Here is a 69,292-nt window from a genome sequence, read left to right as displayed (position 1 = left end):
TTACAAGCCCGCGGGAACCGTTGCATATGGCCGCATAACGATGTCAACACTGCGTCACGGCTCTGGGTCTTAGAATAGAATTATCTTTTTTTTTCAAAAAGTGGGCTGCTCACAACCCTTGACGGGTTCAAATGATGCACTGTGCGCTAGGGCAGTATGAGAGAGCCAAAAAAGCATGAGGTGCACGTAAACCAACTATAATTAACTGGTTTCAGGCAGGGTCCAAGCCGACAAGTACGTCAGTGTCGTTTCTCACCATGATTGAGTCAAAATATTTTGTAGGCCAGCGCATACAGCAAACGATGCCTTCTTGAGCTGTGGGCTACGCTTGTCGGTGTCAACGACGTTAATGATGTATCTCGCGTTTGAGACGCAAACGGAATGGCGCATCACGCAAGAAACTAAAAGTACCTAGTCGTGAAAAAGATCTCTAACGAAAGTAACTTCTTTAACAGCTGACGGAATTGTTTATGATAGCTCAAGAATGATCCTGAAGGGCAGGAAGAAGAAGTGAGTTCACATGTTTTGCAGTGTTTTGCATGCGATGCTCTAAGCTACACCAATGGACCTGAGTGATTAATTAGTATTCAAAATCCATGAAATGCATATGCGCCTCGGTTTTTTTGTCTTTTTCGGTGCAGATTTGGGGAGCGAGCTGCGTTGTATTAGCAATCATTGAGGATTGCTGCCAGGCAGTGACAGTCTACCTCTGCCTCCCCGTTTTCAATTCAGTTTCGGTTTTAATTCAGCTCAGCAGCCTTCTCTGTCACTGGCAAGTCCTCGATTAGTGATGCGTTAAGTACGTGCGATGTCTACATGTGTTCAGAGGCGGATGTTCTGACTTGTCATGGAGGGAGTACATTTTCTCCACACGAATGTTGCGCTTTTCATCGGCCCTAGCGACGGCTCGAAATTAACTGAAGCTTGCGCGCTAAAACATGCCGGCCGCCTGCCATACCCAAAAAGCAAATAATCATGCCCGGAGGGCATTACGTGCCGGACACGCGCTCAAAAAAGCTGTATCACATGTGAGTGCACACAGATGTGAAATGTTGCAAAAAATCGACTTGTCTCATGCAGCTTCATGAAGAGTTAATTTTAAAACACTGACGGGTAATACAATACAAATGCCGTTTTAAGTTTAAGAAAGGGGAATGTGATAACGTTTTTCTTCAAGAAATATGACGAACCTCGCGCCGTATGTACGGACAATGGGTGGGACAATGGGGCAAATTCTTTGCTACGAACACAGTTTTTGCACTGTGCCATGGGAAGATGTTCGTGGAACAATGTCGCATGGAAATGCTGAGCGTTTACCTACGTTTATGTTGAATATGGGTGACCAGCAAGGCGCTTCGTGCGACGTGGGGAGAGCGGGGAGGCAGCAGACATGGGAGTCTTGGAGTGTCATCACGTAGCTGCTATCGAAAACTAAGTTATTTGATTCTGATATCGTTGGCAGTATATACCAACGCATTCGATCAGTGCCACCGGACTCCGTGAAATGAACGGTGGACGGGAGTCATTTGGTGATGGATCAGGCGGAGGTCCGCTGATGCAACGGTCAGGCGTCTCACGGACAAAGCTGCTGAAGGTTGTCTAGACATGGGTCTGCCAGGTTCGACGGATTCAGGCAGCGAAGTCGATGAATTTATGGTGATTGAAAGGTAGTGTTCCACATTGGTATGTGATTTTGAACTAAAAGTCATGTTGAAGATAATTCGGTGCAGTTCACATCCCAGCCCTTCTTAAGGCCTAAATCCCGTTAGTTTCTGAGCTGCACGCCTGTGAAGATGTGCAGCTTTTTTCGGGGAGACTATTTCAAGGTCATCCAAGCATTCAGGGCGCCGTAATAGCGTTATTCAAATCTTGTCATTCCATTAGCTATGCGGCGATCAAGGGTAAGAAATGTCGAGTTGTTCATAGTTGTCGTTGAGTTGTCGAGTTGTTGCTGTCGAGTCGTTCATACCTGGTGTTCGTGAGCAGCACAATCTTGAGATATATCGGCTGTCAATTTGCTCCTAATCAATGTTGTGCAGGGTACGATGACGTATTCCAACGATGACATATGGAGGAGCATATTTAGTGAACAGAAAAATTATGGTACCTAGAGCAGTGTTTTCCACTTAAAAGTATATTAATAGTTGATGAGATTATTTCATCATATCTGACCTTGTTTGCTCCAACATTTTTAAATATGGAGCGTTTCCTGTAAGTTTGTTGTCAGTTGTTTGCAAAGTTATGTCGAATTGTTGTATGCGGGACCGATATTGGTCACAATAAACAGGACTACAGACCTTTGCAGCTTTCCGGCCCAATCTCACAGTTCAGGCCATCGCGAGCTTGTTGCCAGTATATTCACCACAGGGTTCAGGTAGTCCCACGTGTCTATCCGCTCTGGCTGATTAAGTATGACATTGATCCTTAAGCGACGTCCAAACGGGCGGATCTGTCGTTTGCCCAAGAGAACACGAGCGGCCGCGCGTGGCAACCCCACGCGGTTGCCATGACGATGGTCTGTTCTATCCCGCGTCAGAGTCTGCTGGTCTGGCGCTTGGCCTTTGCTGGTCTGCTTGGCTGCCGCGCCCGGTCGTTGAGCGACGGGCCCCGCTTTGATTCATGTTCTCAGCGCCGTCGGAATGGGAAGTTGTTATGTTTTCCACGTTGATGTTATGCGGAGGCGAAAACGTAGTGGCAATGCAACGTTGCTGAGGACATTCCTGATCAAACACCCTACGTGCAAACGCCTAGCAATACGCTTAAAAATTTCCAAGCTATTGCATGTTGTGTTATTGAAAATGGCGTAAATCTGCATTCGGTTGTAGTCACCAGAAAGGCAGTGTTTGAGGTCCGCAGGCGCGGCATCGCGCCTAAGGTTGGACACGGCGCATCAGGGGATGGCCTGAACGGAGCGAAGTCGTGTCCTTTGTTTTCTTGTAAACGGGTTTTGACGTGCCGTTGTAAGTCCTGTTGACATTGTTAAGGGGCCCCAGCTGGCGCGTGGCGTCCGCTGCCTATTGTTGTTCATGATGAATGTGTGTGGTCCTTGGTACTGGTCTATAATTATGTCTTTATGGGCAACAATAATGCGGCAAGTAACGTGTGACAGCGTTATGTATTACCAACTCTCGAATGTCGTGCATTTCAAAGGACTTGTGAAAAATTGGGTCTGTTTTGTGCGCTCCACACTGCGTGCGCCCCCGTGCTGTTCCTTGTACGCACCGTTTTGTTCTGCAGATCGCGTGCACGAAAAGCCGACGACGGTGTGGGTCGGATAGGCGTGGGCTATCAGGTCGAAGGTCAGATGACCCGAATCAGCCACGGCGGGCGCCGACGGCAGACAAGTTTGGAGTCATGACAAGTTATGACACGTTCATTTTGCCTTCTGCACTATGATTCGGTTTTCAAGTTCTAGTTGTGACACATGACACGAAATCGGAAGCTCCCTTCAACATATCTGAACGCCGCGAGCACTCGCAAAGCAGTGTCCGTCCAGTCGGCGGCATCGGAGACCGCCTGCCGCAGGCCACGTTACCGGGCGGCACCTGGTCACGATGAACACTAAGGTGTCGTTTATCACGACCTTGGCGCAAATTCAGCAGTCATGTTTCGCCAGATGGAGATCGGGCTCCGTGGCCGGGGACCGGAGTAAACCCGCAGCAATGTCGTGCTCCTCGTGCGAGAAATATCAACAGTTCCTCCCAGATGTCGCTGGAGGGATGTTGTTTCGCCTCGGATGGTGGTCGCGATATTAACAAACGGCACTGATGCTATGTGCCCGCCGCGCGACTGAGTGCGCGCGCTAGCCGAGCCGACTCCGAGGTCACATGGCAATGGCGTGGGGATCCTTCGTCAGCTGAGCGTGATCCAGCGCCAGCTCGCCAGCTGCCGAGAATCAGCACGGTCGGCACGTCGTCCCAGTGACTGCGTGGTTGGCACGGCGAGCGACGCACGCGGTCTGCCATCGGAGCACGCCATCGCTGGTGGTGTGTACACTCACAGTTTGTGTTGGCACATCGCTGTGTACACTCACAGTTTGTGTTGGCACATCGCTGTGTACACTCACAGTTGTGTTGTTTGGAAGCTTGCTTACGGCCGAGTCACGTTAGCGCAGTCCGCCAAGGCAGTGCAGTCCTCAAAAACTAATGAGGACGATGTGCCTCATCTACTTCTCTGGTCACGTGAGTGTCGGTACTGCTAATATGACGAAAGCAGAAAGTTCGTTTGTCAAATGTCAGCCTGTGTTGAAGGCAATCAAAGCGGTGCAGGCAGCCGAATGGTGACTTGTTGGCGCAGGCGAACGTAGCAAATTCAACCCATATTTTGCAGGCGAGGTGGGCAGGCTAGGAACTTATTAGTAAGCTTGTGAAGTGTCTGGTCGATTTTGAAAATAAACCGTTTCCCGGATATTTCAAGCTAAATAATTAGTCAAATATCTGGCCTTTCAGGGAGTTTTGTAAACTAACGGGTTACATATCATTCCTGCAACGCACGCGTCGTGTCTGGGATCACTCCATTCCCAGATGTCATTTTCGCTGTGAATGCAGAAATGAGCTGGAAGGACGACCGTCGTCGTGTGCTACCCACCAGCGCAGAGCGGTCGCAGCGTAACTCATGCCTAGCTCGAGAGCTCCAAACAGATCGTTCGCGCGCCTGGCGTTATGTAAACCACAGGATGCCTGTCCCCAGTGGCGCATCGAGTGGGGAAATGGGAAGCGGCGCTGGTGCCTCCCCCCCCCCCCCCGCCCCCGCGTGTTTTGGAGGTCACGGGTGAATAAGCGGATTGCTCTGCTCAACTTCTAAAAGAGCACCGTGTATCTGTTGTCGGATCGCCGCAGCCTGCCGCCCCGATGCCACGGGACTCTTTGGATAGGGACGCGGCGAAACTCAGCAGGTACAGAGCTCAGCGTCGCCGCATCAATGGTCTGATCTTCTTTCCCACGCGTTGCTCGCTTCCGTGTGCTAGGAGGACCTTGCTGTTTGTCGTGCAATAACTGTGCTCGTAACTGAGCAGTAACATTACAATCGTACTTTATGGGAATGTTCGCCCGTTTACCAGATGGCCCTTGCTGGACCCCATGTGTGGCGTTGATGCTGCACGTAACTGCGATGCGGCTTCTGGCATGAACTGCGTGTTGCAGTTTGGTCTTCATCTTTCTCAATAAGCTCCTCACGAATCTGGCGGTCGCCAAGTCCTTGGTCAATCCTTCGGCGCAACCAGTCAGGAGGGGGTCGCGTCGCGATGCATGTGAGATCAATACGCTCGTGTCGCACTCGGCGGGATCGCGGCTGGCCTGCGGTGTCAGCGCTAGCCCCCCCCCCCCTTCCCTCCTCCGGGGCAGCGTCCCGAGCTGGGGTCGCCTTGGGGTTAGGCATTTCAACCAAGACAGATCGCGGTGCCTGGAGCGTTTGCTGTCAGGAGCTAGACGGTTGTCAATAACCCGTGACGGTGAGCGGCGAGTTTGGGGTTTGAGAGTCGCGTCGACTGCAGCGGTCATTCAGCGCTCGGCGTGTGGGTTTCAGTGACAGGCCCGCCAGCGACCTAGGTTGACTTACTCATGTGACAGTTTGATCGTCGTTTGGCGTTCGAATATCATTCGTTTGACTGGCTGTATCTGCTGCCATGGAGGCATCATTTGGCGTCTGAACATGATTCGTTTGACTAGCTATTTCGGCCGCCATGGACGCATTGCCTCGCATAAATGTAGTAACTGGTCAATGCAGGGCTACTGGATTTTACAGTGGGTTTGAGGCAAATGTTTCCAAAAATCCTCTTATACCATATCGTCATCGCGTAGCACTGTTCTGGCTTTAATGGGCCTTTTAGGCATGAAAGATACGTAACCTAGTTTTTGATATGCTCATTTTGTTTTCAGCCAACGAGAAGCGCTTTCCAATGTCAAGCTCATTGCCAGCAAGTCTCGAGTCGACCTTGCAAAGATTTTGTGACAGACTTCAAGGGTGGCATTATCCTTTAGATTCGAGTACTCAGCAGATAAAGCCGGGGGCTCCCCTATCTTCTGGAGTGTCGTGCGCGGAACAGCAAACCATGAGCAAGTTGTCCCTGTTTTGTTACGTTATCTGCGCATCGGCATCCCGAGTATGGATCCTTACAACCGAGTCCACGCATGCCAATGGGGTGTTCGACCTGTGGAAAAGCTTGGAGCTTGACACGCACCAACCCAGCCGCACCAACGCTGCTTGAAATCACTGGACAGGCGTGACCGACGCACGCGTGGCCACCGACCCTGCAGCTCATTGGTTCTCTTCTCTGTTTCCTGCTCACCTGCTGCACGAAGAGAGGTCACGGTAGCCTGAGATAGTTGGCGGTCCCGGAGGTCGTCCGTCTCACCTGCTGAACGGTCATGTCTAAGGTCACGGATGTTTGGTCCGATGCAATCAAGTTTACTGCTCGTCTGCACTTGTTGGCGGGTATTAGTGGCTTGTCCAGACATGCAGGAGTGTTCACCAATGAAACATCTTTAGTTCTATGTTGCGAGAGTATCCTGTATGCAATCTCCTCCCGTGAATCCCGGGCCAGGACTTCAAATCATTCACATCAGAGATGCCATGTTCTGTCCCAGCTGCCATGTTATTTATGTGCATAATGCACAGAACGAATGCTGCACAGATGCACAGATAATATATCTGTCACGTTCTGGTTACGTAGGCCCCAACCGCGCGGTGCATTCAATTGTGACATGTATTGGGGTGGCATTTACAAAACAACGTGTCATTCGGTACCACAATGGAGGCCGCCGTAAACGCGGAGCACCGCCTTCAACACCACTGAGCACCGTCCCGTCGGCGGCGTCCGTCTCAGCCCGGCGCACCGTCGCCTTGGCTCGTGCCGGCTGCGGCACCCGCCCCGTCCCGTCCCGAGCCGTCCCGTGCTGGCGGCGGTCAGGGTCGTCAGCATCGCTACTCGCTGTCCGGTATGGTCTGCAGCCCGGCCGGTCGGTCGGGCGTCGAGTGCCGCGGCGTCGGCTGCAGCAGCGGCGGCCGGTCCGGCTCGGCGGCCGCGTCCGGCCGGCGCGGCGTCGCGTGCAGCAGCGGCGGCGGCGGCGCCGTGTCGGCGGCGCCGGCCGACGGCGCCACCGCCGCCAGCAGCGGCGTGCGCTCCGTGTCTTCGGCGTCGTCGCTGCGCGTCGGTCGCAGCCGCGTCAGCCGCTCTATGTCGGCGTCGATGGCAGCGACGCGCAGCTGACGCCAGCGGCGCAGACACTGCAGCACCACAGGCACAGCCAGCAGCAGCGTGAGCGCCGCCAGCGCCGCCACCGTGGCCGGGAAACCGTAGGCGTCTGTGGCCACGCCGGCCGCCAGCGGGCCGATGGTGTTGCCGATGGAGAAGGTACTGCACCAGATGCTGGACACGTACGCCTGCGTTGCCAGCCCGTCCGTGAGGCCGACCTCGCCGCCGGCGCGCAGGATGTTGCCGAAGGTGGGGATGAAGGCGCCGCCCAGGAACAGCTCTCGCATGGTCATGCCAAGCGCCACCAGGGAGCGGCTGGGCGCCAGCGGCAGCACGGCCGTGGGCGCGATTAGGATCAGACCGACGGCGGCCAGCAGCAGGCTGGCCGTCATTTGCACGTAGTTGTTGGGCAGGTCGTCGCACAGCTTGCCCCAGACGGGCCCGATGACGGCGTAGGTGCCACTGGCCAGCAAGAAGAAGAGGCCGAGCTGGGCGGGCGAGACACCCAACTCGGCGGTGACGAACGGCGCCAGGCCAGGGTCCAGCGCCGTCCAGTCGACAGCCACCAAGAGCAGCACCACCACGTTGAGCCACACCTCGGAAGACCGCATCATCTTCTGCGACATCTGGCGCACGTGCACGCGCTGAGGGTCGCCGCCGACCCATGGCAGCGTGCAGCAGGTGACGGCCGTCACAGCCAGTATCACGCCGCCCAGCACGAAGAACGGCAGGCCGTAGCCGCCGGCGGTGAACAGGCCCCCTCCGATGGCCGGCCCCGCCGCCAGACCCACGGCGCACATGGTCTCGCACGTGCCCACCAGCAGGTTGATGTTGTCCGGGATCTGGTTGGCCACGATCGTGTAGGAGGCTGTGATGAAGGCCGCCGTGCCGATCGCTTCCACCACGCGCGCCAGGTAACAGGCGGCCATGAAGCCGTTGGGGTCGCCGATATAGTCCAGCAGGCCGAACACCAGCGTCGAGGCGCCGGCCGTGCCCAGGCCCAGGTGGAAGACACGTGACGCGCCCAGCACGGGGATTAGCTTGCCGACCAGTGGTGCCACGGCGAATTGTGTGAAGGCGTAGACGGCGAACACGCCACCCACCAGCGACTGCGACACGCCGCGCCGCTCTGCCTCGCTGGGGAAGAACGGCACCAGCACGCCGACAATGCAGCCGTACAGCAGGTTGCCGACCACCACGCTGCAGATGATCTTCTTCTCGCGCCAACTGAAGCGCACGTACTTGCGCTTGTTCTTCATGTTGGAGAAGTGCGGTATGGTGGGCAGCGAGTTGCGGTGCATGCGGTGCTGCTGGCGCGGCCCCGCCGGCCCCAGCGGCAGCCCGTCGCTGGGGCCGGCGCCGGCCGGCGTGCTCTGGCTGCGCGTCCGCCTGGCGGCCGCTGCTCGTTCTCTGTGTGAGGCCATCGCGCCGCCGCTGCCGCCCGCTGACTGTCGCCGCGGCTCGCCCGCTCTCCCGCGCCCTCCTCTCCCCTGGCGGCGGCGCTGGGCGGCGCCGCGCCGTCCGAGCCGGGCTAAAGTCCAAGGCTCCCCCAGCGACCGGCCGATCGGGGACTAGTTTCAGTTGACGGGGTGCTCCAGCTTCGGTGAGATCATGAGATTTAAACGGTATTGTTCCAGGTGTGGCCAGGTGTGACCAGTGCGCGTGGAGCACTCGCGTTGACGTCAGATTCCCCAGGGTGCGAGTTTTCTGGCTTTCCATATTTTGTTGCTCAACGCATGCGGTTGCTAACGATATTGCCAGCCTTAACAGTGTCATACGTAAGGTTCACTCCCGTCTTGGTCCAGGCCCAGTTTCTCTGCCCGGTGAAGAGGTCACCAGGAGGGTTGCTCTCTCTCTCCTTCCTAGCGACGTACAAAGGGGTTCAGCATTAATACTATAACAAGTTGTAGGTGGCCAGGTGCTTGACATTAACAAAGTCAACACGAAGGAATGGCAACAAAAGATTCGAACTCGGGGAGAGCCACAGACAGGATTGGCACAAATAAAAGAAGGCCTGGCCAGCACTGCTTCGAAGTCCCTCCCAACCTCACTATGCATGCCAGCATCCCCAACTCCCGGCACTCCCCATCGTATACGTTTTCAGGTCATGTGCGCCTGCCGTTACATATGAAACCCCAGACCAGCGGAATTACTCTCTCCTTCGTGCATACCGATTATGTTTACAGTTTGGTGTTACCAGTGACGGTGGGCAGGCTTTTTCCGTGGGCATGATGATACAGTCCTGTGCTTAGTAGAAACTGTCCGATGCCCTGTCAAGGGCGTATTCGTCCGTGTCCTCGTATGTAGCCCGCGGCTATGTCTTTTCCAGGGAGAACGCAAAGGCGTCAACAAGTACTACCCGCCCGACTATGACCCTTCCAAGGGCGGGCTCAACAAGTTCCAGGGCACGCACGCGCTGCGCGAGCGTGCCCGCAAGCTGCACCTGGGCATCCTCGTCATCCGCTTCGAGATGCCGTACAACATCTGGTGCGACGGATGCGGAAATCACATAGGCATGGGCGTCAGGTAAGACAGCTGCCTGCGTCTCGTGGTTCATGATTCTGCTGCTGATGGCTAGAGCCGGGCATGGTGTCTCCGCTAGAAGCCGCGGCGTTGAAGCAGTTGAGATCATGGCTCTCAGGCTTGGAGACAGCCGCCATCCGCGGGCGGTGCGAGTCAGTGTGGCCTTAATCTACTGCTTTCTTCTCGGGTGAGCTGCTGAAACGTGTCATTACGCCGCCAGGAGTCGTTCTTCAGCCATTGGTAATGGCAGGGCACCGCAGAGGTGTTGCTGAAAAAACATGCTTTGTAGACCGAGAATAACATCAGTCTTGTGGGTGTGGCTGGTCTCAGCCAAATGGAGAGTCTTGTAAGAATTTGAGCTTTCTTTAGGTTCATTGTGATCGACGTTAAACCGCCGGAAGGATGCGGATCCTGGCTTGATGAGCGCTGCGCCGTGTTCTTCTCGGGGCCTACAACGCAACGTCAAAGGCCCTCAGCCCCCGGACGGCGTGATAAGGGGTGATTATTTGTGCACACGTGTTGTGATTTCAGTATCAAACTTCAGGCAAACGTGACCACCTCGCGATGGGAAGTCTGTCGTCTGTGCAGAATACGTTTGTGTATCACGCTTGTTTCCGCTGCACCGATGCCATTATAACACCATAGTTTTCAGCGTACCGTGAAGACTACACCTCGTGATCGTGGTGACTTTTTGTGACGAAGCTGCGATTTCAGGTACAACGCCGAGAAATCCAAGATTGGAATGTATTACACGACTCCGGTGTATCAGTTCCGGATGAAATGCCACCTGTGTGACAACTACTTTGTCATCAAAACAGATCCAGCGGTAAGTATCACAAAGCCGGCCGCACTGCGTGTCCAGGACCTGAACGTTAGGACGACGTACGACTACATACACCACATTACATCGTACGGTGAGAACTCGGAACTTTTTTAGCGTCGCTCGATTCGCTTCAGAACTTGGGCGTTTTGGTGTAGGATCCGAAACTCGTCCCACGGGGTAGCTTCTGGACTCGAGAGATTCGGCGTCACCACCAGCTTGTGAACGGCTTGTCCGTGTCGTCAGAACCTGGACTACGAGGTGTTGTCGGGCGCCCGGCGCCAAGAGCGCCGCTTCGACCCGGCCGAGAACGGCACCGTGGTGCCTGACGAGCGGGCCAAGATCCAGAAACTGTCCACCGATGCCATGTTCAAGCTAGAGCACGGCGCCGACGACGTAGACAAGCTGAAGAGCTCGACGCCCGCGCTGCAGCGGCTGGAGGCCGTCCAGGACAGACTTTGGGACGACTTCGCCGCCAACAAATTCCTCAGGGACAAGTTCAGGGTTTGTAACAGCGAGGCGTTGAGAGGGTTTGATGATAGCGACCAGTGCCGTTAATGCACACCGCCTGTTTTGGCGGATGTTGTTGCGGACGACGTTTGTGGGTATATCGAAACGCATCGGATAGGGAGATGCTTTTGCGGCCAGGCGGCTCAGAACAAGTGCGCTATGTGCCAAAAGCGCCCATTCCGGGACGGGATGTCCCATCCTGTGTTAGGCGTTACCAATGCGCCGGTAAGACACAATCGCCGCGTGCCGAGCAAATGCTGTGACTATCCTTTGAAGTCGATGCGAAGCTGCAGATTACTAGGGTTTGATGCTAACCAGTTAGGATGTAAAATGACCTTGGCCGTCGGCACGTCCCTAAGCCTCAGTTGTCGTAACTGGTGATTCCTATCACGAGCTTCGACTCCGCTCCGATGTATTTCACGCTGACATGATCGGGGACCACTTCTGACTGTGTGTGTGGGATGGAGCGTGCTGACGCCTGCCGACCTGTGTTTGCCTCGGATTCACTGACCGCTCAAAATCCGCCAGCTGATGCAAGTCGTGCTCGGTCTGTCTGGCAAGGTTCCATCCAAAACCGGGTGAACGCCGCAGTTGTCCGGCGGCGCGTGCGGCCCTGGCCACGCCCGCCTGTCCGCCTGTCCGCCACGCCAGCGCCGGACAGCCCCCACCCCCGACAGCCCCCCTCCTAGCCGTGACGTGACGCGGAGCCGTGTGTCGGCCGCCGCAGGCCGGTAAGCGGGCGGCGGCGGAGGCGGCCGCCCAGGACGCCGACCTGCTGCGCCGCTCCTCGCTGGACATGCCGCTCGTCGCCGAGACGGAGGACGACCGCCGGCTCGCCGCCCTCATGCGGCTGCAGGACCCGCTGGGTGAGTGGCAGCCGTGTCGACGTGACCACGGGCCCGTCCGCGGGATCACCGTTCGGCATGAAATCGATAGTCGCTGACAATCACGAGCCGGGTGCGGGGTTCGTTTAGTTCTTGTTCAGCAGCGGTGGTACATGGTGAGCATTCCTCGCTCCAACCATGTACAAATCGTCAGGCATTCTGGATGCGTCTGTGGTGCTGATCTCTGGCCCCAGATGTGTTGAGGCAGCTGAGCTAGCTGCTTGGTTTGTTTAGGTACCACACGTGGTTGGTTCCGTGACGCACGTCACCGGATTCCGCATGTGATATTCGCTACGAGGCGCCTCCAGCGCTCCTGGGAGGTCGCCGCTCGGCCGCGGTGCGGACCGCGCCGGCGGCGTCCGGCGGCTCCGCGCGCGGCGTGGCTGCCCGCCGCCGGCCTGTCCCGGCGCGGTCGACGCCGCTGCGCCCCCGCCGGCTGCCCGGGCCGCTCGCCCGGCTTGGGTCAGGTCTGACCGGACCGCGCCGCCGCCAGAAGCGCGCCGCCGACCGCGGGAGCAAGTTGTTTAACAAGGAGTCGGATATCGGCTCCGGTCCAAGCCTGCGTCGCACGGAGATATCGTCGTTGCTGTACTGGCGGTGTCACCCACAGAGGCACGGGCGAGGCACGGGCAGACATCAGTTGCAAGACGGTCTGTGCTGAAGAGAAACATTTGGCTGATTTCGCTCGATGCAACCCTCTGTCAGGGTATCGGAAAGCACGTGCTCGCGCGAGCTCAAAGGACAGCAGATGTGTTTCCTCGCCTTATGGGTCAGATTTCTATCTGTTCTCGGCTGTGAATCCGCACAAGATAGTTACGCAGCATGTTGTGCCGACGACGCTGCAAGATAGCCGTGCTGGTCAATTTGTAGGCCTCACGCCCTTCAACCTTGTATTTTTGTCCCGTCCGCGTGCGTCTGTCCTGGGCACCAAAAAAAAAAAAAAAAACGGCTGGTATGTTGCTGCGTAGCTTGCGGTCCGAAGGCTGCGTTTGATCTAGTGGCGACGATGGTGTCGTACCGTTTTCGTGTCGGAAAGATACTGGTGTGCCGCGTCTGCCAAAGACCTCGGGAGTTCCAGCAAAATGGACAAGTGACTCCTGTCAGGCCTGGAATGGTAGGCTATCCTGACCCAGAGCCAAATACAAGCGTGCCTGATGACACACTGGGATCGCTCATTCTGACGGATGCTATCATCGCTGCAGGGCTGAGTGAACACTATTTTCGACCATAAACCCAAACAGTTGACGTCGAGTGTATGCATGTAATTCTGGTGTGCCTGGATTACAAGATGTTTAACTTCGGAACAGCACCTCTTCATCTCACCCTCGTCGTCGCAGGTCAATCGATGGTTGGCTGATGAGAAAGGCAGACTTCATTGCAGTACCAGATACAATGGCGCAAAAACTGAGTACGGTCACTGCTGAGCAAAAAAATGCCAGACTTACAACCTGGGGCTGGGAATTTCAGACTGATGACTCTGCTATGTTTCGTTTGCTATGCGTGCTATGTTTCGGCGATCTTCGCTGAAATCGCGTGAAGGAGTGCGACAACAATGCACTTTGGCGCCGCTACGTCCTAAAATGGCAAGTAACATCAGTGCAAGAACTGTGCGCCACTCCAGTAACATTCGGCACTTTGCACCAAGCCGCTAACATGACCGCTGACGTGTCGTGTGGTCATGTGAGGGAAGTGGTACATCGATTAAAGATAACGAGATAAATACATGCTATGAAGACTTCGTTGTGCAAACTTTGCAAGTTTGTGTGAGCGAAGCGGTACATCGATTAAAGATAACGAGATCAATACCTGCTATGAAGACTTCGTTGTGCAAACTTTGCAAGTTTGTGTGAGCTTCATTTGATGGCGCGGCTGCTTGTGCCAATACTCAGCTGATGAGTGATTGGCCGGCCGGCCTGGCGCCGCCCGCCGCCAGGGGCCACGGGGGGGGGGGGGGGGGCGCCTGGACAGCGTCTCCCTGCGCCGTCGTGTGACCACGTGACGCGCGCCGGCAGCCAGGCTTGCGCCGCCGCCGTGCCACGTGCCGCACTGCGCCCTGCCGACGTGCAATGGTGGCCGGCGGCGTCTGGCGCAGATCTCCGCCGCTCTGGGGCTCCGGGCCGAGCGCCGCCGCCGCCGCTGCCGCCGCCGTCCTTACTGGTGGCGTCGGATTTCGCCAGCCGACCGCGCCCGGCTCCTCGCCCGTGGTGCCCGCCCGGATGTGGTGTCTGCGGTCCAGCAGGGGGCCGGCCGGCGACGCTGACTGGTTACAACCGGCCTCGAGGCCGCGCGGCTGCGGGTCGGGCGGTGGCGTGCGACCGGTCGTCGCCGCCACTGTCGGGACCGGCCTGTGACAGCGCTGGCCGCCGCGCTCTGTATCTGCCGGTCCCGGCTGGATGATAGTGCCGACCCGGGTGTCGGCTAAACATGTTTGCCGCTGTGGGTTTGGCGCAGACCGTGGGACGGACGGCGCCCGGGGCGCGCGCCGCTCCAGCGCCGGGGTGGGAGCGGTCTGATCGGCCCGCCGCCTCGTCCTGGGGGGGGGGGGGGGGGGGGCCTGAGACTCCCTGCGAACAGGGCCGGCGCCCGGCACGGACGCCTTCGCCTTGGCACGTCTGGTAGCTGGCGTCTGGTGGCGACAGGTTCCAGTGACGGCGACGTGGCCTTTAAGGGGTGTGGCTCATTGAAATTAACAGACGCGTGGTGGGTGCCCAATGTTTACGTCAGGAGGAGAGTTTCCTATTCGTATGGGGAGGGGACTTCAGTCTCCCTCAACCCCCCCCCCCCCCCCTCCATTCCACCCCATTCCCAACCTGCGACTAAGGCTCCCTCGACACGTGATGGATGAGGGCGAAATATGTAGAGACCCGTTGATTGGCGCTTTGTACGGATAGTTTTAATCATTTTTACTGCTTAGCCCTCCCCTCCAGCTAATTTTGCAAAACTTCTCCCTTGTCTTGTGCCATGCCTGTACATTGTACAACACATGTGCAGGCCGGTGGGTGTTCTCACCGGTCGTGAACGTGGTTGCTTGGATCCACTTGGCGGCCTCCTGCTGATCCAATACGTCATGTGTAAGGGTCCTTGCGATGCTCAGATCCATTGGCCGTGTGTATTGAGGGCTGGGCTGGAGTTCAGCCAGACTCCTTAACATCGCTCGTGTATGGTGCAGGGCAATTACTGCGCACATGTAGATGGTGTGCGACGGACTGGGCCGTCGTCCGCGTGTTCTGTCAGAGACCAGACGGCCGAGGGATGTGACACGGGTGATCTGGGAGGCCATAGGGCGCTGGAAGCGATGACCTTCTCCGGCGGAAGCTCCGGCGCGAAATAAGGTCGCGCCGGCTACAGTTTACCGTGTAGTCGGGCGGGTCAGGGGCGCCAGTTTTGGAGGCTGCGAGGGCCGGACGCCAGTCCCTGCTCTAGACGGCGGTGTGTCGTGACTACGGACGGTCGGGCGGCTGTCTGTCCACAGCGTCTGTGTGCCGCTGCGGCGGAGCTGCGCGTGCGGCTCCAAGCCACTTCAGACGTGGCTGGTCCCTGGTATACGTCTCGTACAGCTCGGAAGAAGATGGGCGAATGACTTCACGCGAGTGGGCGTCCCCGACGGCCAATCAGTTGATTCCCATGCAGTTGGATGGCAGATGATTCCAAGACCGGCTGGCATGGATAAACATGGGAAGTCGACGTCCGTCTGATGTTGTGTACGTCGGCTCTGTATCGCGCATGTCTCGGTCGTCGTATCACTTCCACTCCGCTTTTGATACCGTCTGGCACCAGCCATGACGTAGCTACAGCTTGTGTTATGCGTACGCGCTACAAGTCGGGTTTTGATTTCGTCGTTGGTACTAAATGAGGAGAAAATGCATATTTAGCATAGACGTAACGGATCACGTACGCGGCACGCGTACGTCCCTGAGGTCGGCGCGGTCTCAACCTGCGTAATCTTTGGGTGGGCTGGCGTGTTGTCGTGTGTTGGCCGTGTACAATTTCATCGCAGCAAATTAAATATTATGGCACATTTTGCCTGGTGTCTCGTCGCCATTTAACATGGTTACATCGTGCCATTTAACTGTCATGGTTGCAATTAGAGCTGGCTTGAACTTGCCACACTTTCATCAGAAGGCAGAGGTTGTATTGTCACCTTATGATCTGTGTTACCGAGTGACGGGTTCGTTTGTCATCCAGCCTTACCGTGCTTGTAATGCGGTATTTTCCCCTGATTTTCACCCACACCACGCACACCTGACCTCAGATCAGACCACCAGATTTCTGACAAGGTAATCCTGAGGTCTGGATGGTGCTTACACAATCCAGGCCTGACTTCTGAGCTCCGCACAGTGGCGGCAATACTCGGACATTGACTCTGATGACTGGACAGGGCTGACAGTGCTCATACCTGACACCTGAGGGCTGGACAGTGCAGTCGTTGGACCTGGACAGTGATGACCAAGCCCCAGGCCAGACCGTCTGAGATCCAGACAGGGCTGCCAGCACTCAGACCGTACCTTGAGGTACTGCCGGCACGCTCGTGGGGTCCGGACATTACCGATAGAGACCAAACCGCCTGAGATCCAGACAGTGCTGCCAGTATTCAGACCGTATCTTGTACTGCCGGCACACTCGTGGGGTCCGGACATTACCGGCAGAGACCAGACCGTCTGAGATCCAGACAATGCTGCCGGCCCTCAGACCTTGCCCTTGAGGTCCGGGCTGTGTCAACACAAACCAGACTGCCCTGTGCGCCGTCCGGAGCATCCCTGACACGGCGGCGCGCCGGCAGACGCGCCGGTTGTCCGGCGCCGGACGCTTGGTGCCGACACCGGGGTTGCATCACCCCGCGGAGATGTGCCCGGCACGCGCGCCTGGTGGGGCGCCCGTCGCGTGTTTGTGCAGTCGCCGCGGCTCCGGGGGCCAGCGGGCGTTTGTTTAGCTGATGGTGCGCAGAGACGAAGCGGCCGTTCCGGAGTGAACTCAGACGGAGTTGTTCACGCACTGGGGCGCCCTGGCCGTCACGGCGGGTTCGGGATGGCTTGTCGTCTTTGGGGATACAGTAATTTCCTTTTCCTGCAAGCAAGAAAGGACTTGTGCTCTTTGTTTTTTTTTCATTCTTTCTCGTCCTCTTTTCTTTGTTCGCTTTTGTTTTGCTTTTTCGCGCTGGAGCTCTATTTGTGTGTGTGTGTGTGTGTGTGTGTGTGTGTGTGTGTGTGTGTGTGTGTGTGTGTGTGTGTGTGTGTGTGTGTGTGTGTGTGTGTGTGTTGTGTGTGTGTGTGTGTGTGTGTGTGTGTGTGTGTGTGTGTGTGTGTGTGTGCGTGCGTGCGTGCGTGCGTGCGTGCGTGCGCGCGTGTGTGTGTGCATATATACATATATATATTTATTTAGTGGCATTGCCTGCACAGATTGGAAGCATTCTCTAAGCGTCTTTCTTTTAAAGGTGTTTTTGGTGAACTTCCTGTCCTCGTGATCATAAGCACAGCTTGAAGCGTCGAGCATTGGTAAAATTACCATTGTCTACTTCGTGACGCCATTTTACCAGTACCTCCTGATAAACTAAACGTCGACAGCTGTCGGCATAAAAACTCTGTACTCGTAATGATCTCCACTTTTTTGTTGAAGATGTGTGATTGAGTCAGTCATCTGTATATTTATCAGATTACAGTCGATAAATGCTGTGCTTGTTACTATGGTGTGGCACGCGGCAGTCCTCGTCTGCCCATTTTTGTAAACATGAGCAGGCGGTGCTTACTGGCGCAATCTGCTAATGCGTACTGGGATGGCATGTGTTTATACATATCTCGCTGCCGACCTGAAGATGTCCAGTTTCACGCGGCTGTTTTGCGGTAATTGGGCGTGTTCACGAACACACCTGGCCACCGCATCGGCTCGTAGCGCGATATGACCGGGCACAAGGCAGCGGCAGGAGATATGACCGGTCGCCTCTGCCCCAGGTCTAGAGGAGCGGCGCAAACGGCGGCGGGACGCCATCAGCGCGCGGCCGGCGCTGGGCACAGTGGCGCCGAGCGGCGGCGGCTTCTCGAACCAGGCGGCGCCGGCCGGCAGGATCGCCGCCTCGATCGGTGTGACCGTGCGGCGGCGCCCGGGACCGGCGGCGGCGGCGGCTGGAGTTCCGGACCGGCCGCCTCTCATGGAGTCCGCGGCGGCCGGAGGCGGACCAGAGCCGCTGGCGGACGGGCCGATGCCGACCTGCAGCCCAGCACCGGCGGCGGACGCGGATGGTCCGGAGCCGCCGCCGAGTGCTCACCCCGCACCGACACGGGCGGCGGCAGCGGACTCCGCCCCGGCTCCCGGCAGTGCTCAGACGTCGGCGCTGTCGCTGGTGGCCGGCTACTCGTCGACGGACAGCGAGTGATGCGCCGGGTGCGGCTGGACAGCGTCTCCAAGGCTCGTGACGGACGGTGGGCGTGCGCGCCGCTGCTCAGTTTACACGAAAACTGGCTTCTGCTGCTTTTAATGGCCATTTGCCGTTTGCATGCTTCATAGTGTAGTGCTGGTGTAGTTACGGTCATAAACGTCACGTTAGGTTCATGCGTAGCGTTCATAAACTTCATAAGGTCACGTGCCACGGCGAAAAGCAGGTCGCCATCCTATGCGCGAGGCGTTGCCTCAGTTATATCCGGAATTATTAGTGAACCGTCATGAATCCGCTCCGGCTATGCAGATTTATCGAATGCTTTCCTACTCAGTGCCTGACCGTAACACCTGCGTCTCCATGAAATGTGAAAAACGGTTGGACAATACAGTACAACAGTACAAATAGTTTGGCAGACACGTGATTGTCTCACGCTTTTTATTGTCTCATCCATGTTGGTTGGTCCATGTGATGATCTCGAGACGTACGGGAGGGCTAGGTCTGTTACGACACTTAGCATGTAGTGCGTTGCATTGTGCGTGCACGGTTGTAAAACTGAGCGAAAAGCTCCGTAGCACGAAACTTCCAGACGAAACCGCCCACGTCCTTGTGGTTGCAAGTTGAACCACGAAGAGAATATCATTGGAGATGTTACGCAGGTGGCACAGCGACCTCGGTAGGAGGTTAATGTGTTCGTGATCAGACTTCTACTGCATACATGTTTTGTTTTGGTTCGTGATCTACAAATCATTATAACCAGAACACGTTTTATTGCAAAAACAACGGACATAGCAACAAATCAAACAGATCAACACGCGTATAAAAATTTGTCCGGCTCGTCTCGTGTAGTGGTGCCTTCGCTGAACGAGATCATCCAAAGACCCCGCAGAAAGCCGCGCATCATCACAAGTACGCCCATATATGCGCCGTGAGCAACCACCCAGACCGTCTCAACAAGGATTCGCCAGCGCGCGCTGGCCGGCCCGGCGGGCGCCTGTCCGGAGCGTGGCACGGGCGGCGGTCGGAGCGCTCACAGGTAGCGCCAGGCGGACGAGCTGAAGGTAAGACGCTGCCCGTACGAGGGCCGGCCGCCCAGCCAGCCGGCCCCGTTGGCGCCCAGCGCCAGGCCGGCGCCGCTCGAGCCGTATCTGAGCAACACAACAGCGCCAGTCAGCGGTTATCTCCCCTGCAAGGTCAGACAGAGGGCGGAGCGTTAGTGGGCTGGTCACTCGGCGCACGTACCCGGGCCGCAGGACCGGCAGGCCGGGTGCCGCTAGAACGAAACAACAGCACACCGTTAGTCACCGTCTACGTCCTGAGTCTATGGACGACGGGCTCTAGTGGATAAAACGGTCAGGGCTTAAAATTGAACGGGCGCTATAAGTTCCTCTGAGCTACCGGCAGACCCGGTTAACTGGACGGACTCGCTAGCAAAACAGGCCACCCGAACATTTCAAAAAGTTTCAGAGTGATGCACGACCGCTCTCTCCGAACGTCGCCCCGTCAAGGCGGCGGCGCGCGGGTCAGGCCAGGCACGCCGGTCGCACTTGCCTCGGGTATCTGCGCGACTGAGCCGGCTGGCTGGTGGAGCCGGTCGAGTGACGGGCCTTACGAGCCTCCTTCAGGCTCTCGATGTTGCTGGTCACCGAATCGAGGTTCCGCTTGATCTGGTCCCCGAGCACGGAGAGCCGGGAGGAAGCGCGCCGCTCGGCGACCGCCTCGGCAGCGGCCGGGCCCAGCGCCGTCGTGTGCCGCCGGTAGAAGTCGGCCGTGCTCGGCACGTGGGCGGTGGCGGCGCGGAAGTACGGCGCGTCGCCGGTGCGCCGCCGTCGGCCCTCCTCGATGCTGGAGAGCCGCGCTGGCCGCGGCTCGCCGGCCGGGTCGGACGGCAGCGACTCGCGCGACGAGCGCAGGCTGACGTTGCTGGAGGAGAGCGTCTCCTTGGAGCCGACCGCGTCGGCGGGCTCGTCGGCCGGCGAGCCGCCGCCGCCGCCACTGCCAGACAGCTTCAGACGGCGGGGCAGGGTGCTGCTGTGGCGGCTGACGTCGGCGCACGCCTCCGACGGGTCACGGCTGCTCGAGCGCAGCCGGCCGGTGCCATCGGCGGCGAGCAGCGAGCGGCCGTGCGAGGCGTCGCGCTCGCGGCGCTCGCGGCGGCCGGCGCGCCGCGGCTCGCCCGGCGGCTCGTCGTAGATGAGGCTGAGCACCTCACGACTCGACGACCGGTCGCGGCGCCGGTCGTTGAAGCGCGGGAAGTAGCTCTTGCGCAGGATGCGGTCGCTGACCGAGTCCTCCTCGTCGTCGGCGGCGTTCACCTCGGAGCCGGTGTCGGTTGTCTCCGAGGCGGCGTCCGCGTCGGCGCTGAGCGGCTGGCCGAGCCGGCGCCGCCTCGCCTCGGCGCCAACGCCGTTCTCGGCGGGCGCCGGGTCGGCCGGCCCGGGCGCGCGCGGCTCGGGCCGCCGGCCGCCATCGCCGTTGTGGTGGCGCGTCTCCGCGGCGCCGTTCACCGTCGGCCCGTTCTGCAGCTCCTCCTCGCTGCTGGCGACGGCGCCGTCCAGGCAGAGCCGCGCCAGCTGCGGCCGCCGCTTGGTGGGCTGGTCGGGCGCGGCGCCTGCCTCCCGGCTGGAGGAGCGACACCGGCTCGGCTGGCGCTCGCGACTGGCGCTGCGGCGGCGCGGCGAGCGGGCGCGCGACACCTCGCCGCCGCCCGGCGCCAGGTGGATGATCTGGCCGGCGATGTTGCGGAACACCTGGGGTTCGGGCGCAGCGGCGGCGGCGGCCTGGCCCTCGCCGGACGCGCTCTGCTGCAGCTTGTTGACCACCGAGCGCACGCTGCTGCCGCGCCGCACGATATTCAGCTCGCGCGGCGGCTCCTTGAGCGTCGGCGAGCCGCACTCGGTCTTGTCGCGCTCCTCAAAGAACTTGAGTGACACGCGTCGGGAGCTGGGCCGCGGACTGGTTGGGCTGCCCGGGCTGGCCGGCGGCGCCTGCTCCGAGCTCGGGTAGTGACTGAACGCGTCCCGTAGCAGGTCCGGGTTGATCGGACGCGGCGGCTGGTTCTCCACGGCGCTGCCCGGCAACGTCAGCTGGGCGGGACGTGGGGCGTCTCGGACTTCGGCGCCCTCCGCCTCGGCCTTGACCTCGGAGCGCGACCCGGCCCGCCGGATCAGGCTCGGTATTCGGCTCAGCTTTTGCGTGAGAGTCGTTTTCTTCTCCTTCGCGTCGTCGGGCTCCGACCTTTTGTCTGACATGGTCTTCGAGTCCTCGTCTTTTCCTCTGTCGAGGTTGAGGAGCTTTGCCGTTTTCCTAGAAATCTCGTCGAATACGCTTCGCTCTTGCTGCTTGTCGAGCCTCTTCATCGGCCCGGGCGCCTTGTCCCCGTCGGCGCCGGGCGGCCCGCGGCGCGCGACGCTCTCCTCCGCTGGTGGCGCCTCGACGCTGTCTTCTGCACCTTTAGTTCTGACATCGAACTCACTTGCATCCGCCTCCGACTCCAGCGGCTTGGGGACCGGCTCCGTCGCCGGCGGGGGGGACAGGGCGCCGCCACCCGCCTCGCGCTTCTGTCGGATGTCCTTGAGCGCGCTCTGCACGCTGCGCTCTGAGCTGCGAATGAACGGCGAGCTGAAGCGATAGCTGTCCGGGTAGCTGTATCGCGGGCTGAGCGGCCCCGGGCTGCCGCGGTAGTCGTCCAGCGGCCCGGAGCGGAATTCGGAGCGGTGGTCGCCGCGGGGACTCAGGCACCGGGCGCTGGAGCGGTAGTCGTCGCCCGGGCCTGCCGGCTCGGCGCTGAGGCGGCGGCTGGAGTGGCGGTCGCCGCCTCGCAAGCCGTGGTGATGGTCGTCTCGGGCGCTGCGGTGCTCGTCCGGCGGGTCGGAGCGGCGGTGGTGCCGCGGGCTGGTGCGGTGTTCGTCCCGCGCGCGGTCGGTCGCCGCCGCCCGGCGCGCCGCCCTCTCCGGCTGGCGCCTGCGCGCCTGGGGGCTGGACACGGGCGTGCGGTCGCCCTCGTCGCCGCCGGCCGCGTCCGGCGCGGCGAGCGGCGAGAGGGAGCGCCGCTCGGTGTCGGACACAAGTGTCGAGGAAGAGCGGCGGGTGCGACCCGCTGGCAGCCGGGCCTCGTCTGGCGGCGTGCCGCCGTCGCGACTCTGACTGCGCGCACGCGCCGCGCTCCCGCCGCCGCCGCCGCCGCCGTCTCGGAGCGGCTCGGGTATCCGCAAGCTGAGCGTGCGGCCGATGGCGCGGCGCCGCTCGTCGGGCGCCGGCCGCGGCCGCCCGGCCTCACCCTCCTGCTCTCCGCGCCGCCCGCCGGGGGGAGTGTCGATCAGGGAGCGGCGGCCCGCTGGTCCGGCCGCCGGCTCCTGGCTGGTCGCTGATCGCCCGCCGTCCCGCCCTTCAGCTTCCCCCGGCGGCCGGTACGCGTCGTGCAGACTACGCGGCCGCCACGCCACCTTGGGCGGCTCGCTGGCCGCGTCCGGCGGCGGCGTGTACTCGCGGCTCGAGGTGCGCGTGTAGACGCGGTAGGCCGGCGGCTCCGGCGCCGCGGCCGCCGCCGGCCGGCCCAGCGCCGGGTCCTGGCGCAGGAAGCGGCTGATGAAGTCGCGCGCCGAGCCGGCCCGCTCGGCGCTCGCGCCCCTCTCCTCCGACCCGCCCAGCGGTGAGTCGGCCGTCGACGACTTCTTGTAGGCTAGGAACTTGCGCGGCCGTGCGAGCGGCTCCGGCGATAGCGGCTGCTGCTGCTGAGGCTGCCGCTGCTGCTGCTGCGGTTGCGGCTGCTGCGGCTGCTGCGGCTGCGCCTGCTGGCGAGGGTACGGTTGCGGCGCTGGCCGGCTGGGCTCGGTCGGCTCCTCGTCGCTGATGCTGGGCAGGTCCTTGGAGGGCGCGCGGGCTGTGTACCTCCGCGGCAGGCTCCTCGTGTAGTTGGCCGGGTCGTCGTCGGCCTCGAAGCACTGGCCTCGTCTCCGGTAATCTGCGCATACGAGCGGCAATGACAACACGCAACAAAAGTGCAACACACTTCCGAAAGCATGCAATACCACTGTTGATGTCAAAGCCCCATAGACTAACCAGCCAATAGCCCAGATGAGCTGACAAATGTACAGCATGCTTATGAGCACTTGCATACAAACGCTGCTTGGTATGACCATATTTAACAATGTCTCCACATTTGCAGCTGTCTAACCATGCTTGCCACTCCACCATCGCACGAAGGCTACTGCGAGGCTCGGCGCGCAGCACTGGTTCCCGAAGCTAGCATGTCGCCTCAGGAGTCTAACGGAGAACATTACGTGCAAAAATACCTTCAAAGCAGAAGCAGCGAACGGTCAGAATTCATTGTCAAACGAAGCTCTCCAGAACTAGTGGTGCTGCCCTGGGAACAGAGCGGGCCGGACGCGTTGTGTTAGTCACCCTAGAGCACACACAGAGGCCGCTCGCTCATGCCCGGGGACGTCAGAGCCACCGGCCGTGCTCGGGGAAGTGACGTCAATGGTCCATAGGCCAGCCCAGTGACGAACATTGAGTCGTGGAGCGGTAGGCGGTATGTGGTGTGGACAGTGCATGGTGCTGGAAGAGTGTGCTGCTGGTAGTGTATGGTGCTGGCGATATGTCGTGCGGGCAGTACGTGGTGCTGGCAGCATGAGGTGCTAGCAATATGTGATGATGGCGGTGCGTGGTGCTGACAGTATGCGATGATGACAGTGAATGGTGCCAGCAGTGTGTGGCGCTGACGGAGCGTGGGTCTGGTGGCGAGGTGGGTGCTCATAACGTGGCGGTGTCTGGTGCTGGTGCTGCCGGCGCCGGACGCGGTGAGCAGCGTGAGCAGGGCTCGTTGACCGGGCACGGCCGGGCGGCGGGCATGCGAGGCGGGTTAGTGGCGGACGTACAGACGCTGGCCTACTGACTGTCCGACGGCGGGCGCCGGTGGCGCCGCCTCACGGCGCCGGCTGTAACAGACCACACCAGACCGTGTCCAGCCACGGAGTGGGCCATGGTGGCCAGACGAGCGAGCTGACGCTGGGTGCGCGGGCTCTATAGGCCTTTATCTTGCGTTATTGGCATGCATGTCGGTAACGTGCCTTTAGTGTGGCGGCTATTTTGCGTCCTCGACGACGGCGCCACTCGATGCTCAGTGGTACAGCATATTTTTTTCAGTTGGGCTTAACTGAATACATTGCAACAGTTTCGTGCAGTTAATTTTGCCTTTCAATTACCTAAAATCGTCTTCCAAGGCCTTTAAATACCGGTAATTGAAAGGCCATTGGCTGACTGTTTTGTAAACGTATCGTCAGCGAGAAAACGACCAGATACTGGGTCAACCACAGAATGTCTTAAGACGGTCAAGAAAAGAAGAAAAGCGATCCCCAAATACGTAGGCTAATGATTTCTTTCCCGTTTTCACTTGTGTTTCTCATCTTTGAGAGATACTTAACGATTTCCAGAGGTAACTGATGCTGCCAGCCATGTCATTAAACAGATGGGTTTTGACCGGCCACTAGCATGCAACAGGCTTGCACATCGCCCCATAAATCACATAGAGATGGTACCATGTTCTGAAGCATACCTTAGGAGCCTGCATCACCGCTTAGCAGTAATGAATTGTGTTTGAATCGAGATAAAAAAATGCCTCCTCTTCTATGATCCGTGCCTCCTTGGTCTACGGAGCGAGCACCCTCCGGTTGACCCGTATCTGTCTGTAGTTTGTACCATGTCAGACCCTCCGGCGGGCGCCGAGGCACAGCACACAGCAGGCGCCGGCCGGCCGGCAGCCACTCACTGCTGGGCAGCGTGGAGAAGGCGTCCTCCCGCGAGCGCGAGCGGCGCCAGGCCGGCGCCGGCGAGCTGTCGGCCTCCGGTGTCGGCCCACCGCCCGCCTCCGGCCGCGGCGAGCCCACCGACGACTGCCTGGGGGCGACGAGCAGGTCACGGCCGAGGTACGGTCCGCGAGGCGATGGCGGCGTGGGATATGTCACGGCGGTGTGGATCGGTTCACAGCAGCCACGGAGAGATGACGGTGACGATACGGAAGAGGTCATGGGGAAGTCCTGAGAGGTCGTGGAAAAGTCCTGAGAGGGTCATTGGGAGTCGTGGGAGGGTCACATAGGGCAGCCCTGCGAGGGTCATGGGGAAGTCCTGGGGGGGTCATGGGGAAGTCCTGGGAGGGTCACGGGCCGAAGTCCTGGGAGGGTCACGGGCCGAAGTCCTGGGAGGGTCACGGCGGCGGCACCACACCGGCCACGGGCTGGCACCGGACAGGTGTCCCAGCTGCCCAGACCAGTAGCGGTTAGTGGAAAGAGACGCGGTGCGACCGGTGGAGCGGGTCGAGTGTCTATGGCGCCCCCGCCCTGGCACACTTGTAATGAGTAGCGTTATGATGAACTGGGGCGAGCGGGAGGTGGTCGGTGCGGAAACTAAACTTAAACGGTATCGGCTAACCCACATATTCTACGTCATGAAAATATTGCGCTTTGATATATATATATATATATATATATATATATATATATATATATATATATATATATAGCATGAAACTCGCAGATTGCGATGTTTTTTTAGCAGGCATGTTGCTAATGGAACTTAACTTCTTTTAAATGGTCTTATATGAAACAAACGCGTCAGTTGGGATCCGCGACTTCGTCATGTACAATGCTAACAATTCGAATGCAGCCACCAGCCGTACACCAACCCCGAAGAACAGTCACATATTCACATGCCGCATGCAACGGACTACTTACTGAAAACACTGGAAGGAATGAAAGCTAGGCAGCATGGAGGAGAGGATTGACATTGTCAGACGTTTGCAATACACTGAATCAAACGGCTGTGCCTATAGCTTAGCTGTAAAAATATCAGAACATGATGACTGGTTTTGACAACATGCATGAAACAAAACACGTACATAGTTCACTAAAGCGCCGGCAACGCACCTGCGAGGTTATTTATGGGCAGACAGACTACATGCTGGGACTGAATGTGGCCCGTGACCTTATGCCAGTGGCATCGCTCCCTTCGCCAACTGGCGGCTTTCTGTGCAGAGCGACAGAGCGTGCCGCCCCCCCCCCCCTCCCCTACCCCTCCCTTACTGGATCTTCGCCAATTGTTGTGTCTGACTTAGCCACGGACCCCGCACCAGAGCCGCCACCCCCCCCCCCCCCTCCCCCGAAGAGATGGCGCCTCGGCGCGGGCTCACCTGGAGCGGGCCGGCGGCTGCTCGAACAGCGAGGTGCGGGGGAAGCCTAGCGGCTGGTCGAATAGGGAGCGCATGGGTGCGTGCACGCCCCAGATGCTGGGCTGCTGCTCTTGGGGCGGCCGCTCGCCGGAACCTGGCGCCTGGTTGGCCAGCTGCATGGTCCGCTGAAAACCAGAGCAGACGCGTGAGGCGTGCGGCGCCGTGACGGGACCGCCACGTCCGTCGCACCGATCTGGTGTCGCGTGTACACGTGACACCTCCGCACCGCCCAAAGGCTGGGTGCGACTGTTCAGCAAGCGTATGGTGCGGCGAAACCTCAGTGGCCGGAGGACGTACCTGCGGCGAGACCTCGGTGGTCAAGGGACGTACCTTGAGCGGTGAGACCTCGGTGGCTGGGGGACGTACCTTGAGCGGTGAGACCTCGGTGGTCGGGGACGTGCTTTGAGCGGCGAGACCTCGGTGGCTGGGGGACGTACCTTGAGCGGCGAGACCTCAGTGGCCGGAGGATGTATCTGCGGTGAGACCTCGGTGGTCGGGTACGTACCTGCGGTGAGACCTCAGTGGTCGGGGACGTACCTTGAGCGGCGGCACCTCAGTGACCGGGGACGTACCTTGAGCAGCGAGACCTCGGTGTCCGAGGGACGCACGTTGAGTGGCGAGACCCCGGTGGTCGGGGACGTACCTGAAGCGGCGAGACCTCGGTGGCTGGGGGACGTACCTTGAGCGGCGAGTCCTCGGTGGCTCAGGGGACGTACCTTGAGCGGCGAGTCCTCGGTGCTGACGCGGCGCGTGAGGTTGCGCACGCGGTCGAGCAGGGTGGTGAAGAGTGACTCGGCCGTCAGGATCTCAAACTGGTCCTCGTCCTCCTCGTCCTCGCCCGCCGAGCTGAAGCTGTCCGAGCGCTCCACCGAGAAGCCGGTCCGAGGACGCGACATCCTGCCGCACACGAGGGATGTGCTGGAAGTGTGCCTCGGCCACTGCAGCAAGCGAAGAGCGGGCGCCGCGGCGACCACACACCGCATGGATGGAGGGTGCGACGACAACCGCATCCAGACGCCATCACAGATCGACACTGCACGCACAGCCGCAATGTTACGCGTTAGCGCCCAACACGAAACCGTTTGCCCAAATCGTGTAACTCGTTGACCTGTTATTGCAACCGATAGTGTGAAGGCTCTTTCCCCCACACCAATGTCGGCGAGTAGGAGCAGCGGGTCAACTTTTGGGGTGACGCTGCACCAGCAGCTGGACACAGGAGCGCCCATCAGCTAGGGATTCCCGCTTTGGGACGGATTTACTGAATGGTACTGCGTCGCCTACGGTGACGTAATCATCGATGAAACGGAACGTGTTATGCAACACCATGCGGACGACCCAGGACAACCCTTACATGAGTTATGTCATTAGTGAAATGTGTATTATTCTGGGGTGTGTTGTCAAGATACAGTAATCCGGATATAGGCTGTAGCTCAAATTAGTGTATCTTGAAAGCCTACGCCAGAGCAAACCGAGCGGTTAGACCCTGTCCATCTCATATGATTGCCTCACTCAGATGGCCCTAACATCGTTTGACTGCTGACCATTTGGGCATCACATCCCGTGTACGTATCACGAAACGGCGCTTAAGGCAAATACGTTATCTAGATACAAGTGTCCAGCCTAGCATTTCAGACTATGATGGCATATCTTGCACCGACATCGCTTAAGCCGTACAACTATTCCCAACTGTCACAGATAGCTCGCCGCGCACAGCTCTGACGGCGGAGTTCGTCTTGTAACGTGTGTGCTGCATGCTGGCAGTAAACAAAGTGCACAGACAGCCAACCTTTCAGGCAAATAACGTACCGTACCCAGAGAAACATGAATGCTTATTTGCATGCAGGTTTTGCGGCCGCTTCATCGGTTATTCAGCCCAATCAAAAGCAGCAGGGTACAAACAAACGGTTCTCACTCATAACCTTCTGGTAGGCATAACCTGACATGCTTCGTCATGTTGCGTTGATGACATCGGGTCTTACGGGAGTTCTAAAAAAGCTCGTCTTAGGTGATGCCAGACTGTCGCGCGCGCCTTACACATATTCCCGCGAGCACCGCTCAGACCATTTGCGCTGACCCCGGGTGACCTTGCGCCCGATCGTGCGCTAAGCCAGGTCACGCAGAAAAGTATACTTCTCTGGCTACCGGCTAGTGTTATTCCTGGGGCGAGGCTTGAGGAGCGGTGTGCCAGGTGGTGAAGCCCCGGATGACCATCCAGCCGAGCGCCGCGTGTCGGTGTGGCGGCTGGCTCCTGCACAGCCCAGCTGGTGACGCCGCAGCGGGCGGGGTGCAGCCGCCGCCGGCGCTGTACCTGGCTGGTTTGCCGCTCCAGCCGGGCAGCGTCAGGCCCATGCTACTGTCCAGGCCGCGCCGGGAGCTCAGCTTCTGCAGGCCGGCCGGCGCCGCCAGCTGCTCCTCGTCGGCGGCGGCCAGCAGGCTTCTGCGGCGGCCGCGGCCGGTGGGCGCCACGTTAGTCACAGCGTCCGCGCGGAGGGAGCGCTCGGCTACCGACCGACGCCGGCGAGCCGCCAGCGGCAGCCGCCGTACCCACCAACACTGGATACCCACCAGTGGGTAGCACCGGGTGCCCGTGCCCACGGCTGGGTCGGTGCAGTGAGCTGGCGCGAGTGCGGCGGACGTGCGATCGAGAGGGCGGGGCCAGACCAGGCCGGGTGAGATGAGGGCTGGGACCAGTCGTCACACGGCCTACGCCGTTCCCTCAGGCTGGACGTGATTACGAACACGCCGCTTCGCCAGGGACGCGTGGCGCTTCCAACCGAAGCCATAAGCACCACCTAATGGAGGCGGAATTCGTACTGATCGCGCTGGTGGAATGTGCCGATTTGTCTCAACCAGCGGCGACGAGCGCCGGGACCATCAACAGCCTGGCCTGGTCTGGTGACGTCATCAATGCAGGTGAGCGAGAGGTGTTGGTGCAGAGGTGACGGGCGTGCAGTTTATCACATACAGGCACGCACAGGGCAGTCGATTTAAACGTAACCGTGCTATTTACAGCAACGGCCAACGGGTGGGGCCAGTGGCGTTAGCTGAACGAGGCAAGTCACAAGACCTCGTGCATCCTGGGAGACCGAGGGCCAGGCCGACGCCAGCGCTGGCGCCGGGCACCCCGTCTGCCGCGGCCGGCGCGGTACACTCACCCCATCCTGCGGTGTCCGGAGAGCCGCTGCGAGCGGAACAGGCCGGGCCCCTGGGCGGCCTCGGCCTCCTCCGAGGCGGCGCGCACCGGCGGCGTCACCGTGCCGCCGCCCTCCAGCGCGATCGGGATGATGAACTCGCGCGGGGACTTGCGGATGGGCTCGGGCGGCGGCGAGGTGACGCTGCCGGCCGGCACGGAGAGCTGCGGTCTGGCGCGCGGCAGCGAGCGCAGCACCGCCTGGCGCATGCCGTCGTCGCCGGCCAGCCGCTGCCGCTCGGGCAGCGACTGCAGCGAGGCCGCGTGGCGGACCGACTTGGCCGGCCGCCGCGCCGGCTCGGGCCGCTGTGCCGGCAATGATGGCGCCGCCTCGGCCGCCGGCTCGCCGCCGTCCATGCTGATGCGGATCACGTGTTCGCGGCTGCCGGCGCGCTGCGGCGGCAGGCTGTGCGCGCGGTCGGGCGCCGCCACCGGGAAGGTGACCTCGGTGCGCCGTGTGGTGCTCGGCGTGTTGACGGCCGCCTCCACCTCGGAGCGGTACTCGGGCCGGCGGCCGTGCGCCTCATCCTGGCCCAGCAGCACACGCAGCTCCGTCTTCTTCTTGGCCGGCAGCGTGGCGTACTTGGGCCGCTCTTCGGCGTCGGACTTTCGGCGCCGCGACACCACGTCCTTAAGGAAGCTGTTCTCAGTTCCGAGAGCGGTGTCCTTCTCCTCGGCGTGGCGGAAGATCTTCTTGAGCGTGTCCTGCGACTCCATCTCCCTGGGCGCGAGCGTGGCGGCCTGAGACCGTGCGGCCGGCCCGGCCCAGTCGGCCGGCGCCGTCTGGGCGGCGGCCACCGGCGGCTCCGCGGCCGAGGGCCGCCTCTCGGGAATCACCAGCGTCGGCCGCGGCTTCGCCGGCTTCTCCCTGGGAGCTCGGCTGTCCTCTGGAGCAGCCCCGGGGACGCACGGCTGCGGCCGCTTCTGCTCCACATGGCCCTGAGTACTCGGTGTTTTGGGTTGCTTCTGTTCGGGCGCGGGTTCCGTGGCCTGGGGCTGCTTTCGAGCAGGGGATTCGTGAGCTGGCAGCTTGGGCTGTTTCTGCTCGGACGTGGTCTCAACGGCTGCCACGTTCGGCAGCTTCTGAGCCGCTGCAGGCTCTTGACCAGGCATTTTTCTTTGATCAATGGCCGACACCGGTTTCTTTGGTCGCGAAAAAAGATCTTTTGACCCATCTTGTTCAGTGCCGAGCGCCGTTTTCGGTTTCTTGGGTCCTCCCAGTATTTCCTTGTCTGCCAGGGGTTCTGTTACCTTTTTAGCGATATCTTCTTCGTTTTTCTTGATTTCACTTTCTTTTTGTGAAATGGCCTCGCCCACCTCACGAATAGCACTGACCATCTCACCTATTTGAGCTGCGACCTCTTCGCCCGACGCCCCCTTACGTTCGGAGGCGGTTTTATTTTCTGCGCTGGCAGAAGACTCAGTTGGAGACGGACGTTCCTTCTTGATCTTCCTTTTCAATACCTTTTTCTCCGGTGCCAAGGACAGCGTGGACTGATCCCCAGCCTCCATTTTTGGAGGGTCCGGTGATTTTACAGCGCCAGTTGCATCTGGAGATTTTTCAACGTTCACCACATTTGGGGAATTTGCAACACTATCTGGCGTTTTGGTGCCGGCAAACTTCACCGATGCCTTTTCACTACTCTTCGCGGGGGATTTTTCCTTCTTAGGGGACTGATCACCATTGATCTTGGTTTCGGGTCTGCCAAGTTCCTCAGTCCCATTTTCCTTTGTCTTTGACTTCTTCGTCTTCACTTTAACATCCTGCTTCAGCACAGTACCAGAGCTTTTAGAAGCATACACACGACCCGTGATGTCCTTCATTGGAATAGGCCCACCTGCATCCTGGAGTATCACACTTTTGGCTTGAGTTCCCTTCCGCAAAGGGACCGCCTTTAACGCTTCCTTCGGCTTCGACTCGAACGCCCTTTTAGCATCCAATACCTTAATGCCAGTAAACAGGCTAATGACGGGCTTCTTCTCCTCCGGCTTGGGCTCCGGCTTGGGTTTGGGCTCCAGCTTCAACGAGTCTCTGATGACCTTCTTGGGCCTCTCCAGCGTCTTCACGGCCGGCTCCGGGGGCGCGATCATGTTATCCCACATGGCGGCCGCCTTGTAGATCTTTGAGTTGCGCCGGGTGAGACCGTCGCTGCCGTTGGACGCCTTGCTGCTGGCGCTCTCAGCCGACATACGTCGCGGCTGCGGCTGGTCGGTCGGCGCCGCCAGCAGCTGGGCGTCGCCGGGCCGGCCGGCCGCCTCGGCCGGCTCAGCGGACTGTGCGCAGCCACCGACCGCCGCCGGCTGCTCAGCCACGGCAGCGTCTGACGGCTTCTTCACGAGGAGCTCCGGCGGCGGCCGGTCGGACGGACTCGTCGTCGCAGGGGCGCCGCCTCCCGCCGAGGCGGCGCCGCTACGGCTGGGCTCCGGCGGCGCGGCTGGCCTGGCGTCCGCCGGCGTCGCCTCCGGGGCTGCCGGGGATCCGGCCTGCGCCGCACCCGGCGGCGGCGGGCCGGGCGAGATCTGCCCCACCGCCTCCACCAGCCGGGCTGGGCTGGGAGCCTCTGGCACTGGTGACGGCGCCGGTGACCGGGGTCGGGTCGGCGTTAACGTCGGCGACCTTGACCTGGTCGGCGTCAGCACCGGCGACCGCGCCGCCGTTGGAGTCAGTGACTTCGGAGTGGCGGCCGCGGGCGACCTGGGGCGTCCTGTCGTCGGTGACGTCGGCTGCAGTTGCGTTGGTGGCGTCGGCCGCAGTTGCGTTGGTGACGTCGGCCGCAGTTGCGTCGGTGACGTCGGCCGCAGTTGCGTCGGTGACGTCGGCCGCAGCTGCGTCGGTGACGTCGGCCGCAGCTGCGTCGGTGACATCGGCTGCAGCTGCGTCGGTGACCGAGGCGCCGCCGCGGCCGGTGACCGCGGCTGATCGGGCGCCGAGCTCTCCCGCGCGCCCGGTGACGGCGGTGCCGACCTGACCGGGGAGGCGGGGAGCGCGCTCAGTCCGGCAGCGGAGCTGGCTGCCGGCTCCGAAGTTCTCGCCTCACTGCGCGACTTCGACCACGACCGAGACGCGGCCGACTCCGCCACTCTGTCCTCTGTCACAGTCACTCTGTCCCCTGGCCCCGTCACTTTATCCACGGGCTCTGCCACTGTGTCCACGGGCTCGGCCACCCTGCTCACTGCCCCCGCCCCCATGTGGACAGGCTCCGTCACTCTTTCCTCGCGCGAGGTGCTGTCCGCGGACGGGGCGATGGCCGCCGCCACCCCGGACCCCGGCATCTCGGCGCTCGCCGCCTCGGCACGCTTCTTCTTCCGCTTCAGCGTCCTCTCGCCGTCCTTCTTGCGGGTCCGCTCCTTCTCCGGCTTCTCCGTCCGCCTGCTGCGCTCCGACTCGTCGTCCTCCTCCAGAGCACGCTTGGGCGCGGCGTCGGCGCCGGCGACGGCGGCGCGAGCGCGGCCTCCCGGCGAGCCGGGGCTGGGGACGGGGACCGCCGTCGCCGGCTCCACCTCCATCAGGCTGCCCAGCGAGCGGGAGCGGGACGCCGCGAACCCGTCCGCGTCCGGCCGGTCTCGCTTCTTACGGTCCGGCCGCGGCGACTCGACCATCTGACGGTGGGGCGCATCGGGTCACCGGCGCAGGAGAACGGCACCGGCTGGACGCTTAGGGGTCCAAAATAGTAGCGACAGACATCACTAGCTCATTATTGATTGTCATCACTTGAAGGCAAACTTTGAAGATCTGTTTTTTTTTTCGGGACATAGGATGCGATCATTCGGATGATCATAGCCCTTAGATGGGTATCCAGTTTAACTTGAAGTTGTCCGCTTTCAGTTGCCACATAAATTACCACGAACTTTGTCATCACCAGAGCTACAGACACACCACATGGTTAGATTAAGTGTTAGATTAAATGTTTGTCCCCCCCCCCCCAAGATACCACACAGATCACGCGCATTACAAGTTGCATTCCATCCCTTCGTCGTCCGACACAGAGCCTGGCCGGGCGGCCGCGTGTACGCCCGGGGCGCGCGCACGCGCCGACGCCCGCTCACCTCGACGTCGCCGGGCGTGAGCATGTGCTCCTTGTCGCTGCTCTGCGGCGCCAGCGACAGCAGCAGGTCCAGCCGGACGGGCGTCTGGCTGGCCAGCTCCTCGGCCACACGCAGGCAGCAGGCGTCGCTGCCCTTGTTGACCCACCAATGGCTGCAGATGTCGGCGATCGTGGAGCGTCGGTCGGCGCCCACCGTCAGCAGGCCGCTGATCAGCTCAGAGGCCGCTGCAACACCGGCCGCGTGCGCCGCACGTCAGCACGCGCACGGCACGTCAACGCATACGTGGCGCGTCAGCGCATGCGCAGGACAGCGGCGCGAATGTGGTTGGTCCGTACGCATGCGGCAAGTCTGACGTCCATGGCGCCACTGCCGACACTCTACCTGACAATGTGGGAGGCGCGAGGGTGGCAATTCGCGACGGCACAGACAGGCACAGCCAGGATCGATGGCGCAGGCAGGACCTCACCAACAGCAGGAAACAGCCCGGCGCCATCGATCGCCAACAAGTCGCCGCTGAGCACTCTGACCACCTCAGCCCCACTTCAGCCTCGCCGACTCTGACTACTTCAGCAACTCCAGCTACTCACGCGAGGGCTTTTTCGGCTCGTAGTAGTCGCCGGTGGTGATCTGCTTGACGAGCTTCTTGAAGTTGGAGCCGTCGAAGGGCATGGCGCCGTAGACGAGCGTGTAGAGCAGCACGCCGAGTGACCAGCAGTCGACCTCTGGCCCGATGTACGGGGTGCCGCGCACGATCTCCGGCGACGCGTAGAGCGGCGAGCCGCAGAACGTCGCCAGCTGGCTCTTCTCGTCGAACACGTTGCTGAGCCCGAAGTCGGCGATCTGGGGCGGGGCGGATGTGAGGGGCATCGGAGATGATGTGAGGTGCCGATGGAGTGGGCTGGGTGGAGGCGTGGAGACGGGTGGAGGGGGGGGGGGGGGGGTTTCAGGCGCGCGTGGGGCGCCGTTGGAGAAGGCCTGGCGCCAGGTCAGCGCTGTTGGCCTGGACAGAGAGACCGGGTGAGGAGCAGATGGGGAAGATGGATGGGATAGGATATGGGATCGATCGAGACCTGGGATTGACCTGTGATCTGTAGGAGTGGGGATGAGATGTCGGTGATCTGAAGGATTGCTGAAGTACTGGGGTTCGCAAGGCGTGGGGTAGGTGGAAGCTCGTAGAGTTGATGAATGAGAACGCAAGCTTCACGGTCGGTTGAAGGCAGATAAGATGGCACGGGGCATGTGAAGATGTGGCGTAGGAGATGTAGGAGTGCGGAATTTTGTGATATAGGATACAAAGCGACGAAACGCTTACTCCAAACGGCACATAAGCCCCAACCCAACAGTACCAATGGTGTCCTTCTCACCAATCATCAGTGACGCTGCAAGGTGAGAGCTGGACCGACAGCCATTTGTTCACGTAGCCAAGTGACGCGTTAATTGATTCGGACTGAGGAATCGCCACTCAAATCGCCATCCTGGCGGCTGGGGTCGCCTGGGAGCTGACCTTGGCGTTGCCGTACTCGTCTAGCAGGATGTTCTCCAGCTTCAGGTCCCTGTGGCAGATCTTGTGCTGCGGAACAGAACGTCGCGCGTTCTCAGGCACAGTCGAAATTACAGTTGGGTGGAGATCAGTCCAGTCTAGATCACACAGGGCGGGAACCTTGCAGATGGGTCGTCTTTGCTACCGGTGATCACCTGAGTCAGTACACCATGAGGCTTCAAAGCGTCTTCCGGCATTGTGCTCGTTCCCGACCAAGCTCGGCTGTCGGTCCGGTGTTTCGTCGTCCACGTCATAATCGGGGCCAGAGGTCGCGACGCTCAATGGCTGTTTGAATGCATCGTAAAGTAACTCGAATAGTTATGCTGCACCCGAATGATACACCGTGTCACCACGGTTTATGGTCCCCCAACCCCTCCAACCACCTTCATAAGTGCCCGACACAACGCCCCGCCCCGTGCCTCAGCCCAGCGCGTAAATGCAGCGTTGCAGCGGCGCGTCAGGAGCAGACCTTGTGGCAGTAGTAGCAGGCCGTGGCCACCTGGCGGAACACTCTGCGGGCCTCGGGCTCGCTGAGCACCTTGCGCTCGCTCAGGTAGTCGTACAGCTCGCCACCCGCCGCGTACTCCATCACCAGCACCATCTTCTCGCGGTTCTCAAACACTGGGGACAGAGAGGCGGTCAGAGGGCTCAAACAAAGAACTTGTGAAGCGTTCTATGCTAATTCCACGAATTATATTACGCTGAAACTTGCGTAAAACAAAACAAAGTCGGAAAAAGGCTCTCAATTAATCAATAAACGAGCATTTAATTTTTTGCAGATATCTATCACAATGACATTGCGCGCGCTATGATTTTGATGGCCAGAATGTCCAAACGCAGCCAGCTTGTGGTTTGTTAGCGATCATTACGGGGCAACCATACATGGCAGGCGGACTGTTGGTCAGTCGACGACCTCTGCCAGCGGAGAGAGGCATCGCGCGGTACTCTGGGCTATTCCCGCCGCGCAAGATCTGCTGAAGCGAGCCGCCGGCACAGCACGCGTACCTTCGAATATGTGGATGATGTGTGGATGGGTCACCGATGACATGATCTGGATCTCCCGCCGGATCCGCACCAGGTCCTGCTCCGTCTCGATTTTCGCCTTCTTGATCGTCTTGATGGCCACCTGAGCAGACATGTCCGTGACCGGAGAGCCAAGATGTTGGCAAATAAAAACAATGTCACATGGTCTGACGCGCACGAATCGTAACGTTGGCTGAAAACATCTAGACACATCTCGAATACATGCGATGTAAGTACTCGCACATAAAATCTCTAAAAGAATTGTTTGCTTTCAAAATTACCCTCCTTTTGACACCCGTATATATCACAACACAGACGAGCTGGGCATTCTGTGGCATAATTCATTTCAATACAATTTTACGAGACATTAATCAAGTACGTGTAGCAGTGTTCAAATACTGCGCTCGAAAACCTATACTTTTGGGGATTGCCTTGCCGATCGCATAGAAGGGGAACCGAATGACCAATGACAGAAATATTCGGCATTGTTATAATCGATTTCAGTGAAACCTTGTGAAATGTGACCACGAAAGGGTGCAGTGCATCGTCCGATAAATTCAGCATATCCGACATTGCTAATGTCTGCTGATCTGGATTGAAATGGCCAACAGAACAGCACTCAACATGATTTGTTCACGTTGTATGAGGTCGAAACAGTTTATCAATCCACTAAAAGCTTTCTTTGCTTACGATGCACCATGTACGTATATACCCCCAACATTATTTGTACTTGTGTCTGGTCTTCAAGCGTCTAAAAACAGTTCAGTATGTGGGCGAGTTCAAAGATGTAAAGATCTGAGAGCCAAGACGCTACTGGAACGTTCACGGTTTACACCAGCCCCCCGTCTGTTTATCAAATGACGGCAGGAAGCCGTATAGCTGCCCCTGACGGCTGTGTTGAGACTGAACCCTGGCCCGGCGAAACCCGCCCAGTCGTCACCAGCTCTGGTGCACAGACCGGTGGAAGAAATATCGCCGTCCCATTGGCTGGTGGTGTGACCCGTCCCGTCCCATTGGCTGGCGGTGTGACCCACCCCATCTCATTGGCCGGTGTCATGACCGACCTCCGTCCCATTGGCCGGTGATGTTACCGAACGCCTTTCCATTGGCTGGCGATGTGACCCACCCCATCTCATTGGCCGGTGTCGTGACCGACCTCCGTCCCATTGGCCGGTGATGTTACCGAACGCCGTTCCATTGGATGGAGGTGTGATCTACCCCGTCTCATTGGCTGGTGTGACTGACACCGGTCCACTACAGTGGAACTGCGTAATCTATTTATACCCCTCCAGCCAATGCACGGGCTGACATTTTCAGCGACCCAGTCCTATTGGCTAGCGCTGTGGCCGACTCGCTTCAACGACTACGGTAACAAACGGTGCCCTCGCTCTGCAGACGTCTTTAACGACGGAGGTCAGCGCACGGCACCCCTTGTCTTCACAGCTCACCACGCGGCCACATTTGTAAAACAGCGCGCACAACAGCTGCGGCTGGTGCCCGTTTGGTGGACGGCGGGTGGCGCCAGCCGACAGCGACGCACCTGTGCTCGGGCGTGCTCATAACGGCGCGCGACTGCCTCACGCTGGTGCCGCCGAGGGCCGGTGTGACCGTCCCTCCCCTCCCCCCCCCCCCCCCCCAGGTCGTGTGGCCATGCCGCCCCGGGCCGGCGGCGGTAGCGGCGCCGGTGCGCCGCCGGTCAGGCACTATCGGTGCAGACCGGCCGGGCGCTGCGCCAGCCCGACGCCGGGCGTGCACGGCACCTCCAGAAATAGCGCCGCCGGCGGTCCGTCACCGGCGACGACCGCGCGCGCCGACCGGCGCCGCTGGAGCGGGCAGCGCGCTGCACTTCCGGCCCGGCGGCGAGGCCCGGGAGGGCGCACTGGGCGACGGCCGTGTGGGCGGCCAGGTGGGACGCACCAGCCGGCGGATATACCGCGGGCTGGGGGGGGGGGGGGGATAGGCCGACGGCTGCACAGGTTGACCGGAGGCGGAGGAGCAGGCTACACTGGTGGCTTCATGAACAAATTGAATGAAGGAGAAATGAATGAGATTGGGGGTAATGCCGGCGGACCAGAGGGTGAGGGATGAGCAGCATTGGTAGTCACACAGGCGGACCGGAGAGGCCCCCAGGATGAGCGCGTGCGCAAATGACAAAAAGGGGACGCGAGTGTACTAATCAAATCAGCCTGTCAGGAACAGGTCGTGTTGCATACAGGCGACTGAGGCTGTGATAGGAAGGTGGCCTAACATTGATCTAACCTAATTTCTATCCGGCAAAACAGGATGTGCTTCTCCAGGTGGTTGAGGAGTTGGCGCACTGTTACTGAGAATGAAAAAGACGGGATACTCAACGATATCGATTGCGCCGCGGTGCTTCACTGACTCCCCGCTCGTCACATCGGAGGCCACCAGACTCAACATCACACGCTGTGAGACCTATTCCAAAGACCGGACACTGGCTTTTATCGCTTCTTCGCTCGGCATCCAGTGCAGATATTTGCTTTCTTCTCGGACCCCGGTACGTATCGCTCGCCTTCCGGTTGCCATGCGCCTTTACAAGCCTAGTCAGAACATTATCCCAGTTCTTAGCATCTTCGTCTCAACGCAACGCTCCGCCAGCACCTAGTTGCCATTTTTTACAATCTTGCTGACGTTCTCAGCTCTCGGGCAGTGGGTCGGTTAGCTCCGTCCCCAGTTGCCAGACAGTGGTCGGTCATCTTTGTCCCCAGTTGCCGGGAGGTGGGTCGGTCAGCTCCGCCTCCAGTTGCCGGGCAGTGATCGTCCCCAGTTGGCGGGCAGTTGTCAGTTCCCAGTTGTCGGGAGGCGGGTCGGTCATCTCCGTCTCCAGTTGTGGGGAAGTGGTCAATCAAATCTGCCCACAGTTGCCGGGCAGTGGTCAGTTAGCTCTGTCCCTAGTTGCCGGGCAGTGGTCAGTCAGCTCCGTCCCCAGTTGCCGAGCAGTGGGTCGGTCAGCTCTGCCCTCAGTTGTCGGGCAGTGGTCGGTCAGCTCCGTCCCCAGTTGTCGGGCAGTGGTCGGTCAGCTCCGTCCCCAGTTGTCGGGCAGTGGTAGGTCAGCTCCGTCCCCAGTTGTCGGGCAGTGGTCGGTCAGCTCCGTCCCCAGTTGCCGAGTAGTGGTCAGTCAGCTCCGCCCCAGCCCCCAGGCGTGGCGCCGGCTCGCCGATCGCTCCGGGTTTCAGCTCACGCCCCGTGATTCAGGTGGCCGGCCCGTGCGGCCAGCTGGGGCGGCCGTCCCTGCTGGGAGCCGTGCCAGCGCCGGCGCCGGCGTCTGGCAGCCAGCACCGCCGTGGTGGCGACACCCCTACGCGGCACGCGGCCGGCGCAGCGCACCCATATCCGCCGGCGTCATCGCTGTGACCGTCAGAATGACGTGACGTCGTCACAGGCTGGCAAGAGACGCACCGGCCGATCCGCGCGGCCCAACTATCGCAGCTGAGTGCGGGGCAGACGGCAGCCGCGGCAGACGAACGGCGCCAGAGTCCGACGGCCACCCGACAGCAGCCAGTGACGGGCCAAATCACCGCAGAACGTCCGTCTGCTGGAGAGGCGGTGCTTCAGTGAAGGTGGCGCACCACGGCCGCACGTCACTAAGTAATAGCCCCGGAGAGTCGGCCGACCGGCCGGACCAAGAACGGCACGCCCTCTCCCTCTTGTTCAGATCAAACGGTGGCGCCACGGCTTAGATACCCAAGCAAGGTTCAGTTCCGGACGAGGCGGTGATCCAGCTCAAAGATCAGCGATATCCACACCCGACGGGTGTATCATAGCCGACACAAGAGATCTGCAAGATCCGGCGTAAAACTGGCTTAAAGCTAATGCCTCAGAACCCTTTTACCATCAACCAGCAGACAACGGCAATAGAAAGTGGCGCCCGCTGCGCTGACCACCGTCCAGCGCTTCTCTTCCCCGCTACAGGGCTCAGACCCGGCGTCGATAAAGAGCTGGACTGTGTCATACCTCAGGCAACGCGCATCAAGACGTCAGAGAGACTTCCCATCAGTTAACCGCCACTGACATTCAAATCAAACTTCAGAGTTCGCCTGCCGTCATGATGGCCAATTCGTCTAACCCAATCACATCCTCCGCAGCTCCCTGGGGCCCGTTCTTCCGGGGCCGGCGGCCGTCCTATCCTTCTGACCTGACGCGACAGCTGACGCGCCCGGCTCAGCAGCGGCCGCACAGAACCCGCACCGACCCCCGGACACTCGGCGGCGGTCGCGGGAGGCGGCCGGCCACGCGCGGTGCCCAGCGGAGCGGCAGAGCCGAGCCGGGCCGGCCGAAGAAGTCGGCTCCTCCCGGCGCGAGCAAGTGTCCAGCGGCGCCGTGGGGACTGCCAAACATTCCTGGAGCGACTATTTTTAGCGGCCCGGCAACAACACACCGCTCGAATGCCAACATCATCAGGCGGCAGGCGCGGAGGCGACGGCGCGCATCCTCCTGACAGCCGGAGTGTGACCCGTGGCCGCGCCGCTTCGACCGCTACCCCATGCGGGCGATGGTCAATACCCTACAGGCGGTCGCCCGTAACGACCGCGGATCGAAACTGGCAGCGCGTTCGCGGGACATCGCAGCCAAGTCCACAGACTTCGGAGAGTCGATGACTGAATCGGCAAGCGGTGCCAAAGGCATCTGCTTGCTCTTGGGTGAGTCACGGTTTTGTGCTTTCCGCAGATCTGGCCGGCTTCGCACAGAGAAGAAGGTCGGGAAAACATTCCCGGTGCCACGAGTCGGAGCCAGGAGTCTGCCTGCTGCGATGAAGGCACACCAGATCCAACAGACCAAGGGCAAACCGATGACCTTGTACGACAGTGCCGTTGACATTTGGCCTTTCCGCCCACCTAGTCGCTGACAAGACGCCTGATCTGCTCACGAACAAAGACGCGCGCGCGAACACCCATCATCCAAGCGGCTTCTCTGTTCTGGTAAGAATCGAACTGCAGCAAGATCAGCCCGCACAAGCCTGGTCATCGGGGTATGTCGGAGGCATCGGGACAACTTGCTCCCTATCTCAAAATGAAATCCACCAAATCTGGAGACTTCTCTGAAGTCTGGGGAAAACGAGGTACTTTGATGGGCCGTTACCAGTTCCGCACGCTTTTGACCCCGGCCAACATTTTCGCCCAATACCCAAAAACTCTTGTCACTTCCCATCCAGCCTCATCCAGCGGCGGCATCTTTTCCGCACCCCGCATTCTTTATCTCGTCATTGCCTTGCCCGTCAAGGGTTCTCCTGACCCCATCTTCCCACGTGCGCGTTGTTTGCCGACCGGCGCACGCTACTGCCCGACAGACACAAAAAACCGAGTCGATCGATGTCGCGTCAGAGCGACGGCCCCAGCGCGGCCAGGCGGCCCGAGAGAGGGGCACACGGCGGCCCCAGCGCGGCCAGGCGGTCCGAGAGAGGGACACACGGTGGCCCCAGCGTGGCCAGGCACCCGAGAGAGGGGCACACGCGGCCCCAGCGCGGCCAGGCGGCCCGAGAGAGGGGCACACGGCGGCCCTAGCGTGGCCAGGCGGTCCGAGAGAGGGACACACGGCGGCCCCAGCCCGGCCAGGCACCCGAGAGAGGAACGCAGGCCGCCCCAGCCCGTGTCGCTACACTCACCTCTTGGCCCGTCTCCTTGTTGATAGCAAGCTGCACTTTGCCGTAGGTGCCTTGCCCCAGCTTTTTCACGATGTCAAACCTGGAACAGGGCATTACTTTGATGAGACGGGTGAGCGTGAGGGATGTGAGCTAATTTGGGGTCATTAGCTCATGTTACACGTAACGAGTTAGAATGACGTCAAAAGAAGCTACCCGCTATCGAACGTCATCGAACCCGCGAGCCTAGTTGGCGTGCTGGCGTTCTCTGTCCGTGAGCCTGATTGGTCACAAGCGTCAACCGCAAGAAGGTTTCAGCAAGGCACGTACCTCCACCGACAAAAAATAGCGTGGTTGAAAACAGCGGCGGTGGATGTGTTACTACTTGCAATGCGATCGCGTATTGTGGGTGGGGGCGGGCGGGTACCTGATCGCGCCGTGGTATGTGGCTGTGTGTGCCAGGGACGGGGGTGGCGGGGGGAGGGGGTGGCGGCAGCAGCAGACGAGGCGGCGGCGACTATCGATTCCAGCGGCGGTGGCTCGGCCCGGCTGGCCGACACAGTCGCCTGACACGGACAGCGGCCACAGCTGTGGGCCACCGGCGGCGCACATTGCCAGCGGCAACGTCAGGGCAGCGAAGGAGGGATGCAGCACCGCCTGTGCTAGTGCTGGTGCGCATCCCTGGCGCGTGCTGTTAGTGAGTCGCTTTTCCGATGGGTGCTGGCCCATCTGTCCCCGCCCGAGAGTGTCCGACGGCACAACAAAGCCGCCACCTCGGGCGCGCTCGTGTTGTCCTCTATACAGGCAACACGGACCGTCCCCGCGCCCGGCCCGCCTCCGGCAGACGACGCGCGCGGACAATGTGTCACGCATCAGCTAGTGAGCACGGGCGCCCGAGGATCCGTGGCTCGTCGCGGCCGACAACAGATGCGAACGATCAGAGCGCTCATGACGGCCGGCACGTGCCGTATCATCTGGCCCACCCGCGAACCGGCGGCGCTGCCTGCCTACGGCCTGGGCGGCCGACGAGCCGCCGCTGAGGTGGCAGGGAGTGGCGCCGGCAGAGTCACGCACCCAGACGAGGAGGACCTGAGACAGCAGCGGTCCCGGCTCGACACGCCACGCTAGGAGTGTGGGATCGCACTCAGCTGCGGGGGCTCCAGCACACACGTGCTGCATCAGCTTGCTTGCAGCTTAGCCCTCCCAAGTTGAAAGAGTCCTCCCATCCCCGATAATCATCGAATTCATGCGAGCAGACGTGAGAAGAGGCATCAAATAGCGTTTCTATGCTCTCCAAATTACAAAATAAAGTGTCCGAAACCCGAGACAAAACCCGAGATAGAGGCACCCCGTTTGGGGTGCCTCTCCACGTTATTCGACACCGCAGAGACTCATCTTAACTGGCTTTGAGAAGCCGCACCCATGCGTGACACCAGACGCCAGCTTAACAAGAAGATGTGCTGACAAAGCCAGGCATCACTAGTTATCCGTGGCCACGCGTCTCTTTACGGTGGCTGTGGGTTGGAGCCGGAACAGGCCCTTTTTAAAGACGCCCACGCATTGTTCCGCACATTGCACGCGTGCGTCGGAGGGCGAGTGTTTCCACGCACAGCCGTGAGGGAGCCCCGGCGAGTCTCCCGACCCTCACGTCCCGCGTCGTCGCGTACGGCACATCTCACGGCCCACGGCGTGACCGGCGCAGCGCAGCCGGCCGGCCCGCCTCGGCGGCGTGACCCCGATGGCGAGGCTGTGCTGGGCCGGGGCCGGCGGCAGAGGCCAGCTGGGACCACGGTCGCAGCAGCATCGATCACCCCGAGTGACGTCACGGCCGACCTGACCCGGCGCCGGCGGCTCGGCGACAGAGGCACCGACCGCAGACAGCCGGCCGGGACAGCCGGCGAAGGTGGGGGTCCGCCGGACCGGCCCCCGAGCCCGGACCGACCGCTGCGGCACGACCGGAGACGCGGCCGCACCTCCGGGGCAACGACCAGTGGCGGCGGTGAAGACGGCTGGTAGATAACGCTAGCTGCACGAACAATATTTGGGTAGTAGGGTGCACAGGCCAAGTGATCCGAATGCGGCAACAACGTGATAAGTGCTCAAATAGCGAGGGGTTCTCAATTTGCAAGAGACGCGCGCGTGTTGCGCTGCACCACATGCGCGCATCTTCGTGGCAATTTGAGAGATACTCACGCCTTGCGTGCTGACTTTTGCACTGATACACCCAAAGTTGGACTAAATGACTCCCTCCGGCATGAGAGACGAAGATAGCATTCTAAACAAATAATGACGCCCAAGGACAGTTTTAAGAACACAACATACGCTGATCGCCGGGAATGTTTCCACTTCTAAAGTTGTCACGTCGTTTTGTTTCCCTTTTCCACTGATGGCGGCATAAGGCTATGGTTTGATGCGTTGTCTTGCTCCTGGTGTGAGTATCGTGACGTGCTTACCGGTGTCGCCGTTATGTACTGGTCTCCCGTAAGGTCCACATGAAGGCCAAAACTGAACGCCGGAAATATTGCAGCGATAAAGACGGAATGGCTAGCAAGAAGAAATATGCTATATAAATCGGTAAGCGTGAGCACAACAGATGCATACGGTCTCGGTGGTTCTAGTTCAGTTAAGTCCGAACCGCTTCCACCAAAACAGCCCAGAAAGCAGCCCGCCCCCCCCCCCCCCCCTCTCCCTCTTGAGGCATGCTCTCGGTAGTATCCACCCGTTCGAGAAAAACCCCGAAAACAGTCCCTGACATGGGTCTCCGCCCAGCTCTGCGCGACAGCGGCCCCTGGCTGTGTGTCCCCGGCAGCGGCCTCTGGCTTTCTGTTCCCAGCGGCGGTCCTGGCTGCCTGTTCCCGGCAGCGGCCCTGGCTGTCTGTCTCCGGCAGCGGCCCCAGCCTGTGTGTACCCGGCAGCGGCCCCTGGCTGTCTGTTCCCGGCAGCGGCCTCTGCCTGTCTGTCCCCGGCGGCGGCCCCTGGCTGTGTGTCCCCAGCAGCGGCCTCCGCCTGTCTGTCCCCGGCAGCGGCCCCTGGCTGTGTGTCCCCAGCGGCGGCCTCCGCCTGTCTGTCCCCGGTAGCGGCCTCCGCCTGCCTGTCCCCGGCGGCGGCCCCTGGCTGCCTGTCGACCGGCGGGCGCCGCCAAGACGCGGCACCTGGCAAGGCAGCGGACGCCATCGTCAGCGCCCGGCGTCGCCTGGCAGACGACTGCGGGTCAGGCGGGCCGGGGTCGGGTGGCACCAGCCTGACCCCCGCGCGCCCTCACCACGCTCCGGTTCGCACCTGGCACACCACCCCTGACCGGACCCTCCAACCCCCATCAATACCGCCCACACGTTAGAATTTACATTCGAAGCCCGGTTACTACCATTTGGCTAAGCACTAGCTTGGCTGTATTTTTTGGCGTGCTGATCACAGCGGCGGTAATACCTTTCCACGACATTAAAACATCGACCTCCAGAAGTGATCAAGGGTAAGGCACATTGAACTTAGACAGGCATGATTTGGGCCAGCTCTAACCATATTAAAGAGGCGAATAAGCTAATAACTAATGGAGAATCGTGCAAATTCAACCGCGCACAAGTCATATGAACGTGTCGTTTTCACAGAAATTCCGAGAGTCCGGGGAGACATCTGTCACCGAGAGACCCTCGCTACGATGCCTTTGTCTCGCATGCTCAGGCCAACATTCACCACCTATGACTGCAGAAAGATCCCCATCGCCGCGATAAGCACGCCAAGCATGCTCGCTGGAGCGAGCTTAGCTTATTGCCATGGCAACGCGTGACGACATAAGTCAGCAGTGAGGTCACAGCGTTCCTCCTTCGCCTGGGCGCGTCAGCTGTTGATTCTGATGGTGACATGCCACCGTCACGGCGCCGCGTGACGACGTCATCGCGCCGCCATCCGATGACGTCGTCGAAAACGCCAACGCCCTGCGACGCGGCGGTATGTTTTCGTTTTGGCTAGCGCATCGTGGTCTGAGAAATTGCCGCAAAAATAAAGCCTGTCAAGGCAAACTGACAAGCGCATGCATCTGACCAATGGGTGCCTAACTGAGCACCCCCTTCTGAAGCGCTTGGTCTCGTGCCAGAGGGAAAGCACTTCGATTACAGTATACATAAAATAGGAGCAGCAGCAGCCGGCCGGCCGAGTGCCGCCAGCAAAGGGAGCCGGCGTCAGTGCCAACGTGACGGTCACTGACGACTAGTGACTCCCGTGCGGGGTGTGTGGTACTAGTGACTCCCGTGCGGGGTGTGTGGTACTAGTGACTCTCGTGCGGGGTGTGTGGTACTAGTGACTCCCGTGCGGGGTGTGTGGTACTAGTGACTTCCGTGCGGGGTGTGTGGTACTAGTGACTCTCGTGCAGGCTGTATGGTATGCTCAAAACTGGGATAAAAAACACTGCGAAACCGATAGGCTGTTTGTAGGCTTTTCTATATCACCTACTTTGAATGTTTAATTGACTTAGTGTCGGAGGTAGGTTACTTCTTATCGTGAAGTAAACTCAAGCGCTGCTAACATCAGGCCTCGTTTCACTGTGTACACATCCTCGACGACTGCCGAGCACCCCGCATACGACATCAACGGAATGAACAGCGCGCTGTTCAATCTAAGCTCTGAAAAAGACGAGTTTTAGTCCGGTCTGACGTGAACTCGCTGCCGAATAGTGCAGTCTGGCCAAAGTGTTCGCTGGCCAAATGCGTTGGGTGGCCGCTCGAGTAATAATAGCCGCCGCGTGAACCAGCGGACACGGTGTCGAGCGAGATGTCGTCGGACCGCACACCGACCCCGGGGGGCCGTCCAGGGTCCGTTCGACACTTCGCCATCGTGCCGCGGGAAGCACGGAATGTCTGGCCAGGGTGCGTACGTGCGTCGTGACCGCGTGCTGGCAGGATTTCGTGGGATTGCGGGCGCACAGGAGGTTCCGTGGTTCGCACGAGCACGAGGTTGCGTGCTCCGCGATCGGACGCCGAGAGCACAGGATGGCCGAGCGACCGCGTCCGGGATCCGACTGTGGGAGCATGAGGTGGCTGTTCAAGATCCGTGTCTCATGGGTCGTATCCCAGAAGCACGTGATGCCTGTCCCGGGTCCGTGCCACGTGATCGCAGCACGGAAGTGCCGATCGAGCGACCGCATTAGGTGACCGGCGGCGCATGGACCTGTGACTCGCTGCACCTGCGCCACGACCGAACGCTTGCATCCGTCTGGCGGGACTTCCGACGTCGCTGGTGTAGCACGCCGCTCTCATCAGCCTGTTGCAGCGCATCAAATATTTATCAACCTAACGGGCCGTGTTGATCCGTGGCGGCACGGGCCCGCCTCCATCAGCTGCAGGCGGAGCAGGGACGGAGTGTCCGCGCGCGCGCACCCCCCACAAGCCGGACTGACCGCCAACCGCCGGCCGCGTGTATTGAGCGGTCATAGGAGGTGCGTCTGCGATTTGTATCTAGTCTGCTTTGGGGTCTTCCATGCAGCTAACGAATAGAACTCTGGCAATGCACCATGTTCCAGGCTGAAACAGGCGCGGCACCAACTGCCTGGGTCGTGATGATGGCCGGCACTTTGAAGCATGAACAGTTCACGTCGGCTGTGTTTCCAGGGCAACTGTACCCAAAGCAAGAGAAAGGAACCGTGGTTGCTCCCGCACCCCTCATTCCCCCGCACCTCAGCCTGGGGAGTTTGATAATAGGCCTTAGCACGTACAAAACAGGCTTAAGACAACCCAGTGCTTAAAATTGTGGCGAGTCGTGGGACGGTTTGTACCCATCTCTATTTGAGCTTATCGAACGGCAGCTGTGCCAGTGCAAGACCTCACCCCGATTGGGCTTTTGGTCGTGTTTGTATAGCACTCACACATGTTTCAACTGGATTATGATGCTCAAATGTTTGGATTACATCTACCACCATCTGTTTGAACTGGTGGCGGTGGCTGTACTTACCTCCGTTTGAACTGGTGGCGGTGGTTGTTCTCACCCCTGTTTGAGCTTGTGGCGGTGGTTGTACTCACCCCTGTTTGAGTTTGTGGCGGTGGTTGTACTCGCCTCTGTTTGAGCTCGTGGCGGTGGTTGTACTCACCTCTGTTTGAGCTTGTGGCGGTGACTATGCTCACCTCTGTTTGAGCTTGTGGCGGTGGCTGTACTCACCTTTGTTTCAGCTTGTGGCGGTGGCTGTACTCACCTCTGTATGAGCTTGTGGCGGTGGCTATACTCACCTCTGTTTGAGCTTGTGGCGGTGGTTGTACTCACCTCTGATTGAGCTTGTGGCGGTGGTTGTGCTCACCTTTGTTTCAGCTTGTGACGGTGGCTGTACTCACCTCTGTTTGAGCTTGTGGCGGTGGTTGTACTCACCTCTCTTTCGGCTTGTGGCGGTGGTTGTGCTCACCTTGGTTTCAGCTTGTGGCGGTGGTTGTACTCACCTTTGTTTCAGCTTGTGGCGGTGGTTGTACTCACCTTTGTTTCAGCTTGTGGCGGTGGTTGCACTTACCTTTGTTTCAGCTTGTGGCGGTGGTTGTGCTCACCTTTGTTTCAGCTTGTGGCGGTGGTTGTACTCACCTTCGTTTCAGCTTGTGGCGGTGGTTTTGCTCACCTTTGTTTGAGCTTGTGGCGGTGGTTGTGCAGACGGACGCCAGCCGTCTGCTCCATCCCTCCCATGATGTTGTTGATCTGGCCCTCGGTCACCCCCATCTTGTACGGTAGGCGGTCTCGCCTTGACCTCAGTCAGCCCAAACACCGTGATCTGAAAATAGCATTAGCTGAGCTCAGTTCACGCCTGCTAAACACAGCGCGCCCCCACACTCCGCCTCCCCACAGACCCACGCGCGACTCCGCGAAATTGGTCAGCCGTCGTCTTTCAGCTACTTTATCCAACTTTGCGCACATGATCAGCCAAGTTGCGACGCGAGAGACCGACGACTGCTCCAGCTCGACCGAGCGCCACAAGTTGTCCACCGCCGCCGCGACAGTCGCCACAGCTGCCGCCGATGCAGGGGCCGGCTGGACTCCTGCCGAGCGCGGCTGCAGGTCGTGACCCAGACAGAGGTCACGCGACACGCGGAGACGTTCGAAACTGTGAGGGTCAGAGGACAGCAGGCGGTCTAGCGCGTGATACCGCGCGGCGACGCTAGGCAGCGGTGGGCCTCCTGGCTGGCCGGAACGCCATGGACCCCGCTCTGGAGGTGCCCCACACTCGGCTTATTTTGGGCTGCACAGGGGCTGGCGTTAAGGCCAGAGGTGGTGACGTTCGCCTGGAGACAATGCAGGGTCCTGTGGGATGACACAAGCTGAAAGCGATGCCAGGACTGGCTGCAGACAAGCTTCACCGCGGTGGCATGTGTTGGCCTGGTTAACAGAGAATGGTGTCGCTTGTCCTGGAAAAATCTATATCGTAACGCGCCTTTCCAGTCATTTTGTGCTCCATCTCCTCTGACAATCGGAGCTGAAACATGTTGATGCAGAAATTGTGCCGTTTTCGGCAACAGCAATAGCGATAAAAGTTCATGCGAAAGAACGCGTCTCCGCGCCGACAGAAATGTGATCATCAACAGCCCGTGGCCGACGCCGAACACCGTGAAACACCAGGCCGGCGTCGCAGCGGGGGAGGGGGGGGGACAGCATCTGCCAGGCGACGACGGCAACATCTGTCGACCGTGTCGAGCAGCGCCGGGGCCCAGTGCAGACGAGCGGCGAGCACGGGCTGACGAGCGGCGACGGCACTCTCCGTCAGTGGTCGGCGTCACGTCCGGCGCGGCCGCGGCGAGACGGGCGCGAGCCGGGCCGTGCAGCAGTCGTGCAGCAGCAGCAGCCGTGCAGCAGTCGTGACGGAGAGCAGAAGTCAGCGGGCTGGTAAACAGGCGGCCGACGAGCGCCAGGGGATGGCGGCGGGCGGCGGACGGGCCGGTGAGCCGAGAGATGTGAGACAGACAGGCGAGAGGCGGCGGGGATGTGGGACGCTCTGGCGAGACGAGGGGATGGCACAGTAGGACGTCGGTCCGCTGGGAAGAGGGGATGGCCCGGCGGGACGAGAAGATGGGGGACAGTCCCGTCAGATGAGGGATTGGGTCGGCACAGCGCGACAGCGGAACGAGGAGAGGGTGTATCAGCGAGATAAAGGGGATGGGAACGGCCATGAAGACAAATCAAATTCCCAATGTGTTCGAGTATGGCGCAGCGAGATGTATGATGCCTCAGAGCGACAGGGGGCGAACATAGCCCTGCAGGACTGACGGAGGAGGGGAGGGGGGAGTCAAGGACGGAGGCCTCAGCATTTTCATGTGGCTTTTCCTGGCGCGGTTTTCTCGACCGACGAAGAGATGGTTCAGTTCAGCTCGCTTCGTAGAAGATCTCGTGCATGTTTGATCGTGTCCTGCATGACCCCTTCCACGTAGGAGAAGCTGGCCGATGAAAATGGCAGCTGTCGCACCGCCAGCCACCCCATAAAGTGTCCGGCTGTTTGAAAGTAACGAGGGGGTCTGGCCGGCAGGGTTCAGCGGTGGGCCGCTGGCCGCCTGACTAACCGAGCGGCGGCCCATCTGAGCAGCGAGCGCGCGGGCCTCGCCGGCCGGGGCGGCGGGCCGGGAGAGCAGTCGAGTGAGGCGGCCGGCGGCCAGGCGGGCTCCCTGGCCGCCGGCCAGCCCGACCGACGTCTGCACCACGCCGCAGTGACGTCACCGCCGTCTATTTGCTACCGAGCCGGCGCCGGCGGCGGTGGTGAGCCGTCCGCGCCGCCGGTACAGACCCGGCTGGGAAGGGCTGGATCCCGGACAGCCTCCCGAGGTGCTGCGCTGAGGGACGGGGTTGGAATTGCCAGGGGTCAGCCTGAATGTCGTGTGATAACAATGCAGTCACACCCTGCCGATAACCGGGCGGAAAAGCGACCTATCAGTTCGCGTCGTAGCCCGACCTACTATCAGCAACAGCACCGCGGCTTCCTACAGCTTTAAGAGGGTGCTGTTGCAGCGTGCCCAAATCACTGCAACTTAAAAGCAAAGCTGTCAGGTCAGCCAAAACATGTGCGTGGGCAGAGGAAGTTGACACAAGACATTCTCTGGCGCCGGAACGGCTGCGAGCAGGCGCCATTAGGTTTGGATCCAATCCAGTGACCAGTCTGAACACGCTAAATCTCTTAAGCAAAATACTGGCTGTTCATCAGACGCGCCACCAGGTGTGCACGCGACGGCGGCCCGTTGATACAACAGAGTCGCCCCGTGGGGGACAGAGCCTCAGCGAGTCAGCAGCGCTGCGCAGTCCCGTGGAGGTGATCAGGCTGTCGGCTGAGCACGGGCGGGGAAGAGAGGAGCGCTGGTCACGGCCTCTCCAGCGTCGGGGCGCGGTGAGACGTTGAGGCCCTCCAGCTGCCCGGCGGCCTGCGCGCTCCTCAGGCCGGCCGGGTCACACAGCCGGGGGCGGGTCACGGGCGGGCGCCGTCGGGCCCCGTCCGAGGCTCTCTCTCCAGGGCGGTCGCCCAGCTTGTCCCGACTGCGAGGAGTCTCCCCACGTCGCCCAGGGTGGGGCAGTAGTCGTCCAATGTCATGCCCTGACTCGGGAGAGCGATCGCCCCCGTGGCGTCCGCAGCCTGGAAGTTCGAACTGGAAGTTCGTCCCCGCCGGAACTCTCACCTTCTGGCTGCCCAACTGCTCCGGCTGGGACCCAAGTTCATTCTCTTCGCCCTGCCCTAAGCGGGGCGGCAGTCTCCCAGCCCTGTCCTCCCATGCTGCTCTCAACGCATCAGAGCGGGCGTCTGCCGACAGTTCCTCTGCTGCGGGGGCTGGCGCGCTGATAAGGCGCAATTGTTCTGGCACGTGAGCTGCACACTGTCTCGGACTGACAAGCGGCAGCCACGTCGCCGCCCGGGGCCAAGGTCTCACTAGGCTGCAGGATCAGGACCCAGTTGTTAAGCCCAGTTTAAAGAATGGCCCCGGTTAGGCCCCCGGCTGGCCAGCGGTGCGTCGGCCGGCTGTAGCTGCGGTCAGTGTATCACAAACGCCAGGATCGGCCTCGGGAAGGACAGTATTCACATCTGACAGCGAGAGGTTGGTTTGGGTGGGCACTGGAGATTCGACGCCGTGTACTGGAGGCAATGCTGCTCCGTCGTTGGCGATCCTCTCCGCGCGGCCAGTTCCCGAAGCAGCAGCGTTTGGGCTTGTTACCGAACCCTCGGAGGTGCCGACCCGCCCACTTGAGAGTAAGTTCCACACCAGCGGAGAAGGGAGGCGCACGATCGACCCGGCAATGAAACAAGATCAAAATATACGAGGAGGCCAGAGCGCCGGGCCTCCTGATCTACCGGAGCTTGGACAAAGCTCGAGGATAACACATGACATCTGGTTAACCCCCTAACAAAATAGTAACAACCGCTGCTTCCGCCAATGACCAGGCCTGGTCCCCAACACACGCTCTCTCATTCGCAGCGCTGAATCTTAACAACGTTTGGTGTCGGCGTGCCGACTGCAGCAGCAGTGATAACTGCAGCAGTGACGACTGTCGACCATCACTTGCCCCTACTTCACTCAGAACCAGTCCCGTTCAGGCTCCCCGCCCGCTGCGAGAGAACGCAGACACTTGGCGCGCGTCGCGGACACCCGATGCACTTAATGACCCGAGCATCCCACATCAGGTCTCTCGCCATGACCTAGGACTATGAAGCGGTCACGCTTCCTCGGCGGCACGCAGACCGAGCACGGCACGTCAGATGACGTCACGCAGCGCCAGACCAACCGACCGGGTGTCGGCGACCACACGCGACGACGGACGCTGAGACGCTGGGGAGCTGAGAACGGAGACGTTGGGCCAAGAACGGAGACACTGGGCGGAGAACGGAGAGTGTCGAGGTCGTGGTGGTTGACGCAGCACCTGCACCAGTGCGCCGGTGTTTCCGGTCTGGACGGCTATGAGCGTGACCACCAGTGGTCTCATTGGGGTCCGCACCTAGAAGCGTTCGAGGAAATTGGGCTCGGGTTTTGCAAACATAAAGGGGAACCAAGGCGAGTAACAGCCTAGTGGCAATTCCTTCGGCCCTCAGTGGCGTTTAATGTGTGGCTGCTACGTTGATGGCCAGCGATTGTCGTGTTTCAAGTTTCCTGAGGTTTGACGGATAAGGAACTGACGGTGCGACCCGTGTCTCCAGATCACTCCTCTGGATTCCTCCCTTTTGAAGCGGCACTTTTGGCACGCTGGTGACGTCGGCCATGCCCTGCGCCGCTAGCTTTTCTAGCACATCAACGCCAGCGCACGACCCGGTGGGAGGCACACAGTAAGGCAAATAAGCAAACTGAACAGCAGCCGGAGCGCCGGCCCCACCGCACAGAAGCCGGAGCAGCGCAGGGCTTGGCCCACCCGCGCGCACTGCGGACGATAAACCGAGGTCAGCCGGTCCCGTCAGCCCCGACGCACAGTGATAGAACACCCAAAGCGCGGCGCGCGCTGAAGGAGATCTGGAACCGTAAGGGCACGGCAAAACATCCGGTCATGCTCGTACGTCGCATGTTATGCTGTCGCCCTCGCCAGCCGGAGACGGGGACGAGTACTACCGCATGAGAGAGGCATGTGGGCAGAGAGGCATGTAAGCGAGCAGAGAGAGGCATGTAAGCGGCCGGGCGGTTTAGTGTTATATCGGGCCCGATCGTTTCAAGCAGTCAGGCGACCGCCCACGCCCGAGATTTAAACGTCCTCTTCCTAGTTACGGCCCGTCATATCGGGTCATCACAATCCCACCCCAGTCCAGACCCCAAAGTAACCATCCGTGGTAACTGTCGTCCATATATCATCTCGACGTCCGTCTCGTCTCGATTTCCCCACATCGCCTCGATCTCCTCAGCCCAGATTTCGTCTCGGTTCTCGTCTCGTCTAATCGCTCCTGTGTCTTCCCTACTTTTCTGCCTGATCTGAGCCCAGTACAACCCCACGCCCGTTTGAACCTCACGTCATCTCGTCTGCACGTCAATCCATCTCGTCTGAACTCGGGCCCACCTCGTCCGGATCCTGACCCGTCTCGGCTGAACTCCAGCCCGTCTCGCCTGCGCCTCCCGTCTCGTCTGGCTCCCCTCCGTCTCGCCCGTCCGGATCCCGGTCTGTCCGAAAGGCACCGTTCCTCACCTGTCTCCTCAGCTTGCCAGCCCGGGCCGGCCGCGGGCGACCGCTCGCCGCCGGTCGCGGCGCCAGGCGCGGGGTCACTCGAGCACGTGACCGGTCACGTCCGACGCACCATGGGGCGCCGCTCGAGCGGTGACCGAGCGCAGGCGGCTAGACGCCGCGCGCGCCCCGCCACCGCCGCCGCTGGCCGGCCCACTGAAACGTAAGAAGGCGCCTGCGGGCCGCACCGAGCGCCACCGTCGGTCGCGGCGGTACTAAATCCGGGCCGCTCGGAGTCGGGCCGCTCGTCGGCTCGCGTCGGCCGGTGTTGGCTGCCGTCCGCCGGGCGATCGCGCCGATGAGGGGGCGATTCGGTGTAGCTGACGCCAGGGCGTCGGGGCGGCCAGTCACCCAAACGGCGGCTGACTGGCCACTATTCCCGGAGGTGACCCGATAAACGGCGCACGCCTTTTGTCAAGCCTGAAATGGCTTCAAACGGAAACAACTGGTTCGAAACGGATGTCTCCCGCAGGGGTCAAATCCGCTGTGTTGCCACCGGTTCCCAACGCCTGTCGTGTCCGTTTCCGGTTCATGCTAAGCCGGTATCTGCTGCTTTCCATGCCGGTCCGCCTACCCCACTTAAGATCTGTCACACACCTGTGCGGTGGGTAGCATTCCCCGGCTTCACTCTCGCTATGTCATCAGCGAACTGCGCTATCATGCGCGACAAAACAGCGCTATCATGCCCAACGGAACAGCGCTACCATGCCCAACATAATACGCCTGCCATGCCCCAAAAACCAGCACCACCATGCCCAAAAGAATAGCGCTACCATGCCCAACAGAATAGGCTACCATGCCCAAAAAGCTACCGTTACCATGCCCAACAGGAATAGCGCTACCATGCCCGACAGAATAGCGCTACCATGCCCAACAGAATAGCGCTATCACGAATCACAGCATAACGCTATCACGCGCTTCATATTAACGTTATCACCCTCCGCAGAACAACACCAACATGCATTACAGTATAGTGCTGTCAACCACTAAAGAAAAGCACAATCACGCGCTGTAGAACAGCATTATCACTCACCACAGAATAGCGTCATCCACTGCATGATGATGATTATTTGGGCTTTGGGGCGCACCGACTACGTTGGTCATATGGCGCCCATGTCATCCACTACAGAATTGCGTCATCACGCACTACCGATTAGTACAGTTAACCGCTACAGAAGTGTTACCACGCACCACAGAATAGCGCGATCAACTGCAGGGTGCTTCGCCTCCCTCAACTGAAGGATAACGGCGTGAGGGTTGTGGACCTGACGTACAAATGCACGCCCATTCATGTCCGCTACCCTGCACGCAGCCATACTGCTCTTGAGCGCTGGGCCACCATAAGAGGGTGGCATCCGCAACATAGGAAATCGCTGCAACGTGACGCCATCCCGTCGCCACAGAAGTGACGCCTGAGCGCCGTGTGGCCCCGCGTGGCCACCGCCCGGTGGCCAAGCGAGGGGTGGGGTGAGCTCGGACGGGGGCTGCGCCACCAGGTGACGCTGTCGTGCACGAGGCGGCGCTCACCGGCGCAGGCAGCCGCCGCACCTACAGTGCTTAACCACAACCGGGCAGTGGCACCTGCTTCATCTAAAGACGCGTCCTGCAGCTGACCTCGTCAGTACGGCGGGGAGTTGCGGAAGGAACAAGCTGGCCGTCACCATTGGGGCCTTACGACGCACTAAGCTGCTGAATCTATAGGACGTCGCCTGTTTCTCACCTTGGCAGGAAGGGTGGACACCGCGGGGAATCGAACTCCGTACCTCCTGGTTTTCCACACGCACAGCTTGACCATTACACCACCGGTCACCCAAACAACAAGCCGATGGGTTATGCTGATGACAGTGTCTATTCGAGAGCTAAGTACAAATGGCAAGGTATGAAAGAATGACACTGAACCGCGAACATCTAAACCCAGCCCTTCGCTTAGTCCTCAGTCTCTCACACACCTCGCAGCACCGGTCTCGCCCAAGAATGCAAGACCGGGCCAATGCCAGGCCACCAGTCACGGCGATGACGCCGCTGAGAGGTAAAAACCACCACACGACCACCGCATCCCGATCAGGGCACACGCCATGGCGTCGATGCGACTTGACAATGAGTCCTGAGTTAAATTTTCACATGAGCGGCAGTAGAAGCTTTCCACCTGACGAGACCGTATGACCACTGGCGGGCCGGTCCGCCCGGCTGCCAGCCTGACCGCCTCCAGCGATTCCGTCCTGAACCGCGGCCGGGGATGACAATGATACCCTGACGAGTCCCAAGCTTACACTCGACGCGCCCGAGCGTCGAGCACGGCCCTGCGGCCGACACAGCGCCGGCCACCCGTTCCGGTTGCGCGACGGCGGAGCGCGAGCCCGCGGTCCGCGCCGATGCACGCGAACGGTCCGCGCCAACATACGCGCGGACGGTCCGCGCCAACACACGCGGACGGTCCGCGCCGACACACGCGGACGGTTCGCGCCGACACGCGCGGACGGTCCGCGCCGACACACGCGCGGGCGGTCCACGCCGACACACGCGCAGACGGTCCGCGCCGACACACGCGCGGACGCCCTCGCCACCCGGACGAGCCGCGACAACTCTTCAAGAACGAGTTTGGCAACAAAAAAACGATCAAAGTTGGGTGGCCACCGGTCCCAGCGCGGACACGGCGCATCGCTCGGTGCCGCGCGTGGTCGGTGAAACGCCCTCAGATTCGCCGCGTAGGGTCCAGATGACCGTTTTGAACAGTTGGTAACGCTGCTGCATCACAGAAGTCAATCCGAGCGTCGTCCGCCTGTAAGCAGCCCACAGCTCGCGCACGGAAACCAGCCGACGTGGTGTACACCTGACATCTCTCAGGAGCGGAGTACCTGCAGTCCCCCTTCCGTCGCAGACTTGTCGGCCGCGTTGGGCCCGTGCCGACCTCAGTCAGCCTCTCCGTCCTTCTCTGACGCAGTTTCTGCACACTGCTCTGCTAGCACCTCCTTCAAGGCACGGAGATCGCCATCGGCGGCGGGCGCCAGCGAGCTCGGCCGCCGTCTCCGCCGCACTATCTGTACGGAGAGCCGCCGAGATCGGTCTCCATGAACGGCGAGCGGCTGCGGTCGCCGTTCGCATACGGCGAGCGACGCAGCAGCGTCGGGCTGCCGTAGATGGGCCCCGAGTCGTCCGTCCAGAGGTACGGCCGGGGCGGGCTGGCGTCGGCCGCCTTGCCGTAGGCCAGCGCCGGCGTACTGAACTGCGGCGGCGGCAGCGGCGACGGCGCGGCCGGCGCGGCGGCCACCACGCCGGCCGTCAGTGGCCGCAGCTGGCGCAGCAGCAGGTAGACGACCGTGGCGGCGCCGAGCGCCGTTAGCGTGGTGCACACCCAGTTCCAGTAATGGTCCAACAGCAGTGAGATCACGTGGCCCCAGCCGGGCGGCGGCGGCGGCGCCTGCCACGCGCCCTCCGGCGGCGCCAGCTGCACGGCCGCCGTCAGCGTCTGGCCGCTGGCCGGCACGACGAAGCGGACCGAGAGGCCGGCCGTGCGGCTGCCGCCGGCGGACCAGGCGGCCGGCAGCAGCGAGACCGGCACACGCAGACGGTTACCGTCGCGGCGCGGCGGCGACACCTGGCGGAGACGGACCGTGGTCAGAGGCGGCACGGGCCGGCCGGGCACGGCAGGAGCCGGGCGCCACGAGCATCATCGGCCTGACCACAGTCAAGAAAACGGCCTGAGGCCACCCAATCGCGATCATCGCCAAACATACAGGCGTCTGACGTCAGTCAGAGAAGAGCCCGAGCTAAAACACGCACGGATCGCATGGCACCCCCGTGTCGACCCTGTCCGCGGCGGTCACAGCGAGCGGGCCGGCCGGGGCCCCGCCTGACCTGCAGCAGCCGCTCGTCGCTGGCGGTGGCCGTGACCGTGTGCAGCACGTCCGGGGCGCCGATCAGGAGCAGCTCGCCGGCCGTGAGCGCGCCGCCCAGCCACAGCTCGGCCGTCTCCAGGTGGGCGGGCGGCACGAGCGGCAGCCGGACGGGCGCCGAGCGCAGCGGCGGCTGGCCGGCCGCGGCCGCCACCTCGGCCGTCACCACCAGGTCCAGCGCCAGCCGCGCCGCCGCCGCGCCCGCCGGACACAGCGGCTTCAGCCGACACTGGTAGCCACCTGATGGACCGCCCGCGGGTGTCAGTACACGACTGGGGGCGTCAGGGGACACAGCGGCGTCAGCTGGCATTGGTAGCCGCCCCCTGGAGCCAGGTGAAATACGCATTTGACAAACACCTAGCACGCGGTCACGAGACTGAGAAGATATCCACGCCCCACTGGCACTGATACCCGCCTACGAAGCAACGCTGCAACAAATGGGTCACGTCTCATGGCACACACGCCTTTAAAACCAACGAAAGCAAAGCCCACGCGATTTTCAATGGGTGGGCTGATAGGAAAACGGCCGGTGCGCCGGCCTCGGCCACTCACAGGCGGTCACCGGCTCGCCGTCGGCGGCGGTCTCTAGCACACGCCTCACCTGTGACGGCGTTGAACACGGCGCGGACCGAGAACAGCTGATCGGCCGTCACGCCGGGCGTCGGCCGACTGAGGGCCACCTGACAGGAGGCCGGGCAGGGGGCGGACAGCGCCAGCAGCGCCTCGGCGCAGCGGGGCGGCGGCGGCGGCGGTGGCGTGGCCGAGAGTCGCAGCGGCAGGTCGTAAGCCGTCTGGTGGCAGGCCGACACGGACGGCGGCACCGGCGGCGCTAGCGTCACCTGGCGGCGGGAGAACGTCACGACACGCCAGGGGGTGCCGCGCCGGCCGGACCGCGCGAGACCGGCAGCCGAGAGGGGGGGGGGGGGGGGGGGGGGTAGAGACTCCAGACGCCGCGTGGCTGCCGTTCTGGTCAGGAGCCGTCCCTCCTGACGCGAACATGGCTAGAGGAACGCGCCGGTTCGCGCTATCACATAGAGGGTCAATGGTTAAATCCAGTTCCCCCCCTTCCCTCCCCCCCCCCCCCGAGAGCCCTGGTCTGTATGCCGTACATAGTGGTAAGTAGCTACAATAGAAGCAAGAGTAGCCGCAGACGCTTCGGCCACAAGCCTTCCGTATCGTCACAATAATTAGGGATGCTTGTCGCGAATGTTCTGATGAGCTTCTAACATATTTTCCATATAAGAGCCACTACCGCTCCATGTGGCACTCAGGGTAGCACCAATCCAGAAGCCAAAAGTGTAACGATTCGGTCGTTGCACATCCACATTCGCATTCCATTGCCCCGGATGACTGCAGGCACCACAGCACAGCCCACCGCCCCTACGATCGTCAACATGCCATCACCGCCGCCACCGGCAGCAGCCGGCCAGGGCGTCGGCCCGGCCGTGCTCACCTGTCGCACGGGCAGCACGGTGAGTGGGGCGCGCGCCTGCGGCCCGCCGGCCAGCGTCAGCGTCAGCGCCGTCGAGCCCGGCCGGAGGGCGGCCAGCGCGCCGTCCGCAGTCAGCTCCACCATCTCCGCGCCGCCGTCAGCCGCCCACCGGCCCGGCGCGCCGTCCGACGACGCCAGCGGTGACGTCAGACAGGTGACGTCGCCCACCGTCAGCTCCGTCTGGCGGCGGCAGGACAGAGGCTGCCATCGTCGCCGGGACGCGTCGGGCTCGGGGACGACACGCGCACCGCGCCGACAATCTCGCGCGGACCAACGGTGTCGCCGGCGACGCGCCGCCAGCGCGGTCCCGACGCCGCAGCTCGCCCTCCCGACATGAACTCACCTGCTCGACGGGCACGAGGTCGTCGATGTCGACGAACAGCGTATCGCTGAGGGCGCGGTCGGCGTCGGCGGCGACGCTGAGACTGGCGGCGCCGGGCCGCCGCAGCTCGGCCGTCAGCCGCGTGGCCTCGCCGTCCAGCTGCAGCAGGTCGGCGCGGCTGGCCACCGGCGCGGCGGCGCCCAGCCAGGCGGCGAACGGCCGGCCGCGCGTGTCGTGCGCGGTCACGTTCACCCGCACCTGGCGCGCAGGGCACAAGCTGACGTCAGCGGCTGTGACGGTCGCTGACGCCGAGCGGCCTGACGCGGACCGAGTCCGAGCGGCCCCCGCGGCGGTCGGTCTGTCACCTCCTGGCTGTCACAGGCCGTCCCAGGGTCTGACGCCGCACAGCTGTGGGACTCGGTCGCAGTCTGATGCCGCGCGTGAGAGGCGCAGAGGGCGACACCATGCCGCCACCAGGGCCCGTCACCGCGACCGACAGCCCGTGGCCGCTTGACACCACACAGCCGTCACGAACCGTCACAGGCGGACGCATGCGACATGGTCCAGCCATCAGAGCACGCCGCTGCTCCATAGCGCGGCCTGCGAGCCGCCTGCCAGCGCCCGGCCGTCGACACAGCGGGGCAAGTAGCCGCCGGCAATCTGACTGCACACATCGCTGACGGAGGTGTTTGCCATGATTCCGGCCCCGGCGGATGCTGCTCGCGCGGGGTCATGCTGCGACACGGGACACCAGCGCAACATCGCCGCTCCTGTATCCCCCGCCTAGCAACGCCGCGCCTCTCCGTCCCCGTGCACGCCCCGCTCCTCACCGTCAGTCCGGTGGGCAGGCTGCTCCAGCCCGGGCGCACGCACGCGTCGGCCAGCGGCGTCACCATCACGTAGTGGACGGGCAGCACCTCGACCGGCAGCGCCAGCGTCTGGTTGCCGGCCGGCTGCTGGCCGGCCGTCAGCTGGAGCAGGTCGCGGCCGGTGCGCGCGCCGGCGCGCAGCTGCAGTCCGCCGCGGCCGACCGTGACCAGGCCAGCCGTGGAGGCGGCCGCCGCCGGCAGCGACGTGCGCAGCTCCAGCCACGAGTGCGGCGTCATCAGCAGCGGCAGCGCCGGCAGCTCCGGCGATAGCAGGCGCAGCTCCTCGTACACCTGGCGGCGCACGAACGGCGCAGGGGGTCAGCGGCCGGCGCGTGACCGGCGCACGGCCGCGCGGGCCTGAGCGGGTCGCACAGTCGGGCGGCCCGGCCCGGCGGCGACGCGGCCGCCACACACGGGTCGGCGGGAGTGCATGGGCAGACGTCGACACCGCTGAAGGAGTACGGAATCTCCGTTAGCAGGGGCGGGGAAGGATCATCACCATCGTCAGGGATGATAATAGCGAGATTCATCTTGTTGCCGTCGGTGTCGGCATCACTGCCAAGCGATAACCATTTCGCAGCATGACGCACTAGTTCTCTATACGACAGCACCCCTGTTCAAGCCAATCAAACTTCCATTCCAACCTCCAGTCGGATGAATAATACCCATTCACCGACCAGTGTGTCCAAGCCAGGGCGGAATCGCCCCGCTGCAGGCCGCAGGGCCGAGGGGCCCGACCCTGCGACCCGTGGCACTGGACGCCGGGCGGGGCGCGCTGCTCACCGTGACGTGCAGTGTGGCGCTGTCGGGCAGGCTGACCGGGCAGGCGGCAGGCCGGGCACCCTCCTCAAACTCGAGCTGCACCGTCAGCTGCGCCTTGCCCGGCTCTAGCGCCGACATCCGCATGGCGACGCCCTCGTCCGACGCGACGCACAGCTGCCGCCGCCGCGGACACAGCGGTTATGGTCACAGCGGACACTCAGCGGGGTCAGTCCAGGCGGACGGTCACCCGAGGTCGGCCACACTGCGGACGCGCAGGCCCAGCCACACGGCAGACACACGGCACCGAGTCACGCCCTCCGGGGCACAGGTCACGGAGAGCGGCGATCACCCGGCGCAGACGCAGAGCACGAACTGACGGCAGTCACAGACAAGGACACATCGACGCGCCTGCAACGCTGAGTCGGAACCTGTTCCCCTGATGACGCGCAGAGCGGGGCGGGGGGGGGGGGGAGGGGGGGGGGGCGGGAGAGGGCTGCCCGGGCCCAGCCGGAACTTTTGTCAGTGAGTCAGGAGACAAGTGGAGAGGGAGGGGGTGACTGACCGGACTGAGCGGGCTGGTGACGGCCGCCGTCTGCGGGTACGAGCTGGCCCAGCGGAACCGCACGCCTGGCACCGGACTCTTGATGACGAACACGACGCCCGTCTGGTCGAGGCCGTCGGCGTACAGCGGCTGCCGCTGGCCGCGCTGGATGCGGGCCAGCGGTGCGCGCAGCCGCACGCCACACAGCTGCACCACGTGCGCCTCCACAGAGTCCTGCGGCAGAGCCCGGCTCAGCGCCCCGACGCTCCCGCGGGGAAGGGCGAGTGTGGAGCTTACACCATGATGTGAACAGCTTCCGCGCGGAACGCATTGGCTTAACTGAAAATGATGTTGCAAGCCTCTTGTTTTCTTGTTGAGCAAGCACAAAGCGTAATTGGCATTATATAATACAATTTTTAGGTCTTGTACGTTAGCTCTTCTAGTTCTTTAAGACTAAATGTTCGAATATTTGACATTACGCGCTATCTTACACACATCTGCGTTGTTTTACGCACACTGCTGCAGCCAATCTTAAGGAGTCATGGACAAAGCGCGAACCTCTTCCTGCTTAGTTCCCAGGCGGATGCGGGCTGGCTCCGTCCGACTGCGCGAAGCGCCACGGTATCAGCAGGCCGGCGCGCGCGGGCTCACCTCCGAGTAGACGGTGTGCCGGCCGGTGCCGGGGTCCCAGTCAGAGACGCGGCCGGTCAGGCGCGCGCCGCCGGGCCACCGCGCCGTCACCAGGCCCGCCGCGCTGACGTCGGCCGCCGCCGGCTCCGACGATTCGAACTGCAGCTCAGTGTCTGTGCGCGGCCCGCCGGCCGCCACCAGCTGGTACACGCTGCCCACGGCCAGCGTGCGGTTGCGCGGCGAGAGACGCAGCGGCGGGAACACTTCGAGCCGACGCTCGGCGGCGGCGACGGCGGCGCCGGCGCCGGCGCGCGCCGTCAGCGTGGCGTCGCCCACCGCCTCGCCGCGCACCTCGAACACGTGCGTGTCGTCCGGTCCGGTCGACTCGTAACTGGCGGATGGAGGCTGCTGGTCAGGACACGGCGGCTGTGGCGGTCCCAGAGCGGCGGCCGCATCCCAGCCCGGGAAGCAAGCGAAAGTGGAGACGGTGGACAAAGGTTTGCCTTCCTTAGGGAAAGCTTCAAAAACTTCTTCTGTAACGAAGGGTTGGAGTATTTCTTGCTCAAATGGAGACATCGCCCTTGAGACCACAGCAGGAAAACTTAAAGACCATCTCGAGTCGGGTTCGCCAATGATGCTGAGATATGAGATGCACTTCAGAAGTCCATACAATGTCCTACCATTTTAAAGTTATTGACGCTGGCCACGTGGGGAAGCAAAATCAAATCCATCACCGTGCACCGAGCAAATAGCGCCAGTGCGCCACGTAGACAGCACAGAAAAGGTGAACGCAGTGACGAGCAGCGCGCGGCGATCCGTGTGAGCAGCATCGACGGCGAGCGAAACAAGCGCAGCGAGGTCACCGGGCGCCGCTAGTGCCCGGAGCGTGCGCTGCGTGATGCGTGCATCGCAGTCGTGAGCGGCGTCCCCGAACCCCGCCTGACCTGACGCCCAGCACGCTGGAGGCGGCCTCCAGCCGGACGTTGAGCAGCGGCAGCAGTCGGGTCGGCAGCCTGCGGCCGGCGGCGCCCAGCACGGTGACGCGCGCCCGCGTGCGCGCCCCCAGCGCCAGCCGACTAAGCACGCTCAGCTGGACAGCGGCCACGCCCGATATCTGGCGGGCAGACGGGCGGGCGGCTCTGACGTCACAGCACACTGTGAGCCGCACGGGGGGCAGCCCTGCGCCCCGCCCGGCGTCCGGCGCACGAGCAGGTGGCAGCACTTGCATCGCAGCCCCACCGCCGCCATCAGCGCGGCCCGAATACACGTCATCGACGCCAGTTCAGCGGCGCGGAGTTCAGTTCCAGTGTCGGCGCTCGGGCCCAGCTGCCGAGCGGAGGCTCGCCGAGACCACAGCGCCCGCCGCTATCGCCTGTCCCGCGGGGCTGAGAGCGACACCGGTCTCAAGCCCGCCGGCGGCGCGCCAGCCGCGGCGCCTCACCTGCACGGCGACCGTCGCCGGCGGCGTGGCAACCAGGCACAGGTCCCAGACTTCGAGCGTCAGCTGGCCGTCCGCCAGAGGCGCCACCGTCACCGTGCTGTTCTCCGGATGGAAGGTGCAGGCGGCGAGCGGCGTCGGCAGCGCGGCCGGCAGCCGCACGGCCACGTGGCCGGAGCCCGACAGCAGGCGCACGCTCTCGCGGCTCACCGGGTGGTTGAAAACCACCAGCTGGGTGGGAGACGCCTGCCGTGGAGGGCACGGGTCAGCGCCAGCGGGCCACAGGCCAAGCAGGCAACCAATTGGTGGCCCAATACACGCGGTAAGAGACGGCGTTGGAGCGATGTCGATGACTGGACGAATGGTAAAGGTTAATGCCGTTTGCTGATCATGGAACTATCCAGTCCAATGCAGCAGCCAGCCGAATGATGGTTAACAACTTTTGGCTACGGTTTTATCAAATCAAGAAACCAGCTGATCCCGGGGCACAGATACCAGAGTGTGACGCCACACCGCAACAGCCTAGACCGCCGCGGCGTGAACAGGCGGCGGGAGACACCGCCGAGGCGCAGCCGCCGCCCGGTCGGCGGCGGCCGACGCCTGCGCCGGCCGCCAGCTGACCCACCTGGAGTGGGCTGACTAGCCGCAGCGGCAGCTCGGCCTGCAGCAGGGCCGCGTCGGCGGGCGCCGTCACCACCACACGCACCGTCAGCTGACCCTCGCGGCCGGCCGGCATCAGCGTGCGGCCGTCTGGCGGCACAGACCGCGGTGAGCGCACGGCCCACCAGGGCGCGGGCGCGTCACAGGCCCACAGATCCACCGCCCTCTTCGCGGAGAGCCACAGAACAAGGAACGCACCACATACGAGAGCGCCGAACCGGCACGGGCACCTCAACTGCCTCAGGATACAGTGTTTTCTGGAGACCCCACACGAGTTCCATGTCAGCGGCAGCCACCCTGACGCCGCCGTCAGCGCGGCTTCCACTCACTGGATGCGGCCGTGGTCGGCTCAGCGCCGCCCGGCGCCAGCTCGGCCAGCGCACCGTCGCTGCTCTCGCTCCAGGCCAGTTTCAGCGAGCTGGTGTTGTGGTAGCGGCGGCCGGCCAGGTCCAGCCAGGTGAGGCGCAGCGGCAGCGGCTGGGCGGCGTGAGCGCGCAGCGGCGCCTGCTGCGGGCAGGCGGGCAGCTCCAGCCGCTCGCGGCCCGGCAGCGGCGTCACCTCAGCCGTCAGCAGAAGGCGGCGCGGCACGTGGCAGCCGACGGGCACATCAGCGCGGCTGACGGCCGGCTGGCGCAGCTCGGCCGACGGCGTGTTGCCCACCGACAGCAGCAGGCGGGCCTCGCCCACCGCCAGACACTGCACCCAGCTGCGGAAGGCGTCGGCGCCCGACAGCGGCTCCACGGACACCAGCTGCGACGAGCTGACGGCTGCAACACAGCGCGCACGCCGCGGGGCGTCAGCTGGTCCCACGGGTCGCATCACGGCACGTGCAAACAGACCAGCACGGGGCCCCGAAGCAGCAAGACGTAATCAGGCACCAGCCCGACATCACACCGCCACCTTCGACTGTCCGGATCAGGCGGCGCCTATCGAACCGCTCACCTGTGGCGTAGTGCCCGCTGGGCCGAGTAGGCCAGGGCAGCGGCCCTCCCGACACCTGGAGGCGCCACGAGGAGCGCGGCGCCAGCAGCAGGCCGTCGGCGGCCGGCGCCGCCACCGTCAGCCGGTGATAGGCGCCGACCAGCGCGCTGTCCTCGGCGGCCGGCCACGGCGCCGCCAGCCGGACGGTGACGCGAGTGTGGCCCGGCTCCAGCGCTCGCAGCGACACCTGGTGACAGGCGCCCTCCGGCGCGGCGGCGGCCGGCGAGTCTGGAAAGCGCGCGACGGCTGGCGTCAGCCCGAGCGGCCGGCCCGCGGCGGACGGTGCGAGGCCGGCGACATGGGGCACACAGACAGACAGCCGAGTGAGTGAGCCCAGTGAGCGGGCGAGCCGGAAACCCTACACGAGACGTGTGGCCCTCACTGACGCGACTCATCCGCAGGTCGGCGCACGGGAGCGTCAGCTACACGGCTCGCGACGGCGAAGACGCCGACCACACCGCGGCCGCGGAGCCCGGGCGTCGGCACCGCACGCACCCATCGAGTGCAGCTCGAAGCGCCGGTTGGAGAGTTCGACATCGAAGGCCGCCTCATGGCAGCGGGTGAAGTTGACGCGCCGTCCGTCCGGCAGCAGGCCGTGCAGAGCCACGGGCAGCAGAAGCGGCGCGTCCACCTCCGCCTCGCGCCCGCCGGCCGGCACAGACAGGCCGGCCACCGGCACCACGTACACCTGAGAGCACCGAAACACCCGTCACGACGCCACACCGGCTGCCGGCCGTGTCTACGTGTCGCAAGGTATCTATGAGCATACGGTTTGGCGCGATGCGATAGAACGAAACACGTGCGACAAAGGGCACAACTTCATCTGCGCGTATCAGTGGAAAGCAGTATCTCAGTCTACCAGCTAAGCGCCACTGGGATGGCAATACCACGGTCAGCTGGTGTTCATCACACGCCGAGCCAACAGAACACACGCTGGCCGCGTCACGGTCTTCCGCGGCTGCCGGCACCCCGCGAGCGTCCACTCCAGCGTGACGTTGCGGCCGCCACGCCGGGCTCGTACCTGGGCGTGGGCCTGGATGCGCGGGTTGCGCGCCAGGCTGACCGTGACCGTGGCGTGGCCCCGGCCGCGCGTGCGCAGAACGCCCTGCTGGCTGACGGCCGCCAGCTGACTGTTGTTGGACGACCAGGAGACGCTGCCGTCGCCACCCGTGTACTGGCGACACAGGACATCGCGTCACCGGTCACCTCCCTCCCGTGTACTGCCGATACAGGGGACCAAGTCCGGCGCGTCCATATGGGTGTCCTGTTGATGACACGGCTGAGCACATCAGCTCGCATGGCGCCAGCCGACTGCTGCTGGACTTCTCGGTCACGTGCTGCTCCCCAGACCTGTCTGGCAGCATCTGTAAACCTGCGGTCAGACAGACGCCGCTGCGCAACCTCGGACCCGGGTGTGGGTCCAACGGCGGCGTTGCCCAGGCGCTGTCGGAAGAATCGGCCCGCCGGCCTGCCAAACTGGCCCGGGGGGGGGGGGGGGAGGGTCCAGGCGGCGCACAGATGAGGAGGGGAGGTCTAGATGGTACACAGGGGAGGGTCCAGGCAGCGCACAGGGGGGAGGTCTAGATGGTACACAGGGGAGGGTCCAGGCGGCGCACCGATGGAGGGGGAGGTCTAGATGGCACACAGGGGAGGGTCCAGGCGGCGCACAGATGAAGGGGGGGGGGAGGTCTAGATGGCACACAGGGGCCTCTAGGCGGCGCACAGGGGGGAGGGGGATGACGACACGGCAGTGAGGGGGATGGCGACACGGACCCAACCCGTCTACGCTCGCTCCACCAGCAAGGTTATCGACGAGGAGTTACTGACCAGCTCTGAATGTGACAGATGCGTCCGGTCCGGACATCCTCACCACGTCCGGACAAACTCACGTTGAGCTGTATTTGGTACGTGGGCGCGGTGGCCGGGTTCCAGGGCAGCACCAGCAGCTCTGGCACCACCGCCAGCGGCTGGTAGATGTCCAGTGTGGCGGTGGCCGTCAGCGGGAAGGCCAGGCGGTGCTCGGTGCCGTCGTGCAGGGTGTAGCGCGCCAGCTCGGCCTGCCAGCGGCACAGCGGCGCCATAGCACGGCTATCTCTCACCACACCAGACGCTCGGACGACCAGCACCCGCCGTCCCACTCGCGCAGCAAGGCTTTGGATTCGTGCCTTCCAATGTTAATGTGAAGAGCGTTTGGCCGCATTTGCGCAGCTCCTCCCCCGCCTAAAACCACCAAAGCACATCAGCAATTCGACAACGACTAGACACTCCACATTTCTGGTGGGCGCATAAACAAACATCACATACAGACAAGCCTGACAACTGTCCCTCGGACAGTGTGTCGCCCCGCGTCCTCAGTCCACGTACCCGGACTTTGGCGTGGCCGGTGCTGACGGTGATGCCCTCCGCGTACGTGCCGTTCTCAGTGGTGACGTCGGTGGTGAAGAGCTCCCGCTCCACGGTCAGCTGAACCACGGCGTTCTGCCGACACAGCCAGCCCCAGCATATCAGCCCAGACATGAGGGAGGCCTCGCCGCTACTGAGGGTACTGTATGGCTGCGTTAGTGACGTTACCATTCGGGGTTCGAATGTCACGTCCACAAAACTCAGGGCGGCTTCATCATCCAAATAAAAGTCATCACTGCATTTGCTGCCTGACTGAACGAATACACGGGATCATTTTCGCTCGATACGTCCTGTAGCCAAACAATTCACGCCGGGCTTTGCATTCAAGTCCACAAATTTCATCCCAAAATAGCCCACAGCGTCATAAGACGAGAAAACCCCACCTCGCCCATCCAGATCTTGTTTCCATGCACGTCCCAGAGATGGCACTGCAGCCGCACGCGCTGTCCCGGTGACGGCCACCCAGTCGGCGTGCGACGGTGACGTGACGGTGATGCTGGCCGGCTCCACCACGTTCAGCCGCGCCGACGCGCCCGTCACGCCGTCCTCCGCGTTCGAGTCGCGCAGATGAACCTGGCGGGCGACGGCGGGCGCTGGTCAGCGCTGGTCAGCTGGTCTGGGCGCTGGTCCGGGCGCTGGTCAGCCGTGACGAAACCTGGCGCGCTAGCCCGGCGAGAGTGTGCATTACGACTGAGCGTTGCCGCCGCCCTACCTAATCAAACGATCTGCCAGAAACTAACGGGAGGGAGATACCTATCTACTAACATATCCACTATATCTCACTACCATCGGCTGCACCACCCTGGTGCTGCCACGAGTACGCCTCTGCCACGGCAACCAACGACGGGCTGGTCGATTACGCGGCGCACGGCCCCGCGCGCAGCCGCCTCCCCGTCCGCGTACCTCGGTGCTGCCCTTGACCAGCGTGAGCACAGAGTTGCGCGCCTTGTCCAGCAGCGCCACCTTCTCGTCCTTCACGTCCAGGAAGTACGGCGACGAGTCCAGGTGAATGTCTGCAACGGCGGTGCCCCCTGTGAGCCGAGCCCAGCCGGCGGACGGCGCCATGCCTGCGCGCGCCAGACGTGGCGACCGAGCGGCGAAGGCCGTGGGCCGCTCTCTGGACGGCCGCCAAACACCCCCCGGCGCGGTCAACACCGCTCAACACGCTCACGTTTGAAATGGCTCACCATCTACGTCTTCAAGCATATCAACATAGTTGCATCGTTCTTTACACATGAATAAATCATACGTATTTT

The 69,292-nt window shown here is 61.7% G+C and overlaps 3 protein-coding genes across 3 annotated transcripts; 1 reads left to right on the top strand and 2 right to left on the bottom strand.

Annotated features, from left to right (window-relative positions):
- Positions 1-6,921: 6,921 nt before the first annotated feature.
- On the bottom strand, positions 6,922-8,451 carry LOC119111361 (MFS-type transporter SLC18B1). Its single transcript, XM_037235176.1, has 3 exons — positions 7,900-8,451; positions 7,279-7,818; positions 6,922-6,942 (listed from the first exon to the last, which is right to left on the bottom strand). Exons 1-3 carry the CDS (start codon positions 8,449-8,451, stop codon positions 6,922-6,924), a joined length of 1,113 nt encoding a protein of 370 aa, XP_037091071.1.
- On the top strand, positions 8,450-11,093 carry LOC119111360 (coiled-coil domain-containing protein 130 homolog). Its single transcript, XM_037235175.1, has 4 exons — positions 8,450-8,470; positions 9,522-9,718; positions 10,430-10,541; positions 10,782-11,093. Exons 1-4 carry the CDS (start codon positions 8,450-8,452, stop codon positions 11,091-11,093), a joined length of 642 nt encoding a protein of 213 aa, XP_037091070.1.
- Positions 11,094-19,459: 8,366 nt separating this feature from the next.
- On the bottom strand, positions 19,460-54,207 carry LOC119111359 (serine/arginine repetitive matrix protein 2). The gene is made up of 15 exons (XM_037235174.1): positions 54,010-54,207; positions 48,506-48,655; positions 41,944-42,022; positions 36,303-36,423; positions 35,767-35,918; positions 35,262-35,327; positions 34,345-34,597; positions 33,758-33,981; positions 29,676-33,310; positions 27,237-27,417; positions 26,493-26,645; positions 25,184-25,193; positions 23,103-23,259; positions 19,848-22,721; positions 19,460-19,569 (listed from the first exon to the last, which is right to left on the bottom strand). Exons 2-15 carry the CDS (start codon positions 48,601-48,603, stop codon positions 19,491-19,493), a joined length of 8,082 nt encoding a protein of 2,693 aa, XP_037091069.1. The 5' UTR covers positions 48,604-48,655; positions 54,010-54,207; the 3' UTR covers positions 19,460-19,490.
- Between the last annotated feature and the right edge of the window lie 15,085 nt (positions 54,208-69,292).

This window comes from Pollicipes pollicipes, unplaced genomic scaffold (genome assembly GCF_011947565.3).
Source record: "Pollicipes pollicipes isolate AB1234 unplaced genomic scaffold, Ppol_2.1 Scaffold_7261;HRSCAF=8764_pilon_pilon_pilon, whole genome shotgun sequence".
Classification (NCBI taxonomy): domain Eukaryota; kingdom Metazoa; phylum Arthropoda; class Thecostraca; order Pollicipedomorpha; family Pollicipedidae; genus Pollicipes; species Pollicipes pollicipes.
The sequence above is the reverse complement of the archived record's forward strand: the minus strand, read 5'-3'. Positions and strand labels throughout refer to the sequence as shown.

Bases quoted from the DNA above. Each gene is read 5' to 3' on its own strand.
- LOC119111361 (XM_037235176.1), bottom strand. From the start codon at position 8,451: ATGAAGAACAAGCGCAAGTACGTGCGCTTCAGTTGGCGCGAGAAGAAG. The intron at 7,819-7,899 runs GTGATACTGGCT...CACGTGCGCCAG, and splicing joins CGTTCTTCGTGCTGGGCGGC to ATGTCGCAGAAGATGATGCG. The intron at 6,943-7,278 runs GTGGCGGCGCTG...GCCGGGCTGCAG, and splicing joins CCTACGGTTTCCCGGCCACG to ACCATACCGGACAGCGAGTA.
- LOC119111359 (XM_037235174.1), bottom strand. From the start codon at position 48,603: ATGGGGGTGACCGAGGGCCAGATCAACAACATCATGGGAGGGATGGAG. The intron at 33,982-34,344 runs GTGAGTAGCTGG...CCGGTGTTGCAG, and splicing joins CGAGCCGAAAAAGCCCTCGC to CGGCCTCTGAGCTGATCAGC. The intron at 26,646-27,236 runs GTACGTCCCCTG...TCTGGTTTTCAG, and splicing joins CCGAGGACTCGCCGCTCAAG to CGGACCATGCAGCTGGCCAA.
- LOC119111360 (XM_037235175.1), top strand. From the start codon at position 8,450: ATGTTGGAGAAGTGCGGTATG. The intron at 8,471-9,521 runs GTGGGCAGCGAG...TGTCTTTTCCAG, and splicing joins TGTTGGAGAAGTGCGGTATG to GGAGAACGCAAAGGCGTCAA. The intron at 9,719-10,429 runs GTAAGACAGCTG...CTGCGATTTCAG, and splicing joins CACATAGGCATGGGCGTCAG to GTACAACGCCGAGAAATCCA.